Below are 69,777 nucleotides of genomic sequence, written 5' to 3'. Positions count from 1 at the left end.
TTTTATGTACTTAGGGGTGTAATTTGATTTGAATCGAACCAAACCGAATAATAATTTTGTTTTTTTTTATTTCAAAATTAAACCGAACTTATATGCTCGAATAATTTGGTTTAATTTGCGCTAGAACTTAATTGATTTTTATATGTCAAACACCGAACCTAACTCAACTAAATTTTGTTACTGTATCAAATTGAACCAAACCAAATTTTTCAGTTCGATTCAATTTTTGCATACTCGTAATGCAATAGATGGAATTCATAAAAAAATTGTAAAAGCTGTTGAATTATTAAATAATATACGAATTGATAATATAAATGATATATGATTAGGATCGATCGAAAAAATAAATTTGATATCATTTTTGTTGAAATATATGTTGAAAATGAACTTTCAAGAAAAATGATATACAAGAATCAGGAAGTGAAGATACAGAAAAGAGAAGCTGTACTAAAATAGTTGAACTAAATATATGCAAATAAGGAAGCTTCAAGCTGGCATAATAATGACTCATATCTATTCCAGATCTACTGAGAATATATGCTTTGCCTATGATTAATCTTTGAGTCCAACCACCAGATTTATGCCATTGCCAGACAACTTAAATTTGTAGCATATGAACATGTAATAAAGCAACCACCAGTTCATTATTTCAGAGGCTATATAACCTATAATATGGGACCATTGCCATTTCACCAAACCCTAAGTACAGTAGTAGTACTAGAACAAACTTAATGGATCGCATGGAAACTTCACAAATCCTATGCTCGGTAGCATGGACACGGACACAGACATGAGAAAATAGGAGACTTGAAAACAGACACGTCAAAACGGTGTTATTTAAAGGTTCCTTATGTTAAAAATGAAAATTCGTGTTTGGAACACTAAGTTCCCGACACAACTGAAGTGTTCGTGCTACCTAGTTTCAGGGTTTTGCTTCCCGGTTCTGAAAACGTTCTAGAAATTATGAAACTCTATATTTGTAACATATTCTTATAGAAAAATAGTGTTTCGCGATTTTCCGTTTCAGTTATTTCTGTTTCCGTGTTATGTAAAGGAACAGTCTATAGGTTTACCGATATCTGTAGCTCTAATCCTAGTGGTCAATACAGAATTATCTATTCCAGAAAACATACATACTGACGGATTTGGATGAACTTGGCAAATTTAATGCCAGTATAATCGATGTGTATATTAATAACGTAATACACATAGTTACAAGGCTATCACGTGTCAGCTGAGGATTACAGTCTACCAAAAGAATTGAAAAATCGACGCTACTGACCTAAGCCACCGTGTTACAAGCTTGAAATGTGATCAGAACCAACGTCTGACATGGTGGAAGCGTTGAGATTAAATGAAAATGATTCTGCTAGCTTAACAGCATCCTGAATTCCGAGTCGAGTACCCTGCTGTGCAACAACTGTGGATGCAACCCTAGCTGCTATGGTACCCATTCCTTTCAAATCCGATACACCACGTAGAATGCAATACAAAATGCCGGATGCATATGCATCTCCAGCACCGCAGGTGTCAACTGGTACACATGGCGAAGGAGGGATATATACAGCTTCTCCTTTTACACCAATGTAGGACCCTCTTGGTCCATCTGTAACAGAGACTAACGGTACAAAGTGACTCAGATACCTTGTAGCTGAAATCGTGCTTTCCTTTGGGGCAAAATCGCATAAAGCTCTGGCTTCATCACCATTTGCAAAAATTACATCTGCATAGTTCTCTACAATTTCCCTGCAGCATAACAAGAGAAAAATAATATAATTAGTTACTGAACCCGGAAAGAGAAAACTGAATATTGTATATTCCTCCTACATGGTGCTCGCGAATGGGAAAAAGGAATATGCATCCTGACTCAAATGATATTTACAGCAGGGACAAGATCCACAAAATTGTCTATCCAAATTTTGCAAAAAGACAATTAGAATTATTAAACTATTGGCCTTTGCATATTTGGCAGTTCCCAACTTCGATCCAAGCACAAGAAGCAGGAGCAATTATATTTCCACAGGCCCATATTAACCGAACAGCTTATAAGGTGGAAAAAAGGGAGAAAAAACACTTTTGGCAGAAAATCAAAAGATCTTTAAGATAGCTTATCGTGCAAGCTGTCATAACTAGTCTGATAATTAGGGTTTGAAATTCAGTACAAGTCAAAAATATGCTCCATCCGATGTGATTAAATGAGCAAAACTTCCTATACTAGGTTTTAACTAAATTGGTTAATAGCAATTCCATCAAATGTTTTCATTATGCAAAGTTGTTATATTTTTTAAATGATTTCAAGCAACCTCCATCAAAAAAAGAATAATATTGAAAAATAAGATGAATAATAAGATAATCAGCAGACTTATGTACACTCGTACCAAAAATCATCATAGTGTCTCTCGATGCATGACACATCTGATGCTGTGATAGCAACCATAGCACCATTTCTCCGTGCATCTTCACAGGCTCTTGTAATTGTTTTAATTGTATCAGTCAGTTCAAACAAATAACCTTCAATTACCAGTATGTTTGTCTTGGGAATTATACTAGCCAAAGAAGCGTCGTAGTTAACATCAGAAGATGTGCCCTGAAAGAGGCTTATATTAGAGCTACTACAGGAACAAAAAACGGATAGCGAAAAAAATTAAAGTACACAATTTATTTTTATTTTTTAACAAAAGATGGGAATAAACCGGCCAGAATAACTTGCACACTATAACTCAACTGAAATATAGATTCCTAGTTTGACTGCAGACCATTTATCTTGAATTAATGCATACTTCTTTGAAGTTCAAACAGCATGACCACTTTTTTTTTAAATGATCATTCGTTTATCAAAAGTAGGCCCATAATACTAATAAATAATCAATATTCTCTTGACATCCATCAAAACTTTATCCTACTTTTTATCTTCCTTCTGACTTCTATTCTATGTGATTTTTTTGATGTACTTTCAACAATTCAATGAAGCAGAACACGTTTACAACATAGGAAAGTCAACACTTGAAACGATATCATTCTTGCATTTAATAAAGCAATAGAACTTGCAAGCAGCTGGCAGAATCTGATAACATATTTTATACTTTTGAATTACAAAATAGACAGATGACTATAGCAGCTTCAAGATATGTAGACTTAGCAAATTCTCTCCATGGAAAATAAAGAACCTATAAATTTCCCTATATGAAGAAGCAAAAGATTCATCAAAAAAACAGATCTTACCTGATATGCAAGCATAGTTCGCTGTGCATCTGAAGTAGTTAGAACTATCACTGTTCCTGTTGTGCCATCTTTGACAGGTGCAGAAAGAAAATTTACATTTGCCCGGCGTAGTTTTGCTCTAAATAATGTATAAATGGGAATGTGTTAAGGTTTATAAGATGATTGCAGCAACAAAATTTGCATACCATTAAAAGAAACAAATAGTCAATATCTCAATCATGGACTGATAAACGGTAAACTTAGAACTAAGAACATGTAGGTTTGGACTTTGGATCTTGAACTGTAAAACAAATGCCATAATGAGCTTAAGCAGAAATCAGAAATTTTGACTGTGATCATAAATCAGTAGCGTAATCATAACAAATGTGTTCGAATGGATTGCAGGCAAATGTCAAATAGGAAGGGTCAGTAACTAGACACCTAGCGGTTCCAAATCCACACATCAAACGTAAGTGCTTGCATCTGATGCGGAATCTTTGTGCTAACCCCTGGATGACTCACTCATGAGTCATGAAAATAGAATAAAACAAGTGCATTAACATATAGATTATAATTCCAGAGCACCAGATGCAATCTTATTCTACTCACATTTATATTACTGCCATATATAAGCAGCTGATATCATCATCGACTAAACAAGACAACCAGTGTTAATATCAAAAGGAATAATGTCATAGCTACAAAGTCTTACTATATAGGCAAGTTCTTCTACATAAAAAGGAGCAAACACATTGTCAATTTGTCATCCTCTTGGTCTTTTACATAAACAGTGTAAAAAGTGAAGGAAAAAATACCCATGAAAGTGGCTTACCTGTAGAATTCACCAAGTGGATCGCTCCCTACACTGCCTGCCATGGCTACATTTAATGCAGGGCCTGTCATGGGCTTGCAACCGAGCCTTGCCAATGCCACTAGACTGTTTGATAGAGATCCACCAGCAGCTGCCTTATAGCTGCAACCATCCATAGCTCGCAAAACTCTACCCCTCTCTTCATGGTTCACAAGTTTTCTTGTACCCTTCTCTAATCCCAATCTTTCTAAGAACTCGTCATCAACCATGCCAGAAAAGTCCACCTAAAAATCCATCAGGATACAAAATGCCAGTAATTAACATACTTTTCCCTACCTTAAATGTAATGGACTAAATAAATCTTAAAGCAAAACAACTATAAATTGATGGGGGGAAAAACAGAAGAAAATGCATTAGCAACAAATAACTCAAAGCATATATCGAGCGCCAAAAGATAACAACTATTTCAAAAGTATAGCAGAAGTTGACAGTACAAAACAAAACACTGAATTTCCAAATACTACATCACATATCCCAGAACTATATGATGAATAAGCAAATTACAACTAATTTTTTTTCCAAAATAGCGAAATTTAGAAACAAATTCCAGCAAATTTCCCACTTATTCCTTACTCATATAATTATGCAAACCTCCAAGAGGCAGGCAAGCTCTAAAAACTCAGAATACATTTGGCATCGAGATTAGAACTTCCTTCTAAAAGAGTTCATTCTTAAAAGCTAGTTGCAGCTCCGAGCAGCATATATTCTACCTTAGAAACAAATTTTTGTTAACAGCTTTTGAAGCACAAATAAACAATGGCACACCAACGAGCAATAACTCAAATGGTATAAGCGTCGGGCAGCATTATGCTAAGGCCGTGGGTTCAATATTCCCCCACAAGCGCTTTCCCTCCCTAATGATAAAAAAAATGGCACTTTCCTCAACAACACAACACCTACAAAAATAATATCAAACAGACAATATATTCCTCAAAACCCAAAATCCATCCTCTCCACCAGTCCTTACATACACCAGAATCCGCTGTCTGCCTGTCATTTTCCTAAGTTTAATTGTTCATTACCCCTCAATTAAACAAATATGGATAACCTACGTAGTAAAATCCCCTTCTTTCTACCTTACCTTCAATATTCAAACAAGCAAAAACTCGAAACAAGCTGATAAAGATAAAACTTTTGAGCAATAAACAAAGCACATAACACAGTTAAGTTTGCAAAACCTCCCAAAGATGAAAACTTTAGAACTAAAACAAAATGGGGTTTCACAAAATGTCCATACCATAGCTTGACCAAGACCAAGCACATCCCATCTCTCAGGCAAAACACCAGTCGGGCTAACAACATCTACCTCCTCCTCCTCCTCAACGTCTTCATCTCCATCTTCTTCAAATGGACTCTTTTGATTCTCACCACCATGACTAGAATTCTCTAACTCTCCATCTGCTGCACCAGAGGTGGAAACAGAAGAGACCCTGAAACACCCATCAGGTTGTTTATCCATGGAGTTATAATAAAGCCCGAATTTTGCACTTGTTCTTGGTATTTTATTGTTGTATTGGTAGGAAATAGTGGTTCTTGAAGAATTGCACCCATTTAGAGAGGAAAAAGGGAGGAAATAGGGAGAGGAAATAGGAGAAAAGAGAGGTGGAGAAGGGGAGATAATTGAAGATGAAATGGAGAAATGGAGGGACATTTTGTCTATATATGTAAAGGAACAAATATGGGAAATTGATGTTTTTTTATGGGAGGATTGATGTTGCTGAGAATGGAGGTATCTCCATCCACACACTTGCAGAGGAATAGAGAAGAAGAGGTGTGGGTTTTTGAGTTGGTGTTTCTAAATAATTGGCTAAATGGCTCGGTCATATTTCACCGCTTATAGTAAGCCATGCGGTGTAAACTAGCCGACTCAACCCCAATTATCTTCAACTCGACGGTGTGAACTAGACTAGATGGTTAATACGTCTCCAAACACATCAAAAGATTATGAGTTCGAATTCGACTTAAATAGCAATTTGCCACTCAACTTATAAGCAGTTAGCATATAAATTAACTTTACAGATAAATCAAATGTGAACTTAATAATTAAGGTCAATTAACTCTATTTTGACAAAAGGCCCTCTCATTTATAAACTAATTTCCCCCTAAATTAGCAATTTATCTCATCAATTTGTAAGCCAATTTGCTAAATTAAAGATTAATGACCATAATTATTAAATTCATGAATGATCTGCTTATAAAATTATGTGTTAATTGCAATCGTTTACAAGTGGGCAAATCGCTATTTAAATATTTCGAATTCTATCTTCGTAACTAACAATTAATAAATTGAAATTTTAAGAATCATAAGTTACCTTTAATAAAAAAAAATTAAACTCAAAAACAATTTTATTTTTATGTTGAAAGGTCTTCAATTATTGACAAATTAAAATTGCTATTGTGCTTTGTCGATAAAAACTTGCTATGCAAAACCAATCTATCAATATAAACTCTTAAAGAACCAAGAAGCAGGATTTTTCAAAAATGTGCACATAACGATAAGATCTTGATATAATCCATCAACACAAAATGAAAGTAAGCACAACCCAACCAATGAATACACCACAGAACTCGATAGTACAACATTAAAAGTATTAATATACTCCTTCCGTTCTTTTTTAATTGTCCATTTAGTCAAAAGTGCACATATTAAAATAGTGGGATTTCTGTCTTAAATAATAAAAGTAAATACTAATATAACCCTACTATATAATAAATATTTTGTAAATTGAGTTATAGAGTCATTTATTAGGAAGGGTCAAATTTGAAAGATAATAGCTAATATTATCTTGAAATTCTAAATGGACAACTAAATGTAAACAAATTCATTTATCTAAATGGACAACTAAAAAGAACGGAGGGAGTATATACAAATCTCCATGAAGGAGCATTTTATTAGAAATACAAAAAAATTATAAAATACGATCGGGTTGAAAAGACGATGATTTTTAGTTAGAAAACAGAAATCATTCCATCTCTACCTTCAAAACCATCAATTAGAACTTTCTCTCTTTAGGCTCGATTTCCCTCATTGAAAACGACAAAAAGAGCGCCATTTTAATATTTTTCGTCCGTATTTTTTCCAATTTGAAAAAAAATGTAGATTTAAGAGAAACCAAAAATATAAATTGTGATTTATTTTAAAAGAATAAAGAATTAACTTTTAATTGTATATTATTTAAAATTCAGGTTTTTAATTTTATCATTGGCCTAGAATTTAATAAAAGTTTACATTTTAGAAAATAACATGATATTTTTGTATGCTATAATTCTTAGAGAAGTACTTGTAACCTGCAATCAAAACGGTGTCAGAAAAGCACAACTGTCAGATAGACGCCTCCTAACTTACGTGTACGCTTGAGATTAAAAGTACAGAGTAAAACAAGACACTACGCAAGCAGCAAATCATGGCTCACCAATCACAAATCTCTATCAAAGGAAGCTCTCCTCACGAACACACAGTTTTCTCTCTGTTCTTCCATTAACATTACCACAAACTCCACACATTCAACCAAAATCCAGGTACGTAATCGATCGCTGATTTAATTTTTTTAATTGTTTTTGAAATTCAATAGTTACTGATCTAATTTAATTTTAATTCTCTTCACTCTGATTTTTTTCCGTTTTATATTTCGTTTAACCGTTGAAATTCGCATGTAGCTGCATTTTATTTAGCATTTAATCCAATGAGAATCGCGATTGATTTTTTTTAATCTTTGATCTGAATTATGACTAAATTTTTGTTGATTTTTTTCTTTGTTATGTTATGTAATTTGTGAGTTTGTGCTAAATGTAGATGACAATGACTTAGATTTATTAAATCTAAATGGTTTAGCTTAGGTATTTAATTTTATGTTATTTTTTTAAATTGCTGCAGTGTCAATGAACCAAGCAGAACTTACTACTGAGCAGGTTAGTGATCCGATCAATTTATTTGATTTGGCGATGATTATCTGTTTGTTAACTTATTATTAAAACTAATGCTAAGGGATTTTTTGGCATTTTATAAGTTTTTTTTACTGTGTTTAAGTTCGATCATCAATGGATGCTTGTGTTTTTGGTTCACCTCTTTTTAATTATAGGTACTTAAGAGGGATATCCCATGGGAGACCTATATGATGACGAAGCTGATCTCAGGGTCCGATCTTCAACTTCTGAGGCGTTATGATAATCGATCTGAAAGTCATAGGGCCCAATTGCTGGACGATGTAATGTTTATTTCGTACGCTATGCCTTTTCTTTGTAATTTTTATGATTTATATGTGTTATGCTCTTATTTTATTTTTGGATGTAATTATGTAAATTAATGCCAATGAGTTAAACAAGTAATTTATAAAGTCAAAATAGTATAAACTGGTCCTTATAGAGAAATGAACAGTGAACTAAGTAAGTTTATTGAGTTGGGTTGGAGTTGATTTACTCTATACGGTGGGGCCATACTCTATTATAGAGTTGGGTTGGAGATGCCCTGTCTTTTGGTAGAATTCATGGGTCTGTTACATAGGTTGTTCAGAATCTCATGTCCAATTTTATTTCTAGCTACGTGTTGTCGAATACTCGTATGAGATTATGTAGGAGAGAGCAAGATGATTTTTGCTTTCATCTTATTTATGGAACAGGAAAATTTTCACTTAGCACTTGTATAACAAAAAAGAGAGTTAACTTAAGTGGACAATTTATCGTGTTATATGAATATGCTTGGTTTCTTATCTACTTGTTTGATACCTGAAATACTTATGTCCCTCCCTTGGTTATAAAATGTGTAATCATTTTATAATGCATTTTTTCAATAGTATGGGAGTTTCCTGAATTTTCTGTTGTCATTGACAGGACGGCCCAGCTTATGCTTCGGTATTTGTTAGCATCTTACGAGATATATTTAAGGAAGAAACAGTTGAATATGTTCTTGCTTTAATTGATGAAATGTTAACAGGTAAGTGTAATTTCTTTTTGCCTTAGTAGTTTTGTTTTTGATGCGGGTAGTTAACTTGCTGTTGATTTTCATTTGCAGCTAATCCTAGAAGAGCTAGACTATTCCATGATAAGTCTCTTGCAAATGAGGACCCTTATGAACCTTTCTTAAGTTGAGTATTTCTTCAAGTTAGTTCTGTCATTTGAGGATTTTTTTAATAATTATTTTTAAGAGGTTTGATGGGCTTCATTTATTGAATTTCTTTTTTCTTGTTTGAGTTTGATCTGGCTCTTGAAAGTTTTACTTGCATGAGACTGAAGTTGTTTTGAGTGCATAGTTTCAATTCAATAGCCATATATCTGCCACATTCGGTTTGTAGCTAGAGCAACTTGAGCACCCAGCGGATAATCTACTACAGGTTTTGAATAAATGAATTTAGTTAATAATTCCTGCATTTCATTAGGTTAGTATGTTTTTTTACTAATGGCATCAAACTCCGTTTCTGTTTTGTTTTATTAACTTGTAAATAAACTCCCTGCAGTGTGAAAACAATCTAAGAACAGAATTTCCAATGGTGTTTATTTCTGTAGACTTAGAATAGCACATTAGGGTGTGAAAGTGAAACAATTAGTCTCTGGTCATAAATGTACTTTAGCTGTTCAAGTGTCAGTTGTCAGTATGGTTTAAGAGAGAATAGCAACTAGGGACATCACATTCGATAAATCCTAGTGAAAACATAGATTAAAGTAAGGCCGTTTTGTATGTCTGGAAAATGAGTAATGCACTTCATAAATTTTGATGCTTTTTATGTGTATATTAACCCGTTTTTATTCTTATTTTCATATCTTCAGCTTTCTATAATTTAGCTGTTTCTCTTTCAAGTTTCAAAATACAAACAAAACAATTAGAATCTTCATTTATGATGTGAAAATGTCAATTCATTATAATTAGTTTGAATATGACTTGTATTTAGTTAGTATACAACCTATGAAAAACCAGTATTCATTTTTGACAAACTATGAAAACTAAAACCTTTAATTTGACATACTTTCAGGTTGCTCTGGAAAGGTAATTGGTACATACAAGAAAAGAGCTGCAAGATACTTTCCTTGATAGTAAGGTACATACAGTTTGTCTTTCTATTGTTGAAGGGTGAGGCCTAGAGCAACAGAAAGGAAAGCTAACTTGAGAAATTTGTATGATAACTCTTCTGCTCTCACAGTGCTAGGCCAAAAACTCAAGATGGCACTGTTGCAAATGGAGAAGCCTCAAATTCAAAGAGAAAAGGTGCAACCATCGACGATGTGTTGAAAGGATTGGTTGAGTGGCTTTGTTCTCAGGTTTGTGTACAGTTAGAAAAAAGCATTATTGGTCCTTAATTTAGGTCGTAATTTTGTCCTACTTTAATCATGATATCCAAATGTAATATAGCTGAAGAAGCCTTCTCATCCTAGTCGCGGCGTTCCAACTGCTATTAGCTGCCTAGCAACATTACTTAAGGAACCAGTAGTCAGGTCTTCATTTGTTCAAGCAGATGGAGTGAAACTGCTGATTCCTCTAATTTCTCCTGCTTCTACCCAGCAATCAATCCAGGTAACCTCATCACAGTTGCGGTTGCTGATTTTTTTTATCAATTTTTCTTTCACCTAGATGTGTAATTCTACATTTCAACTGATGTGTCCAAATCACTTGGGGATGGCTTGAGTCTATTCTGCTATTTTTCTGTCTGAAGTAGCATGTAATAAATATTTTTAGGTAAAGATTTGAACACTGAGCTCTTATTGATATCTTGTTCTTTGTTGCAGATTCTTTACGAAACATGCCTCTGTATCTGGTTATTATCTTTTTATGAACCGGCAATTGAATACTTGGCTACTTCTAGAACCTTGCCGCGACTAATAGATGTTGTAAAGAGTTCCACAAAAGAAAAGGTGAGGTCTTCTTATGTTTCATATAGCTTATTCTATAACTGTACACTCTTCTAGCTGAAATGTGTCAGGATGCTGTGAAATACATTATTTAACTAGTTCCCACTGCTACCTTTACCTTTTTTTTTAATTTGAGCAGAGTACGTGGAAAATGTGCAAAAAAATAAAATTCTGCAGGGCGTAGCTTGTCCATGTTAATCATTTAGCATATTATTTTTATGATAAATTTAGAGAATGCATAATATGCTTGATCTAACTTTATCAAGTTGGTGGTGTTGTTTTCTGCTAGGTGGTAAGGGTGATTGTCTTGACCTTTAAGAATTTGCTTTCTAAAGGCACTTTTGGTGCACAGATGGTAGACCTTGGCCTACCACAAACTGTTCAAAGTTTAAAAACTCAAGCATGGAGCGATGAGGTAAGAGAAGCTGATAGTCTAACTCTCATTTTCCCGCAGTTGGTTCACTTTATTTTCGGAAATTTATAAGCATGTACTGTTTTTTTCTTTCTTTCTGATAGCTTAATAAATAGTGGCCCATGTTCTGCCATTTAAGTGTCGGGCATTCTTACAGTGAATGAATTAACATTAACAATTAGCCTGGCCTATAGTAACTTTAATTCGGTATGAAGTTTGTATTCTTTTTTCCTTTTCTTTTAGTAATATTAGTTATCATTCTCTTTTGATTGCAGCCTTAGTCTTTGATTCTAAATAACATTGCTGCATAGTCTTATTTGTAGTTGAATCTTGGGTTGAGATAACGCAAAAGAATCTTTTGGGTGCGTAAACTTATGAATCTGAAATTCTCTAAGAAGCCAAGAGCTGATTTATTAGTAATTATAATCAACATATTGGAAAAGCATAGCCTTGCTTTGCCTTTACTCTAAAGAAATCATGGCCGCGGTACAATAATTAAATGTGAACAGTTCAAATTAAGCCTAAAATCTGCTGTCAGAAGTATGGTGAATAAAATGAAGTGAGAAAAAAGAAACCTGAAAGGGCTACATTTAGTGGTGGTGATGGCCAATAAAGTACTATTTGAATAAGTGCCCCTTGACTTCCATCTAACCCTCTTTTTTTTCTCAATTATACCTTACTGTTGTATTAATCCCTTTCTTTTACCTCTTTCTCTCTCTTTCTCTCGTGTGCATATCTAATTTGGCATAGTTGTGGATTTTTTACTGACCAAGTGGTTGTGTGCTTTCATTTTATGCAATTTAGTTTTAGCAGAAATGCTGTTGGTCAAATACAAACATGTAACTTCCTAATTTTTGATTTACATTGCGTGAAGTTTGTATCAATTCTTGTTCACATATGAGCTTTTCCACCTCCTTTTTTGTCACGCGTAATGTAATGACACTGTTTTGTAGGACTTGTTGGAGGCTCTAAACCAATTGGAAGAAGGCCTGAGGATTAACATTAAGAAACTGAGTTCTTTCGACAAGTATAAGCAAGAAGTCCTCCTTGGGCATCTTGACTGGACTCCTATGCACAAAGATCCTATATTCTGGCGTGAAAATATAAACAGTTTTGAAGATAATGATTTCCAGGTACTTTTTGTCCATCTTCTCTTGCCTTTACTCCAGTGTTTTATTGTCTTCTTGCTATTTAAAGCTCACATTGTTATATGATGGTCATTAAACAGAAGATTTTATTATTATTTTTTGGGTTAGCCTAGACCAGACATGAAAAATGTAAGGGGAAAGAGTGAGGAAACAAATTATAGTCTCATGTGCATACATCCACTACTATGTATATGGATCTGGACTAATTTTGTACTATACCCGACGAATTCGGCACAAATGTTTATAAGAATTCTGTGTATTCTTTTGTTTAGCTTCACAAAAAGCTGGAGATTTGTACTTTATGTTATCTTTGTCTATAGCTTGTTCCGTTTCCCCCTAGAACAGAGTTTCTGCCTTTCTCTTATAATGCTAATTAGTGATATAAAAGGTTAATTCAAGTGAAAGAAAGAGGATGAAAGTCTCGATTGTAAAGGAGAGGAAGACATTTTTTCTTAATAAAATTCCGCCTGGAGCGAGATATGTTGATGCCAAAAGCCGTATAGTGCAGGAGCTTAACTGCTAGACCCTCTTCTTCATTCAAGCTGAAATGACCAACTTCACACGAACCATATTTTCTGCAATGCAAGTGTTTGACTAGTCTTGTTTCACAGAGAAATATTGTACAGTTACCCTTCCACTTGCTTGAAATTAACGTAGCAACAGGATTTGAGAATTGAGATTACAGTGCATGTCCATCAGAGTTTTTGTCATTGTTCCACATTATTGAGCTTCAAATATGTAATTTCTGCTGTCTAATCTGATATATTCTTCCGCAGATTCTGAGGGTTCTTATTACGATTTTGGAGACATCCAGTGATTCAAGAGCCTTGGCCGTTGCTTGCTTTGATCTCTCACAGTTCATCCAGACCCATCCTGCTGGTCGGATTATAGTTGCAGATTTGAAGGCTAAGGAAAGGGTGATGAAGCTCATGAATCATGAAAATGCTGAAGTCACCAAAAATGCCTTACTGTGTATTCAACGGCTTTTCCTCGGTGCCAAGTATGCAAGTTTTTTGCAGGTCTAATTATTTTGCCAGCAAGTGTGTTGTAATATGGATCCTGAAGTCACTAGACCATGCAGTTGTGGGAAAACTGAAGAGTTGGTCTGTTCAACCAAAGTATCGAATATTATTTAAATTCCGAGGTATTTATTTATTTATTTAATTCGGTGTGTATATACGCTTTTTGATATCCTTGATTGATCAATAATGCCGGGAAATTGTTTTAGCTTTCATTTCATTGGATTTTCCTGTTTATCTTGGTTACAGCTGAGAAACATGTATAAGTTGATATGCTATAACGGTTATTTGTGCTACAAATTCTTTGGTTCGATCCGGTTTTTCCTTTTTTTTTAGCCTGAAATTTGTCCATAGATATAGTGGATGCATTCTCATTCAGATCCATTATAATTAGGGATGCGCAAAAATCAAACGAAACTGAATAATCAAATTGAACCAATAAAATTGGTCCGGTACAGTTTGGCAATATCTAAAAATTTTGATTTTTTTGGTTTGATTCGGTTTGGAAAGTGACAAGATGTTGATTCACTTTTGGGTCAAATTGAACTGAAAATGAAATGAAATTGAAAGACTAAACAAAACCAACTAATTTGGTTCAATTTGAAATATTTTTAATTCTTGCAAATTGGTTTGGTTCACTTTGGTTAGTGTTTGAGAAGTAATAGTTCACTTTTTAGGTCAAACCGAATTGAAACATCAAATTGAATTAAAAAACTATACAAATTGACAGGTCCAGTTTGAAATATTTTAAGTCATTACAAGATCTGTAATGTTTTGATAAATTAAAGATTTCTGTTCGTCGAATATAATGTAGACTCCTAATCGTTAGCTAACAAATCATTGATAGATAAATGATCTAGCATAAGTTTACTAAATGGGTTATCTTCCGACACCAGATTAAGTATAAACCGGCCATTAGATCTATCTGCTTCAAAAAACTCAAATTGCTCGTCAATCTCAACTCTAATCACCAGCCTGCCATTAGTGTTTGTCTTCAGTAATCTCCAATGCATTCTCAATACATTTACAGGCGGAGGATATTGCTTCTCGAGTTTGTATTTCATGATCACGCCATATCTGAATCTAAGAACGCAAAAAGTAATTAAATAAAAATTAGTGCAATGCATCTAAACAATATTACGAGAAATAAATAAAACACTAAACGGAATATTAGTGGCCTTGTTGTGCTTTATTTTTTTAGTGTTTGATTATTGTATATGCTGTAAAAAAACTTGTCACGCAATTTTTACAGTGCCATATGAAAAGAGAAGAATACCTGAAATTATTCTCTTAAGACTAGGAGAAGAGGGATGTGAAACATTTATTTACTGAATCTAGGCCTAAATATATAATTATGAAAATGAAAGATAATCGCTTATATGTTTATCCATTGTGGATAATGTAAACTAGAATTCTGGTTTGATTATAACTGAAATAATAATGATTGATTTATAGTAGGATAATGATTTTGTTACAGTAATATCTGTCCATTTTATCTAGAAACCGAGGATAAAGACTACAATTCCATATTTATAGCTAATTAAATACTTTCAAAGAAAAAGAAAATAACCAAATTTTGATGAACCACGCTAATGAATTAACATCTATTACTATTTTATTTTTAGACTATTGAATAAAGGGTTAAGATACAAAAATGATCCTAATATTTATTTTGCGGCTCACTTGGCTCTTAATATTTTTCGAATCTTAAAAATGACCCTAATGTTACTAAAATGAAATAAATATACGCTCTATCTAATGTTTGAACATGAACTGATGTTGCATACAATTAGCCATTACGCTAATGTTTTTCGAATCACAAAAATGACCCTAATGTTCCAAAGTGGAACAAATAGAGAATCCAATTAAAAAAAATAACAGCGCAGGACTGTAATTTACCGTAATTTTCTCTCCGTATTATCCATTACAGGCTTTCTTTTTTTTTGATGACATGCTTTAGTAATTGTAGTAATTTGTAAATCGTGGATCATAAATTCAACTCAATTCCTCTGATAAAAAAAAATCAGAATTCACTGAAGCCAAGCAGAGGAGACAGATGGATCAGAAAAAACTATGCAAGAGATGCAAACAAACTTACACCTGTTCCTCTAATTCTTCCTCTTCTTGCCGCTTCCATCCTTCCTTCTTCGTTTGTCGCCGTCACGATGACCAGAAACGGTACCGTTTTTTGCTAATTCAAAAGCTTAATTGTTACTAATTCATCATACTTCAGATTCTTGAGCTTGCATCAGAACGAAAATTATTTTACAATTTCATGAAAATTCTGATTCATTTCGATCAATTCAGTCCTTTACTTTACTTCAATGAAATTGTCTGCATGATTGAATTGGGACTATATTATAAGCTCATAATTATAACCATGGCAATGAAATTGTTTGGATTGGGATTCCCTCAATGAGCTTAAGGAATCTACACCGTCAAAAAAGTATAATTTTGACTGAACTAATCTACACCATTCATTTTTAAGTTGAAATGAACTTGAAGGAATCCTAATCCAAATTATTTCTATGGCTGTATGCAATTTGTGTTTTTTTCGCTATATTGTAGTGTTCGTCCCAATTAGTTGCTGCAGTTAATTTAGGCCAAATCCATACGGAGGCCCTGTACTTTATCATATTTTTTCTGAAGGCCCCTATCTCGAAAATGTTATCTTGCCGGTCCTTGTACTTGTCATTTCGCGATTTTCATGTCCTTTCTGCTGACTAGAAGAACAAAAAATTGTAAGTAGAGGTACCGGAAAAACACAGAAAAGGGCATGAAAATCGCGAAATGACAAGTAGATGGATCGGGAAGATAACATTTTCGAGGTAGGGACTTTTTGAACAAAAGTGATAATGGTTAAGCCTTATGTCTTCATCTTAAAGATGTAAACAACTATGGAAAAAAGACATGAAGGAAGGCACTGCCGAAACAAATGGAACAGAACAAAGTGTGGAAGGAGGAATTTTAGAGAACCTAGCACATTAAATAACAAATTTTTGGAATTACATATTTACTGAAATGCTGGTCAAACTATCATTTTGTTGTATCACTTTAAGATGTAAACAACAATGAAAAAAAATACACAAAGGATGCAGAAACAAATGGAATAGGACAGAGTTTTAAGGTAGAGCAAAGAGCGGAAGGAGGAATTTTAGAGAATGTAGCACATTAAAGAACAAACTTTGGAATTGCATATTTACTGATATGCTACTCGAGCTATCATTTCGTAGTATCACTTATTTAATTAATCGATTTCAAGTGAGATTTGTTTGTAGGTTGTAAGATCATAAGACGGTATGTTTTTTTTAAAAAAATTCTGTTTTGCAGGTAAGTTAATGATGTTTTGAGCCCTCAACTTTTGAAAAGAGGGAGCAGCTTACTGTGCACATTATGGATAGCAGTTTTCATTATTGCATAAGAAATCATTCCAGTTTCTTATTCTTGGTTCATTATCGGTTTAGAATAGAAGTTTAATGTGATTATTTTCTGTGCTTCTATTGTATCATCAGTATATTTTTCTTGTTGGATGATGTTGGAAGGTAGCATAATATGATTATTGGTAGGGAAAAACGCATATTTGGACCCCCGCACTTGTCCTTTTTTGGCATTGAATCCCTACATTTTTATTTTGTCAACATTGAATCCCTACACTTGTAATTTTGTAGACGTTGGGTGTCTCCGTCACGGAAATAAAGAATTTGTACTTCACGCGCCATTAGTGCGGCTGAGATGAGGTTTTTGTTCGTTGCACTTTTATTTTTGTTGACATTACGTCCGTAAATTGGTTTATTTTTCTGTCTGAATTGATACCGTTAACACTTTTTGTGACCGAGAGACCCAATGTCTATAAAATTAAAAGTGTAGGGATCCGATGCCAAAAACATGACAAGTGTGAGGAACGAAATATGCGTTATGACTATCTGTTATGGGCCTATGGCTATTGGAAGATAAAGAGAAATGTACTTAACAGAGAAAGGTATAGAAAGTGCAATATACTAACGCAACAAAAATCATCTTTTATCAAGGAAATGAAGACTTTTCAAATGAATAGAGAAAGCAATGTTTAGTGCATTTATTTATAATGTCCTTGAATTAATGAGGAGATTAGGATGTTCTTGTGTTTCTGGAAAATTCATCTATCTTTTGTTGGTTGAAGGTACTATGAACTGGGACCTGATGATCCACCATACGCTGCCAAATTTTATGACTGTTGCGGGGCCGAGCAACCTGAAGCGCCTGGCTGCACCACCAGTTTTCATGTTTCATATGATGATTGATGTAATGTTTCTCCTTATCACCTAGATTCTTGCTGGATTAAACTTGTATATATATTTGCACACCTTCTCTACAGCTAATTATTACCCTTACATATACTTTTCAACTGTGTGTCTCCATAAATGCATCATGCAATAATTGCTGCTGTTAGCATAATCTTATAATAATATCTTTTACATTCGGTTTTAACTTGTTTTTAACTCAACAAATTGGGATTTGCTAGGAACAATTTCCACATGGATATAGGGTGAATTATCACTTCTCATGGGTTTATTTTTAGAGGTAAATCTCCAAATTTTACGATATGGTTGATGATTCTTTGATGCCGAAGTTGTTTTTCGCATGTAGTAGTAGCGTAAGTATCCATTTACCCCCGAACTTGCACGCGATTGAAAATTAACACCAAAATTAATTTTTATCGATTAATCCCTCGGACCAAATGTTTCAACTTTGAAAACAGGTTTAGGGGTTAATTACCAAGGAATTAGTGTTAATTGATCATTGCGTATAACTTTAGGGCGCAAATCGGTTACTTTAAGAACGGTAACCCTTGGATTTTGTTGAATGTGCTATCAATCTGGATCTGAATAGGAATCAAAAACAAATAGCTAGAACATATTCTCTATTTGTCGTTTAACCTCTTAGGTTTTAAGACAGTACCATACCATGTTTATTCTGCCACAAGATCTTTTATAGAGATGGATGGGGTTGAATTTGAAGATTTAAAAGAGTACCCTTATTTAGAATAGGCATGAATCTTTTGAGAATAAAGAGAGTACATGCTGTTAGAGTTAAGGCTGGCAAAAACAATCATTTAGAAGGGAAAAAAGACATGCCACCCATATCAAGCTTGTACTACTACATTTTGTCTTTTGCCTTGAGCTCACCCACCCCCTCTTTTCTCTTTGCATTTCAGTTAGTATTTCCTTTTCAACTGTTAAAAAATCAATTCGCCCGATAGCTCAAGTTGTTGGGCGAGACTTCGACAATAGTTTTATTATCTTAATACACTCCCAAATGCTTCATGTTCACTGGATTTGAAGCGTGACAAACACCCACCATTGACCATCTCATCTTGTGCGTAAATATTTTAACTAATCAAATAGGGGTTGTCAAGAATCAAATTCTAAACTTTTCGAGCTTAGAGGCTCTAATGCAATTCACCCAAAAGATCAAGTGGTTGAGTGAGGTTTTAACTTTTAACAATAATTTTATCTTAACAGATTTTGTGCGTTTTATGCTCATTGGACTTGAAGCGTGAATAAACAAATTAATTTTATCTTAACGGCCCATGTCACTTTGTGCTCAAATTAATTTTTTATTAATTAACCAAATGAAAGTTATCAAGGATCGAACTTTATGAACAATCAATTCACTCAATAGTTTAGATTGATGGGTGAAATTTCAACAGTGCTTTTATTGCTCAACATCAATAAAGGGTCATTTTCAACTTGGCATAAAAAAATTTAAAGAAAAAATGAATTTGAAAAAAATATATAGTTTATCTATTTAGGATTATTTTAGAGGTGTATATCTAAAATTAACAGATGTGGATTTGTTTGTCATCATATGCAAATTTAAACAACTTTTTTTATATTTTATGTCAAAAGCTTTATTGATTTTATTTTTGTTTAACTCCATGTGCATGACAATTATTTTTGATAATGCGCTTCTGAATCCTTGATTGCACTTTTTTGTCTTAAATAGTATTTGACTCCGGTCTTAGTTGTCTTACTAATTTTTTAGTGTTAACAATTTTAAGGTCGTTTCATTAGATGACTCTCTCCGTTGAATAATTATTCAACGCAATAGTTGTGGAACGTCGTTCGTTCACTAAACAATAAAACATTTTTGTGTTATAATATTTAATGATAAAATATACTAAATTATATGAAATATTTTGATATCGCAAATACTCAGACTTTTTGTGAATTTGACGTGAAACAACTATTCCTTTTAAATTAATTGCCAGATTTTTTTAGTTCTTTTTCTATTTCTTTTGATATTATTTACTCATTTTTAATTGTTTATTTCTGTCTATTTTTTGGTCTTCCTTTTTTCTTTCTCTTGCATCTGCAATTTTTATTTTATTTTCCTACTTTTAGATATTATGTGTATAACCTCCTTCTCATATTGGAAGGATGAATCTTGTATTCTAGCTTCTACTCGGTTAAGATAAGGATAAATAGATGTAAAGGGTAATTTTCCAAAGGTGGAAGAAATTTTGGATAATCCTAATTCGCCACATAAAATTATAAATTATTTATTAAGCGTATGATAAATGATATTATTAAATATCATAGTCAATTAATAATGGATACATTGATCGATTAATTTTACTTAAGAATAATACGTATCACGGATATAATTAATGATTCATAATTTTAAATTAAAATCTCGCAAAATATTTCTCCAAAAGATGGGCAAAAAGATGAATGCAGTGAGAACTTATTGGCAATGGTAAGTTGCATAATTAGGAAAAAAAAGTTGAAACATGCCATGTGGGTGAACATGTGGATTGATTGTACATGTTACTGACTTGCCACATCATTCATTCAATTCTTAAATCAAATCCAGCTACAACAATTAGATATGTAATTAATATATACTACTTGAAAGTCTGTTTTTGTTTATCTTGTAAAATTAGTTGCATTTATTTAAAATAAAAAAATTATTAATTTATAAAGAAAACAGAGTTTAAAATAAAACTGAACCAAATAAAATATACAAAATTAGTAGTAATTGTTTTGGAATCAATATGTATCAAGACAATATTGAAAATGACAACTAGTTTTAGTGATGTCTGACTGAGAAAGGAGGGATAAGTAAAAACATTCTTAGAAATATTAATTTGGCCTAATGGTGCCAATATAAATCAATAAAAAAATTATTCAATTTTTTTTAAGTTATAAATTTATTTCAATTTAATCAATTTACTAGAAATATATTTAATTTTTTCAAAATTGATTTAATATTTTTTGAAATTAATTTATCCGAACTACGACATTCCAACTGACAATTTATTTTTTAATTTTTTTTTAAAAATACACATTCAATTGTCTTGTAGGCACGATTAAATCAATTTTAAAAAATTAGATAAATTTATAAAGAATTTAACAAATTGAAACAGATTTACAACTTTTAAAAGATTTGGATAATTTTTTTTAAAAAAAAAGTGCTTTCTTAAACCGTTAGACCAAGTAATTTTCCTGAAACTTTTGGATTTATATTTAAAATAGAAGTTTGATTGCAAAGGCTAAATAATTACAAGGATTATGGTTGTTATAATCCAAGAAAACACTAGAATGCTTATTTAGTAGGTTGAATTTAGAGGAAAAATGCATATGCTAGGCAAAGGTCATCATCAACTTCACACATAATTCATGAGTATTGTTAGCAAAGGTCACATGTATATCAATTATTATTTTCTTTTGTATTTTCTTTCACTTTTCAATTTCTACTTATGGAAAGTGAAATAAATTTGATGTTGATGCCATGTGTACTATAATCGCGCTTATAAATAATTTCTGATGAATAATTTTGAGTTTTGTCCCATTAGTGTGGCAAATGATCAAAAGCTAAAGAGGGTCTATAACCAATTGAACCAAATTTTTATTTCTATGTAAATTGTCTTAGCATTTTCACGTGCTTCTTTATCTCTATTAAGTCTTATACAAATTTCACATTATACATTAGTAGAATGATAAATATATAAATAAAGTATATTTTTTAAATTTATCATCTTAAGATTGTGAATTGAATGCAGTATTAAATCTATAGTTGTGATTCGTTTTCTGCACTGAAAATTAGGTTCCCTCCGGATATTACTCTTTCATTAAAAAAATGATTTGATGTTAATATAAATAAGATGAATGGTTTTTTAAAATATATTTTAGGACATACGAGTCAAAATGATTGAAACATAAAATAGTGGAACTATAATTATTCGATCAAACAAAATTTTGTTCCATGGACAAAAATTCTAGCTCTATCACTAACTATTTTAAGTATTGAGATGGATCGTTGAACAATTGGTAAAATTGGATAATCATTGTTTTGACACAAATGTTAATTTTATTAAATTCAAAATTGTTTAGATAAAATTTCTTAATGCCAAAAAAAGGGGTGAGTATATTGTATACCAACTCTCTTTCCATTAAGGGTGCTTAATGCAAAAATCATAGAAACTAAGAGTAGGAAATCATATAGAATTGGCCTAATGGTAAAAGAAACCCAAACCTTTATGATTTGTTGCAATTATATCCAAACCTTTTAATTTTTGCAATAATATCCAAATTGCATTTTTGTTGTTGCAATAATATCCAAATTGCATTTTTTGTAGCAATAATAGTCAAATTGATGGCTAAACTTGTTGTTTTCAATTAAGATATTAGGCTATTATTATGTTTTGATGTATAATAATATAGTAAAAATCCCAAAAAATGACAAAAAACTCAAAACAATTCATATAAAAAGTGCAATTTGGATATTATTGCAACAAAATAATACAATTTGGATATTATTGCAATAAAATAATGCAATTTGGATATTATTACAAAAATTAAAAGGTTTGGATATAATTGCAACAAATCGTAAAGGTTTGGGTTTTTTTTGCCATTAAGCCTATAGAATTTCCAAAACTAAGAGTAGGAGATCATTTAACAATGTATAATGAAAATAATATTAGGAAATCATATAAAAATTCTTAATGCCAACATAAGAGTAGTTTCTATGATTTCCTATATTATCTGGACTACCTTATTTTTAAATGTAATTAGGATAGCAATTAAAGGCACAACTTATATTTAAATTCTTGTAATTATTCACTTTTTGACATTGAATTCTTATACTTAATTGTCAACATTGAGTCTTTGCATCTTAAATTTCATAGACATTAGGCCTCTCCGTTAAAGAAATGAAGTGCGATTGAGATAAAATTTTAACTTGTTTTATTAATTTAATTTCATTAAAATTTAGTCCATGTACTTTTAATTTTGTCAAAACTAAGTCATTAAATTATCTTTTGGGGTCTAAATTGACACCTCAACACTTTTAAAGAAGGAGGGATCCAATGTTTATAAAATTAATAGTGTGAGGACTTAATGTTGGCAAATAGAAATGGAGGATCCAATGCGAAAATAATAAAAAGTAAAGGAATCTAGAAGTACATTATCCTGAAATTAAACTTAAATAAGGACCAAGAAAGTTGCATTTACACATAAACCCTTTTAGCTTTAACTAAGAAAGTGAAATGCTAACAAATTAGGAAAGGCTAATACAGGAATAGGCAGGATTAATTTGGAATTGACAATGACTTAAGCACTAATGATTATTTAGATTATCTTAAGTTATCAAGATTGCTTTAATCTTTGATGCATTTTACCCAATTCTCGGCTTTCCTTTCAATTTTAGAGATTGAATTCTTTAAACTCTTTAAAATTGACGTTTCTTGTTATTCATAAATTGATTGTTAAGTTAATTAATTATATTTGCATTAGTAGTTAGTTAATAATTTAAGTTTCACTAATAACTTTATAACTGTCTTATAACGTAAAAGAATCAGAAGATGTATAAATTTGTTCAAGAAATTTATTCTATGTTATCATTTAGCATGCTTGAAGCTTGAACCCAAATTGTTTCATTTTCAGGATTGAGCTTTTTTTTTACCAAAAAGGAACAAAGACTCAAGTCCTGGCTCCGCTCCTAATTGTATATACAAATTTGATATTTGAAAGATACATTATTTTGATACATCTTTAATACGGAACAAATAAAGTTAAAGTTGAGTGAAAAGTTTTAGATGTCGAGTGAATTTTTTTAAGAAAAAAGTTTTTTTTTTATGAATTATGACTATTTTTAGGTCTTTTTATTTTATTTTTTCAATGAAATATTGAGGCGATGAGCATATTTAAATTCTCCTTTATGAGAATTAAACCATAAATATCGATTGAGATCTAATGGAGATCTTTTTTTTATTATTTTGAATTAAACTTAAGCTACCGACTAAGTTGTGGTAAGCAATCAAACAAAAAATTTAATGTACAAAGATCCCCACATGTGAAAAAATACATTATAAAAATTGGCTATTGGCACTAACCATGAAAGGGATAGTTTTTATATTATTTTGTGATTTAAAATTATGATGCGAATGATAGCGTTTTCTTTTTCTATTGATCTTTTTAATAAATGGCCTAATAAATCAAAAAATGATAATTTTCTTTTAAATTCTAATTAAAAGTTTAAAACTTTTTGCTATTTTTGTCCAGTTTCAAACATTCACAACGGCATTGGCCAATCTGCTCTAATTTTGCAAAAATATATTAAAATTTTAATTAGAATTTTGAAAAGTCAAAAAAGAATTTATGAAGTTTGCGTCAATATAGTTTTTTGACCCTATGCAATTGGACATACGTTATCAAATAAATTGGAAAAAATTGGCTAAAATCGATTCGGACATTTGAAGTTGAGTTACAATTATAAAACTTTAAAGTTTTTTTATTAGAATTGCTAAAAATAAAAAATATTTGAACTTTCTGGTCTATTAATTAGGCCTATACTAGGATTCAAATTTAAAATTTAAATTCTTTTATTTTATTAAACTAAAATTTAATCAATTATGCGAGTGTTGATGGGTGTTTAACCAAACTGAAAAATGATGCTTGAAAGAGCTACTCCTCTTGCTTGTTTTTTTAAAGATAAGTTCATTCATTTAAGAGATTAAAATACAAATAAAAAAATAATAATACAATCAATTTTATGAACTTTCAAATTCTTCATACTCTAATATATTTAACAAAACAACATAGATACGAAGATACCAACAAAAAATTAATCGAATTGAAAATAATCAATCTGAAATACCGCAAAAGATAGCCAATTCGGCTCTCAACGTTGAACGTAGTTCCGTAGGTGTGGGGTCTTAATTTATAATCTCGTTCGATTAGTCTGTGAAACCGCTCGATTCTTAAAACTTCATATTTCTCAAGTCTCATCTGATCCTTAAACTTCATATTTTTCAAGTCTCATCTTCCATGTGAATTTGAAATTTTAGATCTAATAAAACAAACTCAAACATTTAATAAAAACATTAACAATAACTCAACAATCAAAACTTCTAATCAAATCGGCTCAAGAAAAGAAAAAGATTTTCAGATTTTTAAAGAAAATTAATAATTAAAATCAAGAGGTGATTTTCCGGCCATAAAAATCGCCTCCTTTAAAATAAAGTTATTCAAATATTTAGCCCTTGCTTGGTTGGGGGGTAAATAGACTAGGGTAGTTGTACTTCTCGGGAAGTAGCAAATTTTTTTTGCTTGGTTCAATTTTTATATTTTACTTTCCGGAAAGTTGGATGTTTGACTTTTCTTTGACTAGGGAAGTAACTTCCCTAGCAAAACCCAAGGAAGTAGAACTTCCCTAGCACTTTTGTTGGTTTTTCCTAATTTAACCTTAATTCTTTTCTTTTTTTAAAAAAATTCATATAAAATATTTTTATTTATTTCAAAAATTTACTTATATTATTTTATAATTGTTATTTCTAATAAGTAAATATTTTATATTATGTAAAATTCAAATAAAAAAATATAATTTTTAAATTTTAATATTTAAAAACTCTCCTAAATAGTACGTGAATCGTAAAATAAGAGATAATAAGCAAAAAATAAATTATTTATTGCTCGATTTTTAAATTAAAATTATTTGTTTAACAATATAAAAATTAAAAGGACATTTATGTCTTTTAGTTAAAAATACAGTATATTATATTAAAATTAATTTTGTACTTTCCGGGAAGTAAAAATTGAAACAAGTACTCCCTCCGTCCCGTTTAAGAAGGGACAAATGAGTTTTGCACAAATATTAATAAAATAAGACAATATTTTATTTTGTCATGTCTACCCCTATAATTAGTATGGTTTCTTCTAATAATAGAATATATGTATTGTAAATTGAGTTGCATTTAATGCATATTGAAATAACTAAAGGGATAAAAGTGGAAGTTCAATATAAATTGGCACAGAAAACACGATATGGCATTCTTAGATGGAACAAATAAAAATTGGGTATGTCCCTTCTTAAACGGGACGGAGGAAGTAATATTTAACAAACTTCCTGCGAAGTTAACTTCCCGGGAACTACACTTCCCGGGAAGTTACTTTCCATAAATTGCTATAAAACGAATCAAGCGAGACCTTAAAGTAGAAGAGATCTCTATATATGGAGTTTTATTAAATAGCAATTTAAATAAAACATATAAAATAAAGAAAACAAAAAAATTAAAGTGTAAGAGGTGATTTTTCGGTTAAAAAAACAAAACCATCTCCTTAAAATTATGGTTTTAATTTGTGTTTCCAGAGAATAAAAATGATTTATTTTAGAAAGAGTACTCTTGTTGCCTATAGGTTTAATTGGCATTATCCATCAAGAAATCATGAATGTGCACCACAATTTAGTTACAAATTATATCAGTGAAGTTGAGGTTTCATATGGTCAAGATAAACTAATTATTTTTATTTGTAATTAATTATTCAAACTTACAAGAAAAAGGGAAACTTTGTTGGTTGCAAGTCATTATATAACCTAAACATTATTAACTACGCCATGTAATTCCACCTTATAACAATAAATTTAGGTATGCTAACCCCTTAAAAAGAAGTATCTTACATCATATATAACCATTTGAAAACATATCAATTAATTGTTATAAGAGTTGGGAACAAACTGCTAGATTGTAGAACCAATTGTTTTTACAAGCATTGTTTCTCTTCAATTATATATTTATATATAAAAAATAAAAATCTTAACCAATCAAAATAAAAATATAAAAAGAATGAGTTAATAGTGACGGTAATTGTATTACATGCTTCATATCTGTTAAGGAACTAAATCTAATTGAATTTGCAAATAGAATTTGTTTGGTTCATGTGAGAGAGTTGTTGTAGGCTTGTAGCCTAAATATTAACGAATTTTTTTGTCAAAAAGTTAAAATTTTCATTAATAATAATAATAATTATAGAAAATAAACGGTTTTCAACAAGTTAGAAAAATTGTTATAAGATAGTGATTAGAGTTATAAATACAGCATTATATACAGTCATCGTTTAGGATTTTACAAACCACTAAATGAGTCACCTAATACATTTATAGATCCAGTATTGAAATACGATTTTGAAACCGTTTTATCCTAAAACTTCAAGTTTTTTTTCAAATCTCATCTTTAACATGAATTCAAAGAATAGATCTAGTAAGAAGCAAGTACTACATCTTCTCCTATCCTTGAAGAAGAGATAAGGGAGATCAATTTTTTTAAAAAACAGAGTTAACTCGGTTTATTTATCCATTAAGGCTACGATTGATTCATAAAATAAGTAAGAAACTAAGAATTATATAGCTACGGGATAAACATTCATCAATCTTAGACGACTATTAATCAGGTATAGCACTCCAACTTAATACCTCATATCACCAAATCCCCAGAATTTTAAAATCGGCCGCTAAACCCTCTAAACTTTATCTAATGATCAACTAAACCCCTTTTACCGTAAATTGACCAAAATACCCCTACAATCAATAAAAAAATAAAATCAAACCAACACAAACTAACCAACCAAACCTAAAATTACCCATCTAACCAATCAAACCTAAAATTACTCATCTAACCAACCAAATCAAATCTAAAAATTAAATAAATAATTAAAATAAATTTTTTATAATTTAAATAAATATTTTTTTTCAAGAATATTTTTTTGAACCGGAATCTTGTCCGACCCACCATGGTGGATCTGTTATAGACCCACCAACGGTGGTGGATCTGTTGAACAACAGACACACCACGATGGGTATGTTTAGTTTAGAACAAACCCATCAGGATTAGTTTGTCGGACTCCGATTTAAAAAAAAAAAAAAATTGGTCGGAATTTTTTGACCGGAGGTCGCAGAAGTGGTTTCCAGTGGGTCTATGGCGGCGGGTGAATAATTATTGATTTTAGATTTAATTAGATAATTTTAGGTTTGATTTAATTGGATAAATAATTTATATTGAATTTATTTGGGTGAGTGACTTTAATTTTGGTTAGATTGAGTTGGGTAAATGGTTCATATTTGGTTTATTTGGGTGGATGACTATAAGTTTGGTTTAATTTAGTTTGTTTGATTTTTTTAATTTATACCAGGAGTATTTTGAGCATTTTTAAGAAAAAGTTTAGGGGGATTAGCGGCCAATTTAAAGTTCAGGGGATTTGTTGATAGAGGGCCCTAAATTGGATAGCTGATTAATAGTCATCTTGAACGGAGGGAATAACCTATATACATATATAATTGAGAGGACCAAATGAGTATTTTCATGAGTTTCCAACTTAGATAAATTATTTATTTAATTATTAAAAAATATTACTAATAGATAATTTTCATTAGTTTTCCAAATTAAATAAAATACTTACACTAATAACAATTTTATAGGTTTCAAATTTAAATAAAACATTTATTTAATTTCTAAAAATTATTATTAATTAATAATTTTTATTAATTCTTAAATAAATGAATATTTATTTATTACTTTATATTATAAAATATTATTTTATAAATAATTATTAATTAAATTCCGTGTAAATGCACGGCTTATAACTAAACAATAAATCAAACGATTCGGTTTCCCTTCGGATCGGTTGGGTGCACAGTGAGTACACACTCATACGTTGAACAGGCAAAAGAAGAAAAGCAGGGTCAGTTAAGGAAATAAGGCCTCTGCAAAAGTTGTCAATACCTTTGACAGACAAGAGAAAGATAAAGCAAAAACACCAACCCATAATAAAAGCTCCTACAATTTAGGGGCATTTTTGTACTTTACCTTATCCACATTAAAATTAAAATTAAATGTTCTAATAGTAACTTAAACACCAAGGACAAAATTGACAAAAAAATAAAAAAAAGTAACGCAATTGCAAATTTGCAACTGCTTTGTGTTTCCAAGTGTGACCACTTAACAATTATTTGCCCCTTCTTCTTCTTCCCCTTCTTCTTCTAATTCTGTAAATCCTTGCCTTTTCAGCTTCCACTCTGTTTTAAATTTTAAATTTTTTTTCTTTGTTTATCTAACTGTTATAGTAGACTGCATTTTCTTGCACAATGTCAGCATTTAACAAATTTATTACAACCTAAGAATCTACTTATTGTCTTCAATTTATATTCTATAACATATTATTAAGAATACAGAACAAGAATCAAAGAACATGTCTTCCAAGACCAGGTAAGTTTGTATCATGATCATGTACATGCTTAAATTTTGAGTCTCTAGATCTGATTTTATGTCCTACAGTTGAGGAATTTTTATATTGTTTAATTTAAATTTTTGATTGTGATTATGCTAATTGTGTTATTAGTGGATTGGATCTGTATTTGTTAATTTTTATTTTTTGCCACTCTGGTTTTGTACTGTGAATGTATAGACATACTTTTATAAAATTTTGCTTTTTGATTTACATTTTGATTTGGGTTTTACTTAATGTTTAATTATCTTAATCTTGATCTCTGTTTAATTCTGTTTTTTTTTTGGTAAAGTGTTCCAATTTTGGATCTCTTATTTGTCTTATATAGGGTTTCTGCTTGAAATATTTTAAATTGATTGAATTTACTTTATTATGTTCTATTAGATGTATTTAGTTTTGTTGGGGATTAACCTTATTGTACAAAGTTACCAACTTTGGCATAGATCCATTTTTTTTTTTGAAATTTGATAGCTTAGATTTTCTGGCATTTGGATTTTTTAGGACATTGGAAATTAATGTACAATGGATGTTCATTTCATGTTGTAAGGCTGATGCATTTGAAATTTAAACAGATCTGGGTTGTCTGAGACCCCAATCAAAGGATCACCGGCGACTCCTAGAGTGAGTAAACCGAGTAGAGTAAAATCAGAAGCTGACTCACCTGCTGCAACCCAAAGTTCTCGCCTTTCAATTGATCGTTCTCCACGAACTGTTACTTCTAAGCCTACTGTTGATCGTCGGTCACCGAAGGTCGCTACGCCACCTGAAGTGAGTAGTAAATTCTTTAATGTTTTATTCGATTGCTCGATGAACTATGCTAATAGATTTTCTTGTTGTCAACTGTTACTTCAAAGCCTACTGTTGATCGTCGCTCACCAAAGGTCACTGCGCCACCTGAAGTGAGTAGTAATAGTCTTTAACATTTTATACGATTATAATAGAAAGAATTATGTGCATACTCGTGTTGTCAGTGATTTTTGTATAAAGTGGGAAGTATTGTGTGGTGTCATTATTTGGAATTTTTCATAATTTGCTTGTTTCATTCTCATTTTTTGATTTTGTGGTGCATTTGTTGATTAAATTTGGTTATCAGAAACTACAGTCAAGAGTGGTTAAAGGATCAGAGTTGCAGGCTCAGTTGAACGCTGTTCAGGAAGATCTAAAGAAAGCTAAAGAGCAGATAGCATTGATTGAGAAAGAGAAGGAGCTAGCAATTGATGAACTGAAACAAGCTCAAAAAGTTGCCGACGAGGCAAATGAGAAGCTTCAAGAAGCCTTGGTGGCTCAAAAGAGAGCCGAGGATGATTCTGAAGTTGAGAAGTTTCGTGCTGTTGAGTCGGAACAAGCTGGGATTGAGGCAGCTCAAAAGAAGGAAGATGAATGGCAGAAAGAGCTCGAGTCCGTCAAGAACCAACATGCTTTGGATGTGGACGCCCTTCTCTCTGCCACTCAAGAGCTTGAGAAGGTGAAACAAGAATTGGCCATGACCACTGATGCGAAAAACAAGGCGTTGAGCCATGCTGATGACGCAACTAAGATAGCGGAGATTCATGTAGATAAGATGGAGGTTCTTTCATCTGAATTGACCCGGTTGAAGGTGCTACTTGATTCAAAGCTGGAAACCGAGGCCAATGAAAGCCACAGGATGGTGGCAGAGCTCGTAGAGGAGATTGATATTTTGAAACTAGAACTTGAGAAAGCAAAGGATTTTGAGAAAAAATTGATTGAAAAAGAGGCTTCTACAGAACAGCTTAACGTTGAGTTAGAAGCCGCTAAAATGGCTGAATCTTATGCGCGCAGTTTAGCAGAGGAGTGGAAAAGTAGTGTAGACGAATTAGAGATGCAGCTTGAAGAAGCAAACAAGTTGGAGAAATCTGCATCTGTATCTTTATGCTCAGTCATGAAACAGCTCGAGGAAAACAATGATCTTTTGCATGATGCTGAAGTTCAAATTGCTTCTCTTAAAGAGAAGGTGGGCTTGTTGGAAATGACAATTGCGAGACAGAAAGGGGATCTCGAGGAATCAGAGCGGTGTCTTGGATTGGCAAAGGAGGAGACTTCTGAAACAGCAAAAAAACTCGAGTCTTTGAAGTCCGAGTTGGATTTAGTGAAAGAAGAGAAAACTCAGGCTTTAAACAATGAGAAACTTGCAGCATCTAGCGTTCAAACTCTATTAGAAGAGAAAAATAAACTCATAACTGAGTTGGAGAATTCGAGGGAGGAGGAGGAAAAGAGCAAGAAGGCAATGGAAAGTCTAGCTTCTGCCTTGCATGAAGTGTCTGCTGAAGCAAGGGAGGCTAAAGAAATGCTGTTATCCAATCAAGTGGAGCATGAAAGTAATGAAACCCAGATCGAAGATTTAAAATTAGTCCTTAAAGAAGCAAACCAGAGATATGAAGCCATTGTAGATGAGAACAAACACGAGATTGATTTTCTCAAAAATATTATTGAAGAATCCAAGAAAGAAATTTTGAGCTCCAAGGCTGAGTGGGAGCAAAAAGAACTGAATCTGGTGAACCGTGTCAAGAAATCAGACGAAGAGAATTCTTCGTTGGAAAGAGAAATAGATCGGCTGGTAGATTTACTGAAGCAGACTGAGGAAGAAGCTTGCGTCACTAGGGAAGAAGAGGCTCATTTGAAGGGTAGCTTAAAGGAAGTTGAAGCTGAAGTCATTTCATTGCAAGAAACCCTTGGAGAAGCAAAAATAGAGAGTTTGAAACTGAAGGAGAGTTTATTAGACAAGGAAAATGAGTTGCAGAATCTTATACAAGAAAATGAGGATATTCGAACTAAGGAAGCTATTTCTCAGAAGAAGGTAGAGGAACTGTCTAAATTGCTTGAAGAAGCTATGGCTAAGAAGCACACTGAGGAGAATGGTGAGCTCACAGACAGTGAAAAGGACTATGATTTGCTTCCGAAGGTGGTTGAATTCTCTGAAGAAAATGGGCACGTGAGCGAAGAAAAACCCAAAAAGGAGTTTCCCTCACCGCCACAGCAACACGAGGATCTGGAAATTTCCAAGGAACAAAATAATGGCCTCGACAATGAGAGTGCTTTATCAGAATCTGTTAAAATCGAGAATGTGAATGGAAAACTAAGCGAAGACGAGAGCAAAGAAAAAGAAGACGACACAGTAGAAGTTGAGTTTAAGATGTGGGAAAGCTGCAAAATTGAAAAGAAAGAGTTTTCACCCGAAAGAGAAACAGAACCGGAATCGCTCGAGGATGAAGTGAACTCCAAAATCGATGTTGGTGAAAGCTTCGATCAGATAAACGGTTTATCCTCAACAGAAAATGTAGACGATGGTGGGAGCTCACCATCAAAGCAGCAGCCGGAGCAGCTACAGAAGAAAAAGAAGAAGCCATTGCTTGGTAAATTCGGCAGCTTACTTAAGAAGAAGAGCAGTAGCAACCAGAAGTAGTGGAAGAGACCAATTACGGGCAGGTATATTGTAAGATGCCATGAACAAGAGTGTTTGCTTTATTATTTTTGCTTCTGATTTGCAGAATAGGTTGAAAATTAAAATGTTTGTATTATCTTTAGTTCTTTTCCATCCTTGTGCTGTGATTATCATGTTTGTGATATATGTGATGGAGATTCTTTTTCTCATTTACCATTCTTATCTACATTTGGAACAGAGTGGCCTATTTGAAACTGTATTTTTATATGCCTGCATTTATTTTTACATGATAAAAAGAACAAAATAACAAAGATATGGTTGATTGTTTTGAAGATGGTTGATTGTTTTGTGTTGCTGCACATGCAGCATCATATATTCAATCTCCTCTGAAATCTATAATCATCTGATCGGATTTCTTGATTTTTAGTATATAGCCAAGTGCATGCTGCCAAATCTACGAGCATGTTCGCATATATGCTCGACGACTTCATGGCTCATGCATACGCAATTCATTGTATAGGATTAGGAACTTTTCACTAATAATGCTATGGTTTATTATGCCATTTTGTCATACTATAAATGAAAATTTCATAATTATACATGGTGAAATGGGTTTACCAAAAAATCCAAAGAAAAACACACTTCAAGCTTGAGAATCTCCAGTGAAATAAAAATTTGATTTTGCCAAAAAAGAAAAATAATTCATCATTCGCATCCTTTATTCCCAACAAGTGAGAGAAGGTTGGAATAATGTGTGCACATGTTTGCATGTTTTCATGAACGTGCAACAACTGTATATGAAGAAGAGTGTGAATTAGTTACTGTAATAAAGAACAATGTCTCCTCCATGGGAACCTCAACCAAAATTCCTGATTTCTGTCTTATTGCACCATATGAGCTCTCTGCTTTCAGAATCTGCTTGTTTGGTCTGTTCCTCAAGTACTACTACTGTATTTTCACCACTCACTTTATTCAAATTTGGAACTTCTATTTTTTTTGGTAAGTCCATCCGGTTTCCGGGACTTCGCCCTAACTAATCCGATCCGATCCGCGTCGCGCACCTGGCATGATGGATGAGTCTTCCGGTGGGGATTTTCTAAATTCACAAGACTCGATGATTAAACTGTTGTGGATGGCAGGAGACAGCAGTCAAAGAGTTATTCCAAGAAATGTGTGGAAAATAAATGATTTAGTTTCAAGATAATTCAAAATTCTTCTGGCAAAAGCATGCCTAAATTGGGCCCATTTCGTACAACTGTATAATATCTAGGGGTGAGCATCGGTCGGTTCGGTTCGGTTCGGTGGGAAAATTTTCGGTTTTTTCGGTTTTCGGTTTGGAAATTTCTCAAACCGAACCGAACCGAACTTTTAGTTTGGAAGTAAAAAAACCGAACCGAATTAAACCGAAATATTTCGGTTCGGTTCGGTTCGGTTCGGTTAAAACCGAATTTAATTATTTTTTTAATTTTTTTAATTTTTTTATTAAAATTAATTCAAATATTAAATAATTAGAGTCTAATATACTTTCATATATGTTTAAATAACAATTATTAATTCATATATCAATAATAATAAAGATATAAATACAAAAAACATATAAATATAAGTATATATGTATATTATTTTTAAAAAAGTTATATATTTTATATTAAACTTCGGTTCATTCGGTTTTTTCGGTTTTTCGGTTTTCAAAACACAGAAACCGAACCGAACACCGAACTCCGAACTTTACCTAAAGTAGGAACCGAACCAAACCGTTTTCACCGAAAAACCGAACCAAACAACAAAGTTCGGTTCGGTTCGGTTCGGTTTTTCGGTCTGGTTCGGTTCTTGCTCAGCCCTAATAATATCTTTTTTACAATTTCAGCATTTCTAATGTTTGTCTTGGACATAAATATCAAATTACTTTCATCTTTTTGAGATGCCCATGAAAACATATTTGGACTTTTTTGAGGTACATTTTGCCATGCTAAAATGAATTCAAATCCCACCATTCTTACTCCTATTTTTATATCATTCATTTACCTCACCATTGTGTTGTATAAAAACTGAACAAAAATAAATAATTAAATCAAACCGATAAATCTTGTTTGATTCAATTGATAACAATAATAATAATAATAAAAATCAGTTTGGTTTAATTTTGAACGTACAAAAATTTACAGTTCCGGTTAAACTTCAATCTTTTAGCCATCGTTCAAATTTAGATTCAAACTTCTTGAAAATTTAATTTTCTCTTTTGGAGTTTAATCGAAGTACATTTTACTAATGAAACAATTATCTACATGTTTAAATGGTATTCGATATTTTCTCGATTTGGTTTAGATCGTCAAAATTTCCTTCTATTATTTATTTCATTTATCTTATATGTTAATTTATATTTTTAATTTTTGACATTCAATAATAGAGTAGATTTTGAAGTTTCAGTTAAATGGGGTAAGTCACTGATGGGCTGAAAATCTCAAAGTTGGGCCTGACACTCACTGGTTTCATTTGTTAGCCCATTTTTGCTTAGCACTTAAGTTGCTTCTTTGCCAATCAATTCTTCAACCGAGTGATACTGAGTCCACGCGGACTCGCTTAATCGGAAACTCTTCTTCTTCTTCTTCCAAAAATTAAGCATAGCTCATATTTGAATCAAGAGATTATAATTTCTGAGAATTATCCATTCAGAATACTGAAAAATAATCATAATCATAATCATGTGGGTGGAGATACTCTGCGGTTTAATCGCCTACAAGCTCTTCCGCTGCTTCTTCTCCGACGAAGACGTTTTGGAGCTCGAATCCTCCGACACCACCGCCCTTTTCAACGTCGCTACTAGGTTTTTTTTTTACATTTCTCTTCTTCAATTATTCAATTGATGTCAATTTGAATTTTACCTTTGTAATTGATTGTTCAATTTCGTTGGCTGCAGACTTGAGAAGCTTTATGGAGGGAAGGTTTATGTAGGGCTTCGAATTCCTGATGCTGATACTGGATCACGCCAGAATGTTGATTTGGTTCTTGTTACCACAGGGTAAAATTGTTGTCAATTTCAGTTTAAATTAGCAAATTAGGTAGCACAGACACGGACACGGCGAAACGGTGTTATTTTAAGGTTTGCTACGTAAAAATGAAGTTTTATGTCCGAAATGGGACAGGTTAATTGAATGAAGTGTGCCTGCTACCTAGCTAGCAAACGAAATGAAATTCTATATGTTTGCTTTGTTATTTACTGCTGTGATGATGATGATGGTAACTGTGGTGATTTAATTGTACAGGGAAGCAGTGGTGATTTCTGTTAAGAATTTACCGGGACTTGTATCAATTAGTGGTGATGGCAGCTGGGTTTGTGAAGAAACTAGTAAGGGTAAACACAAGACCCACAATCATCCTGATCCTGTAAGTATTAAACATAATTCAATCTGTGTTTTCTCATGTAGTGAACTTAGGTTTATGTTTTACCTGCATTTGTCCAACTTGTGTATATTTATAATTAGACTTTACTATTTAGCTAGCACGACACTTCATTCTGTCAACGTATACGTATCGACGTATCCTGTTTCGGAACCATTTTGGACACTTGACGTTTCGGACACAAAACTACATTTTTTATATAGAAAACCTTAAAATAACAACGTTTCGGCCTGTCCGTGTTCAAATGTTCCGTTTGTCCGTGTCCGTGCTACCTAGTTGTTTAGCCAACTTTGGTTTGTAGCTGTACTTAAGAACATGATTTTGAATTGACTGCTTTTAGACTCTAAAGCTGTTTTAGTAATGATTTATCAGGTAGAGGAGGTCAAGAAACAGGCTTCAATTCTTGAGGCATATCTTGAACAAAGAGGAGTTGCTCTACCAGAAGGATATTTGTCTTACAAAGTGGTGCTTCCCAATCCAAAGTTCTGGTAATTTACGTTGCCCCGCCTTTCTTGATAATGTGTATAGTAGTAAGATTGGTTTAGTGTGTAGCTGAAAACTTTAAATAGTTATAATTGAATATACTACCATACATTTTGTCCTGAAAGTGTAAATGCTGCCATATCATATGCATATTCTGAAAACTTTGATTCAGAGTAAACTGAATTGAAAATGACTTCAGTGGCCTTTACTTTCTTTACCTCCTAATCCTCCCCTAAGAGGGATTTAAACCAACAATTCACAACTTCATGGATTTCAGAGCTAAGTTACGTACTGAATATCTTGAGGGATTATTGTGGCTCCGTAACTTGTTATTGAGACACGAGCTTAATGCAGAAAACTTTATCAATTTGCTTCTAGTATGAATTACTGAGAAGATTTTATTTAGCATCGATGATTTTATCACTGTATCCTTATAAGGTTGTTCAAAACACCTGAATAAATTGTTTGAGCATTCTATAACAGGCATTCCATTTCTTAATTTGGAATTAATGGCTATTTAGTTACCACACCGCCTTGATATTAAGATATTACGGGATATTGCTCAGCAGATGAAAAGACTTGCACATTCAAATAGAGGATGTAATATGAATTTCAGGCTTTGTGGGATTCAAAATATTCTATAAAAGAATTTTATTTTTAATTTCCTAGACTGATGTCATGGTTAGGTTGGACTGGATAGAAAATAAAACTTCTTTAGTTAACTCCTTTTTTCTTGTTGTGTACCGTCATCATTATGATTCGTCATTTCGTTGTATGTCATCATTAATTTATTGCTATTCTTGATATCCTTTGAAGCTATCCTTTATATTCTAGGAATATAATTAATCGATAGTACTTTTATGCGAAGAAATGCACGTTTGGATGTTTTTATCAGTCTACATTCAACGCTTGGCTCTTTCATGTTTATTCTATTAACATTTATATTTATTATTACTCTTCTAGGACTCTTCACTCGAACTATTTTCCACCTGAGGTCATTACCCATGAGCAATGGGTACAGCTTAAACCAGAACCTAAAAGTATGTTATCTGGTTGGATTAAGGGTGCCTTTCGTGGTGGAAAGAAAGAGATGCAGGAATCTATACACGAGAAGCTTAATTTCACTCTTAGTACAGCTCCAATGTGGGATAGGTTTGTTGCTCTCTACCTGCGAAAAGGATGTTAATATTTTCAAAGTTGTTTGTTGCATTTTTTTTTTAAATACTTTTATCCGATCAAGAAAGTAACTGGATTGTATTTAGTTTATTTCATTCCTTTGTCTGTACACTTTGGAAAGACCGTCATAGAATAGATCAAGTTATTATATACTAAAAAGAGAATCATGAGATATGTATAAAGTAGCCACTTATTTCCTTGACTCCAGTTTATAGCATATTTTAAATGCTTTTCCCATTGTTTATTAGTCAAATTTTAAAACAGGGGATTGAGGAATTCAAGAACTATTGATAGCAGTGAGAGATTCTAGGGCTAAAAGCAATTGGGGAAAATCCTACAATAATTAATATGCTCATTTGCTTTGTACAGGTTGGAGCTTAAAGGCAACAAATATATTCTAGGAGAGTTTATGGAATTTAAGGGGAAGCAAGATGATCTCACGGCTTTGAGGAGCATCAAAAGATCAAAAGTTGGTCGTATTATTGTTCAAAAGATGAGCATGTTTGGACTAGGTAAAATACTTGAACTTCTCTCTTATTATTGTTTACATAGGACGTCTCTTTTGCAATGATGTGGTGTGTTCTGGTTTAGATTTTTAAAAAATACCCTTAATATGTTCCTTTTTCCCGAGATTACATCAGGAAGCTCCATGCACCTAGACCATTTCCTAATTTATTAGTAATCCATCATTAATGTAGGACTAGAGGCATATGTTTGAAACTCGAAATGAGCTTTTCCGGAGAAAATACTTGTTTGTGATTTGAGTCGTGTGCATTTTCATTTTGAAAGGATTTTGAGGGACATGAATGGTCTTAAGGATAATGTCTATTTATAATTCCAGATATTCTTACATTCAGTTTAATTCTCTGATGAAAATTCTATGTGCAATTACAGCCCATTCAAAGCTTCAAGTTTTGTACTCTCCTCGTGATTACCGAAGCGAAGGCACCTCTGCTTCGGAGTGGAAGGAAGCAACTGTAAGGTCAAGTACCGAGGTCCTATTTCAACCAGAAAACTCTAAGAAAGTCTGCAAATTCAAGCTCTCCTCAATTATCTCCATGTCATTAAGCGCCTAAGACTTGAATTTGCAAGTGACAGTAGCAGAATCGAACCCTAAATATGCTGCGTTTCGTAAAAGTTCCCCCAGTGTTGTTTCTAGGGCATAATTGTTTGTACAGTTTTGATTCTAAGCTTATACAAGGTCAATTTTGAAGAATCCAAATCCAAAATTCTAATAAAAATTCAGATCTTAAGCTTTTCATGTGACAACAAATCTAATTTACAGTATGTTTTCACCCGAATTTCGTAGTTTTCTTATTTCTGACATTGATCATCTAGATAAAACATACTTCTGGCGTATGATGTAATATTTAATTGAAAGTTAAAATAGTAGTACAAGTCAATTGTTTGGATTTCAATTCATTATCGTTAATAATGTGATATGATGATGGATCGTATATTTATATCGAATGAAGGGTCAATACGCCCCCTAAACTTGTGACACGGGGTCATTTAGTCCAATTTATATTTTTTTGAGCAACTAACTCCAGAATTTTTCATTTTTGGGTCAAATAGCCCATAATTTATATTTTTTATTTCAAAAAATAGATTTAGGATAATTATAGAGGAAATTAGGCCCAGCACTGTACATGTCTATTTTATTCCTAAATATACCGCCCGGCCCATCCTTCCCTATTATTACTGTAAAAGCTGAGTTTATTTGATAATTAACTTATTTTTCTTTTAATATCACTGTTAACTAACTTCATTAACACGGTGGTTCTCCTAGCCACGAAGACGACATCGACAAAGATGAGACCGACGAAGATGAGACCGCTGCTGAGGAAGACAACACGTTTATTTTTGCTGCTCCTCGAATCTTCCGTTCATCGTCATCAATGCTGCTCCTCCTTTTTATTTCTTCGAAGAAGAAAAAAAAAGAAACGAACGGTTCAAAAACGGCGATGGTTTAATAGATGAGACATGGAATTTCTGCAGCGGTGATGGAATTTTTTCTTCTGATGATAAGGTGCCGTGATCGTGATGTGATTATTTGGATTGCTTTGATTAATGGGTATGTGAAATCTGGTCACCTTTTGATTGCACAGTGACTGTTCGATAAAATACCTAAGAGAAACTCTATTTCTTGGAATGCCATGATTTTTGGAATTTTGGGTATGTTCAAGTTGGCTTGATTTCTGGAATTTCTGAGATTCGAGTGCGAAGTTTGTTGGATTGTACTGTAAATTGAAGAGAAGAAGCAGTAGATCTGGTGTTTCTTCTTTTTATTAACTAAAAATAAATTAATTAAATCGTTAGTAAATTGTTAGTGAACCGTTAGTAAACTAATAGTAAAAAATTATTAATAAACTAATAGTAAATTAATCAATAATTTATTTTTATTTTATAATTCAAAAAATAAATTAAAAGTAAATTTATAAAACTTTTAGTCAACTACTACTAGTAATCTGTTAGTGAACTGATAGTAAATTCTTCTTGTTCTTGCTAAGTGTTGCTAAAACATCTAGGATTGTAATTGAGGTTAATTAAGCTCTGAAAGTAAGATTATTTATATTATTCTCTATTTATGAATTTCAGGAGTCTGATTTATTATTCAGTAAAACGATAGTAAACTGTTAGTAAACGGTTAAAATAGAACTATACATTATATTTAATAAATTAGCTATAATATTTAGTAAAACTAATAAACTGTTAGTAAACGTATGGTAAATTAACTTATCTTTTAGTAAATTGATAGTAAACAATTAATGAATTAACTATACGGTTAAAAAATAAATTAATAGTAAATTTGATTTTTAAGTAAACTGTTAGTAAACAGTTAGTAAATTGATAGTAAATTTTTTGTTAGTAAACCGATAGGATATTTACCGTATTTTAATAAATAAAAACCGTTAGTGAACTGTTAGTAAATTGTTTGTAAACTTTTTGTTTGTAAACCGTTGGTAAACTGTTAATAACCTGATAGTAAACTTATTGGTTTTTTAAAAATAAAAAACCGTATTTTTCAACTCAAAAAGTGTAATTTCGCAACTTTTAAAAGTCAAACCGTAAAAATCAATCCAAGCTGGTCAAACCGTATTTTTCAAAATATTTATGCACAGTATGGGTATATTTGAAAAACTCTCATAATTATATCGCAACAATTAGGGAAGTATCTAATTACTTTTTTGCATCCCTCACCTTCGATTTGTATTTTACGCGTTTTATAAATACAATTACGGGGTTATATGACCAAAAATGAAGAGTTTTGGGATTAGTTGCTCAAAAAAATATAAATTGGATTAGATGACCCCATGTCACAAGTTTAGGGGGCGCGTTGACCCTTTATTCTATTTATATCAGTATATAAGTCATGTTATAATTACACTTTTGAATTGCAAATCAAGATTTTAGTAAATAAACTAAATCCAAATTTCAGATTAATTAGTAGAATTATACAAACATCACCTGTCATAATCGAATTGTTTCGATTACTCTCGGAACCATTATTTTAAGAGTCTTGTCATTTGAAAACAAAATATCAATCTCTATTATAACAATGGCAATGCAAATCACCATTTATTATAATAATTGAAATCATATTTTTAATTATAATTATAATAGAGAATTCTCAATGCAGACAAGAGAATTTTGTCATTTGAAAACAAAATATCAATCTCTAATTAATATTCTCAATTATAATAATCTTAAAGTTCTCATTATCCTTCATCATAAGAAACTTATTATTAAATTGTCACTCAATCTTAGTTTGAAAAAGATACTAATTGTTTAATAAAGTGTGGGACTTATTATTGGCTCACTTTGACTTTTGAACATGCTCACTTTATGAAGCTACTATAGTTTATAATTATTTTCCTCTTAACAAATTTACAGATTGTTAATTATGTTTTCAATTTCTTGAAATCAATAGATCATTTGAAAGGATCAAAATGAAAGTGCAAGGATTTTGATATTAATCATTTACACAAATATAAAATGTTTTATTTTCACGCAAATTGTATATTAAATTAAACATTCAGTAGCTTGAATAGAAACATTTCAATTTATATCCATGTATTTCATACAAAGTGAAATTCACCACATATGCAGTACTGATAAATTTTTGTATAAATTCAGAAATTATTGTGTCAACTCATTTCGTCACATAGGATTATGAATCAACTGCTAAATGTTACTCTATAGAATTCATAATCTTACATGACGAACTGGATTTACGCAAGAATTTTACACTTAATACAGAGACAACTGCAATTTGCACAGTTGCTCTTTTGTTTTTCAGCTCAAATTCATGAGCAAACCTTTCCCCAAGTCTCTAAACAATTCAGACATCACAATCATCTATAGATCACAAAAACAAAAATTGATTTAAATTTTATATGCATAACCAATAACTATGCTGCACATAGATCTATTTGCAGCTCACTGTCAAAATCCACCATCAATTTGTTTAGTTTATTGTTGCTTATCCTCTGTTGATGTACTCTTTCATCTTCAAAAAAACTGCAAACCAACACGAAATATATTAAACGGCTGATCTTATAGAGTTTAATAAACCTGAAATTTCGTAACATATAATGGCTATTATTCCGAACCTTTGAGGAAGTGAAGATTCTGAAGGAGGCAATAGCTGGCGCGCAAGCTTAATAGCGTCTTCGTTGCAATTGATGACACGGTTAAAGCAGAGATACCTTCCGTATGATCCAACTTCTTCAAATATACGAATGTGTGCATCAACGACGACACTGAGATCCGCAGTAACAAATAGACCGTCTTCGTACATCTCTGCTGCTCCTTTTAAATAAGGATGTGTAATTGTAAGATCGGGACTCATCAAGAGTCCTCCGTTTATGCTCACCATGTTGATCCCCCGGTCCATTGCTAGAGCCCATGCCGTCTTCTCCGCTAGTGTTTTTGATAGCCCATGCCATAACTGCATAAACAAATGTGAAAATCTTGTCAATCCAAAGGGTTATTTCTCATCATCTAACACAATGTTGCTCATTTTCTGTGAAACTACTAAACACCGACACACAAAACAACGGTAAAACAATATCTTTTACAAGAATATGATATAAATATGAGATTTGAAGTTTAAAAAAAAAAAGTTGAAGCGGAGGACTCGACAAGTTTTCATAAAAGATACCTTGAACTTCCGGCAGAAGTTTATGTCGCTCCAGTTTCTCTCATCAATATCGGAAGTACTATTTCGGTCGTTGCTCCATATAACAGCTGTAATAGATGAGGTGAAGACAACTTTGTGTATGGTATCTGTTTGTGCACATGCTTCTAACACGTTATGCGCCGCCCTGACCTCTACATCGGCCATAAATTCCTGAACCAAATGAACAACACCGCGATTCAATATCGTTACAAAATTTACAACATCTTCAGCAGAATTCATATGAATGCAAGAGAAATCAACAACACATTAAACTATTCATTTCAAAATACCAAATTGATTGTGACCTACCACTTTCCAGAATGCTAAACAAATTAATGAGTTCACATGAACTATCATAATCCCAACTGCTTATTTAGCAGAGATTAATTGTTAGCTAGCTAAAGCAGGCTAGTGAATAAAAAGTTTTGACCCCACACCAGCTAATTTCATACTACTATTAGTCAACTACAGCTTAGAATGAGCTATCAATAAAGAAAAAGTGGCCAAAATTTAATGAAGTGAAATGACAATAATTCCTTACTCCTGGTTCACTTATACTCCAAAATTCATTAATAATTTATTTGACATAAACGTATCAATTACATGAAAACTTAAAAAATGGAGTTACCAAATAAATTTATAAGTAATCCAAAACCAACTATATTCATTTATAAATAAATTCCGTAAAATTAAAGCGGAATTCATTTGAACCAAAAATACTACTAAGATATAAAAGCAAGAATATTGTTAAAGAAATATTAACATACATCATAGATGGGCTGATCTGATGGAGGTTCAAAGGAATACAACAAGCCACAGCAACCCTTTAAAGCATCCAAAATACTGTGGAAATCAAAAGGGTCTGAATAGAAAACTCTCAATTTCTTGTTTTTGCAAGATAACTCTTCAAAATATTTTAATTTGCCTGCAATCACAAGAAATTTACATTAACAGTTAAATAAGCAATGAAATTATAGCTTACATGTGGCAACTTACAATGTGCCTCTAATTAGCACATGAACCAAATACATGTATATAAACATACAAGTTACATAAAATACAAAAATGTCCCTTTCTTAACAAATGTGACCCATTTTTTATACAAGAAAAAGTGCATGCATGTATTGTGAATTGGGGATTTCAATGAATAAAATATGTTCAATATGAATAAAAAATTCCAGTCACTCTTTTGCACAATCCCTAAAGTTTGTTTCTTTATTAGTTTCTTGTAGGCAACAAATTTTTGAAAAGCCAATATCTTGGTAAACTAACATGGTCCTAATTTCCTAAAAGATCCAAGAACAATGACATTCTAATGGTGAATAATCAGATTCTTGATTACTAGCACAGACACTTCAATCAATCAGCGTTTTCCGTTCCAGAGGCGTTTCTGACACGAAACTTTAATTTAATATAGAAAACTTTAAACTAACACTGTTTCACCTTGTCCGTGTCCGTTTGGAAGTGCATCAAGACATTTAATTAATACCCAAAATCAAAACCCAATTAATAGTCAAGAATCAAGAAACAAAAGGCAAATGAAGAGCAAGAACAAACCATGATTTTGCATAGCAGCATGAACAATATAGCCTCTTTTCAAGAGTCTATGCACAAGGGTAGTGCCTAAACGACTCGAAGCATCCATTACACAAACAGTTTGCGGGCAAGGCCCATCAAAGGAACAAACTGGAGCCATAGAAGATCAAGAATTCAAGAAAAAACAAGTTTTTTAACAAGAATGGAAGTGAAATTAAAAGGGTATTTCAAGAAAATTTCAAACTGAAACTGAAGAAATGATTTACTAAGATTAGAGGTGAATGTAAAGGGTACTTATAAAGATTGATTGAGAAAACAAGAAATATGTGTAGTGTTAGATAAAGAAAAGGAGAGAGAAGGGGGTAAGTAAAGAGCATTGATGAGGTTTGGTTAGCAGATAGTTGGGGAGGTAGATAACTGTTTAAATTCAAGAAAATGAGTTTCATTTTGATTTGAGTTTTTTACTCCAAATTTAAACTAACCAAAAAAAAGAGTGTTGGTGTAACATAAGTTTATTTATTACTAAAAGACAGCTTTCATCATTCAATGAAGAAAAAGAAACAATATGTTCTCCTACAATAATTACACTCCAGACAAACATAAACAGAAACAAATTAACGAGACGTTTGCAAGATTATAATATCTATTTATAAAAACTATTGAATCTCTCTACATTCTTATTAAATTTTAATGGCCTAATGTCTTAAAAAACCCCGACCTTTTAGCCCCTTTTCAATCATACCCTGACGTTGAAAATTTGTCAATTTTACCCTATTTTGTATTTTTGTGTTTCAATTGTACCTTGAAAAATTAAATTAACGTCTTTTGCGTTTGGAAATTTGTTTAAAACATTCTCCATGTCTCGCATATATTAATTGTATATTTTTAAAATTTATTTAAATTTAGTTAAATTAATTAAGAATTTAAATTAGTGTTAATTTGATTATGGTTTTTAGTTAGTTTTTAAAAATAAAGGACTTATTTGTACTTTTTTGAATAGAAAAGAATTTAATTTCATGTTTAGACTTAATTAATTGAATGATTTTATCATTTAAGTAAAAAAATTAACAAAAATTAAAATATTGGGGTACAATTGAAAACGGAAAATTCAAAAGTGGGTAAAATTGACAAATTTTCAATGTCGGGGTGGAATTGAAAAAAAGTTTAAAGGTGAGGGGTTTTTGAGTGATTAGGCCAATTTTAATTTATATGTTAGTGGTTTTTAAACTTTTATTTAATCATTTTTCTTTATTTTTGTACCGTTTCTGTAGATTTTAATAATATGACATAATAATTGAAACTTTATATCAACGCTTAAGATTTTAATTTTTGGTACGCGATGTCATGAATTTTAGATGTTTATACATAGAACTCTAGAAGGATTTAATATTTCATTATGTTATTAAAATTGACAGAAATAACGCATGAATAAAGCTATGGATAATTGAATTATTAAATATAATTGAAAGAAATGAATGACCATTTAAGAATGATAAAGAAAGACGATTGTTCATAAAACAATTAGTGTAAATCACTTTTGAATTTTAGCGTGATAATTATATTTTATTTTTTCAAAAGTTTAAAATTTTTTAGTTGTGTTGTGTGTTATACATGTGAAATAATATTCATCTTTTTTATAGATTATTAAACTATTCTAAATAAAATACTATCATTTTTCAAAAAAAAAAAACAATTTTAGTATATTATTTTTACTATATCTCAAATGCTATAAGTGTCGGACAACAAACTGCTAGGTCGTGGGTTTAAATCATCCCACAAGCATATAATTCGTATTCTTTATATATCACATTTTTTATACTTTAAAGATTACAAGAGATAAAATTAATTTATGTTTTTTTTTTCATTCCAATCGACTCACTCGTATATGAAAGTTATTCATGTTTGTATTGGTACTATTCACAGTTTATTATTTTTGAAATTTAGCCTATAACAAAAAAAAAAGAGTTATTTAATTGTTTTAATTGCTCTATTTGTTTAACATGGATAAAATATTGAATAAGAGGAGTTTATTCATAAAAAAATAAAGGAGTTTTAAAAGGGAGTATTTTTTTTTTTATTTGAAATGTATATTAAAATAATTGGGTAACAAGGTTGCGGTGGGGTTACAATAATGCTGCAAGCTGGACCCTTTAATGAAGGTTTAGGTACAATCAATGGTATTTTTCTTGAACAACAATACATTTATTTCAAAAAAGAAAAAATAGAAAAGGTCAACGCAAAACATTTGTTTTCATTTACTAGTATTAATTTAGTCAACCATTGAAAAACTTTGTTTTATTACTCTTCTCTTATCTTTACGTGTGCGTCTTTGTTTTTCATTTAGCACCCCATCTTACCACTAAATTACTTACATCCATTTCTAAATATTAAAATAAATAAATTAAGTGTCTTGCATTAATTTATTTAATTTTATATTTTAGAAATCAAATAACATGTACTATAAGTTAAATAAGACAATCAGTTACATAGGAGAGAATATATAATATTTAAAACGGTCAACTAAATTCTCAAACTTGTATTATTTTAATTAATTAAATCTTTAAATTTGTATATTGGAGTCAAATAGATAACTTTTAATTATTTTAGTTGATTATATCTTTAAACTTATATATTAGAGTCAAATAGATAATTTTAATCAATTAAATTTCCAATTTTTCAGAATCAAATAAGTCTCACTTTTGAAGTATATAAATAGGAGTTACTTGATTTAAATTAAAAAAAATTGAAATTTAATTGGCTAAAAAAAAATTAAAAATAACTTATTTGACCTCAAAATATAAATTTTAATAATTGACTAAACAAATTAAAAATAATTTATTTTATCTCGAAACACAACTTCGGGAGCTGGATTGACCCTTTTCACATATTTAAAATTAACTACGATAAGCAAATTTACAAAAAAATAAATCTTATTTATTTTTCAATAGACTAAATATTGAATTTAATTTATTACTTTTAATTTTTTTATTTGATTTTTTTGATGTATTTTAACTTTATTTTAATATAATTTAACTCGAACAAATAAATCAAAAAGAAAGAAAGTATAAGTACATTAGTGTAATTTGCAAGGCCATATAAAGCAAGTTGGAAGAACCCCAGTAATTTTGAATGCAAAATTATTTAAATTGATAAAGAGTCGCAATTTTTAATTTGAATACTAGTCATATAAATTAGGGGTGGGCAAAAAAACCGGTCAAACCGATTAACCGAACCGAAACCGGAAAACCGAACCGGAAAATGCGGTTAACCGGTCCAACGGTTTAGGTTTAGGTTTTGATTTTTAGTTTTCATGGTTAATGGTTTAGGTTTAGGTTTTGGATTTCTAAAAACCGTGGTTAACCGGTTAACCGGTTTATATATATATTCATATATTTTTAATAATTAATAAGATATATTTTATGATCTATAAAATAATATTAATTTTATAATATACACAATAAAATCTAAATATAAAAATATATTGACATATATTTTATTTAGAAATATTTATATATTTTAGGAGATTTTATATATGAAAATATTGTAAAAGAAATTTGTTTTCCTTATTAAAATATTTACTTAACAAAAATAGGAATATTTAAGTCTATAAATAGTAGAAAGTGGACGTGAACAACACTACAAACAATTCAAAAAATACAAACCTAGCTTTAATATTACTCATAAATTATTTGTAAATAATAATAGTTTTAAATATTTGCATTGATTTAACTATTTATAAGATAGTTTAGATTTATATTTTTTTAATATAATTTGAATTTCTATAGTTTTTTTTTGTTTGCTAAAAAATTAAATAGAATTAAAAATATATCTTTTTTTGTCTTTAATTTTTCTAATGGTTATATGGTTAAAAACCGCAAAACCGAAAAACCGAACCGTTTTTTATGGTTAACCAATTTACCGGTTAACCGTTTAAAATTTTAGGTTTAGGTTTTTAATTTTAAAAACCGTATTACAATGGACCGGTTTACAAATTACCCTCATGGACCGGTTAACCGGTCCATGCCCACCCCTAATATAAATACCCAAAGTATAATAAAGGAATGATATGGATATAATTAAGCATCAGCGTATCTTATTTGACTTGTTTTAGTATATGCAATTAAATTGGATTTGAAGAAAATTGAAATGTGATGGACCACAACACACAAAACAAAACCCAGTGGTTTGGTTTGCAAGTGGACAGTGCAACTATAGGTCTCCATGACAGACAGGAGTATCACAGCTTTCAATTTCCTCTTTCACAAATTTAAAATTTAAAATTTAAAATAAACTAAACACATTAACTACACCAATTAGATAATAAAGACACTTCATAATTCATTAAAAACGACAATTAATAAAAACAGATGAAAAGTAACTTAATAAAATAAACACTAGTAGTTTCTAAACATAATAGATTGAACTCTAAATATCTTAATTTTAGTATATACAAATATATTGAGTACGTGTGTTGCATATGATTTATAATATTTTATAATTTATATTTGAGATTAGTGGTCATGACTTTTTAATATTACATTTATCATAATTTATATTTAAGATTGTTACACATGGATTTTTTTATATTTATGGCGATTTATATTTGATATTTTTTAAATATAAAATTAAAAAGTTTAAATCAAAATAATAATATAAATAAGCTAATACACATAAAAATTGAATTTAGTATATTTGATATTACATTGTTTTATTTCATGCTTTGTCCTTAACACAAATGTTATTTATTATCCACATATATTCAAAAAAATATATATATATATATATATTATATATTTTGAAGTAATATAAATATTTAGCCTTTGACCAAAAGAAAATAGATTACAAATATACATAATAAATTTTGAACCAAAACCTTGCAAGGGTCGTGCGAAGGCAGGCGGCTCTTGTATTTTCTAGTATATTTTATTTTTGGATACGAAAATTGAATTTAGTATAGTTGGTGCAATAACAGGTGGCCAACAAATTAGTTGGATTTTCCATTTTCCTATAAAAACTACATGTGGCAATCTTTTGCATGCCTCTACGAATTCCATTTTGTGCCGTCTATTTAGCTATTGCGAGGCTGTGCCATGTGGATTTTTGCTAACTATTTCCTTAATGCATTAATTCATTTTTGTATTCTTCTTATATTGGTTGGTTTACTATTCCATGCATACGTTTTCTGTCGATAAATAGGTCACCTGGTATTTCCTGAAAATTAATTATCTGAAGAATTTTCATTTATCTTCTGCTATTTCTTGAAATTTACTGCATAAAAGACCTCTTTGCTTTCAAGATATTTACCTGAAAACACATATAATATGGCAAATTCCCAAAGTCAAGTTCCCAACAATAAACAAGATAAGGACTTTATTAAGACAATGATGCTACTGCTGCTGCTACCTTCTGGTTGAAATGAAGGAACCAATGTCACAGAGAAGTAAAATAATCTATAAAGTTGTTGAAGCATCATCCATTTTGTCATTCTACTTGTGATTTTAAAATGTTAACTATTAGTAAGTATATTTTATAAATTAACTTGCCTGTAATACTCTTTCAACCGTCGTTCACATTAACTAGGAAGCATGGTATTTGTTCCTCCTTCACAGCATTTTAATTTAATTTTTTTTTTTAAAAGCACATCGATGAGTATTATGAGTTACACTAATTATTGATCTAAAAGAGCAAAATAAGCAAGATTTATGAGCTTTTGTAAAATGTTTGACCTTGGACAGAAAAGATTCTGCTAGTTCTAATGGATTCAAAGATGGACCATATCTGTAAGAAGGCACAAATTTAAAGTATACTGATCACTCTCTTGTAGGGATACATAAAATTTCCTTACAATATCTATGTTACAAGGAGTTCCAGGAATCAAATAAATTATATCTATGAAACAATTTGAGGATCCTACATTGTTGCTTGAGAGGAAAATGGAAGAGATTTTCTATGATTTACACGGCCAAAATTGCTTTCTCCATGACCCCCGGAGCATAATCTCCAAGTAACCAAAATTGCAGCTGTGACGGAGTACAAGAATCCTCAACTGTTCTATGCCGGCAGTGAAATTGCAGCTACACTTGTGTAAGCTGTGCCCTTGACTTTCTTATGTGAACCATCTGTAGCTTTCTTCGATTTTCTTTTCTTTGATCGAACCTTCTCTTCAAACGATTCTGGAGTTGGTTGCTGCTCTTCCTCAGCTTGATCTGTTAAGACCAAGCTTTCTTTGTTCTTAGCATTAGAGGATTCGTGAGATTCATAATTAGGTTCCGCATCTTTAGTATCTGGCTCAATAACTGACATTCCAGTTAGAGTATAGTCCAACAAAAATGTGCTTCTTACAAGTCGGTCTACCCTGCTGAAATGCCTTTGGGAATATGGGATTAGACCTTCAAGAAGTTCCCTAACACCTTTTATCTGAAAGACAACATTGAAAATGTGCATCATGTCATGCAAAAGCGGGAAGTACATTTGAAAGAATGAAAATAAAAGCTATAGCTAATCACCTCAAGAATCTCTGTTGGAGGAAGAATTTGAAAAATTTGAAAGAGAACGTATTGTGCAACATGGCACATCTTTGGCTTTGTATTCCATTCACGAATATACTCAAAAAGTACACGGATTTCTTCATTTCCAAAAGCGCGAAGAGCATTCTCTATCTGATTGACAGAACCTCTCTTCCTGCAGGTATATACTTGATAAGATTCCGGAATAGCATGAATACGCAGGAAATATGCATATTTATTGCAAGTATTATCATATTCCAACTGACCTGCAAAGTTCCCCAAATAACTCAAAAAGTTTACGAGGCCTGCGAAGTTCAAATGCTATTTGTATAGCTTTAGTGTAGTCAGCATCTACCAAAGCATTTTCCAATTCCTGACCTTTTAAAACCCCTTCCTCCTGCATGAAGTATCAAGGTGAGATTTCCAACAATGCTCATCATAAGTGAACTGATAACAGTATGGAATGTTATTTCATGTCCAATGAGTCAAAAGGATACTACAGAAGTTATAGGTTTAGAGTTTATTTTATTAGCTAAAAAACAGTAGAATAAGGCACCAACTTAATTGGAGACCATTACCTCTTTACGAAAAGCTTCCTCTTTATCCGCAGCAGTTGAATCATACCACAAATTAACAAGGGCATCACCGCCACCAGTGGCAAACATTTCTGTCTGTTTCCCTACAGCCAAGGCCCAAACCTGCAAACTAAAATTTGATGAGCAAAGAAGAGCAATAACAAACAACCTTTCACCTTTATGTACAGTTTTGCCAAATTAAAAACAAACTTTATAATATCTATTGGAGAATGTAATACAAATGCTAAAAACGTGAGATAAAGATTGCATAATAACCAAGGGAATATAAATTTTACAGGAACACACACACGCACATGTGTATAAAGAAAGAGAAATAAAATCTATAAATGATATTTCAAATCTCAGGTATTTACAGATCATTTAGCTCGTCTGCTGAGATAGCGCTTAGTCTTTAGAAAAGTTATTCCATGAAAAATCAAGTGCAATCAAGTTCTATAACCAAAACAAATAAACAGTGCCATTCTTGGAGCCCGAAGAGAATAAAATAAAAACTAATTCCAATTAGCTTGGGGTTAAAAACTTAGCTGAGTTGAGTATTCTTGCATGCAAGATAATAGGTACCATGTAACTTTTCAACTTGCTTGCATGCATGAAAACAAAGAAAATGCACAAACATGCAAGTCAAAATACTCTAGAAACAAGTCCCTATGAGATCTGAACTGACTAGGATATTAAAAAATCCATAAGCTTATAACCAACGAGAAATACAGAGTGGTGAAAAGTTTGGAAATAAGAAATTTCCATCACCTTATCCTCATGTTGATCATATGTGGCTATGCATTCATTTGTCTTTACAATCCATAGCTTTACCAAACCATCAGCACCTAAAAACAATCATCAAGTGCTTAAATGTTTTAAATCAAAAAATAAAGAAAGACCAACAAGATAAGTGTCATACCACATGAAACAAATTGGGTGCCGCGAGTAAGAAATGATGCTCTTAAAACACTTGATGTATGCCCTTCAAATGTTTTTAAGCAAGATCCATCAGCTATAGCCCATATTTTAATTGTCTTATCACCAGAAGCTGTAATGACACATTGATCAACTGGTGAGAACTCTACAGACCAAATTCCTCTTTTATGCCCTTTAAGTACAACTACAGATACTAGATCTGGAAGCCTCCGCACACAGGCAGTCCGGTCCTGAGCAAAAAGAAAAAAGTTATTTGTAAAATAACCGTATAGGTGCTAGAGACCTCCGACAATTGAGTAATGCACTGACCTGAGACCCACTACAAACTAAACTATCATTTGGTGCAACTGCGATTGAATTTATATCTTTATCATGAGCTGCCACAACTGCTTTTGCTTTCAAATTAACAGGCTGGTCAACAACATCTGAGATGCCATCCAAACTCCATACCTTCATGGTACGATCACTATAAAAGGATATAATTTGTTAGGCACTTGGACTAACAAAAGAAAAATTAAAATGAACAAGGTTAAAAGAAAATAAAGCACAAAGAAATAAGTGCACTTTTATATAATTAAACTGGATTGCATTTCACACGCTGAAGAAAATAGGCAGGTATTTTATAAAGAAATTATGAATTATGGCTGGCAAGAATTGACTTTGATCCATGAAATAAGATTTTAAAATTGGTATTGGAAATTATCTGCATGAGAAGCTCAAATAGTCGAAACATTTTTAGACCAAAATCTGGTTACAATGCTATTAAGTGCTTCTCGAGACATATAGAAGCATCCTAAATAAAACATATAGTTTATGACCTTAACCAAAGCATATCTAATCTTATAGGTATTTATATGATAAAAGAAAAAATAATGGGAAAAAGACAAGGCAAGAGAGAGATACAAGTTTTGTTATAATGGCAATGTTGAATGTTAATCATTTGTTTTATAACAGAATGGTAGCAGGCAATTATTTTTGCAAGGATAACAATAGTTACAAGTAAAAATGGCTCTCAGTTCTTGATTTTGCTTCCCAAGCATGTCGATTTAATTTTTAGTGGACACAAGGATAGATCATTAGCGTAAATTTTGATGTAAGCTAAATATAAGCATTAAGCACGAGTATATTTATCCCTGATGTATTCATATTCATTATTTAGTTGCTCAACTCTTAAACATATAGACATTTAAAACATTAAGGAATTGAATAGGCAGGGCACAAATTTTCTCATGGCCACTGATACTCTCACTAGACCAATTAATTCAATTCTGTTGATCATGACATCTTAAACCCACTGGTTTGCCAAATTTGGAGATACCATCGTGACATCTTAAACGCACTTGTTTACCGATTTTGGAGATACCCCAGCAGAATAGACTACTAAACTTTACACCACAGTATGTATATCACTGAAAGATTAGTTGGAAAATATATTTCCCAAGAGAACTGCTTACCTGCTACCACTAACAAAGAAATTTTTTCCCTTCTTTGAAAATGCAACAGCACCAACACCTCCCATGTGACCCGTTCCGACACCAATGCAAGTTCTGCTTTCTGAATCCCACAATCTTACCTATATAGAGATGAAAGGTAATCTCAGAAACATGGGAGATTAAATGTAGTCACTAGTCACTGGAATAGGAAATAAAAGATAGTCACTTGAATCGGACATACAAAAGACTAAATGCAAATTATAGCATTGTACAAAACAATTATATAAAGATGTTTAGTTAAAATCTAGACATCTATACCAGCATTGTCAATATAGGAGGGACATGCAACTTACAGTGTTATCCTTACTTCCTGTTACAATAAGCGTCCTTCCAGACATTGATACACAGGTGTCAAGGCACAAAATAATTTCAGAATGACCTGGCAATACAAAGGAGCAGGACATAGACTCCAAGTCATACACTCGAATCTGCATTGAGCAAAATGAGACGCTTATTAGGTTATAAAACTTCAGAAAGCTGAAAAATTCATAGCTTGCTTGAACAAATGCAGGTTATACCAAGGATCAAAAGTACAAATGCATTCTGATACTTCCAGACCATAATTAAATAGGCAATACTCAAAAGGCTCAAAGAACAATTTATGCAACATCAGAGAACAAAGAGTTCTTTTTTTTTCTTACTAGAAATTAAATCCAGAGGTCATTCCAGCACTTCAGAAATAGAATTAAATCCAGATAAATGTTCATAAAACCGCAGAACACTACATAGATGACATATAGTGATGGACGGATGCCTCACATTACCTAAAAACAACTCAAATGGACAACAAAATTTGTTCCACCTTAAGCTATTTCTACCATACTTTAACACATATAAAGATTCAGTAATTCAGTTCAACAAATTCCAACAACTTACCTGTTCAATATTTGTGGCAACAGCAAGAAATTTCTCCTCCTCGCCCAAAAACCTCATATCCAGAATTTCTTCATTGTAACCAATAAGCCTCTTGCTCAATTCTAACTTGAACTTCTCTTCAGGCTGCCCCACTGGTGAATAGAATAAAAATTGCTGGTCGGCAGTCGCACAAAGGAATCCTTGATCTGAAGGAAGGATCACAGCAGCAGTGAACCCTCTTTTTGACTCATCTGTGTCCGAAGTGACAGTTACATCTGAGGACTTCTGCTCGTAAAGGCACACTGCACTGTCACCCACAAGAAATCAATAAGATTAAAGCCATGGAACTCATTTCAATCTAAAGACAGCAATTAGAATCAACAATTAAAGAGAAAGCCGCCAAGCAGTTTCCAACGACTGCAACTCTGCAACATGGATGAATCATGAATGATTTCTCAAAATTACTTGAAGAGGATCTTCATATTATACCTTTCTGAGTTCCATATACGTACAATCCCACGTTCACCAACTGTAATGAAATACATTTCTGAAGAACCCTTTCTGCTTTTCCTAGTCAGCTGACTGTATGAACCCAAAATTGAAGAAAACTGGCTTCCAGAATGAACAATACAAAGTGACTCCACCATCTCATAAGTTGGAATTGTAATCTTGCAGACATAGTCATGGAGGTCCCACGAGTTCACCACCTAAAATTTGAATACGAGTATCTTCCAAATTAATGCACAGCTGAGAGAAATCCTTAATTCAACGTGATAACATTAGACCAAAAATTTATGTTCAGTTTCATTTCTGTCTATGTTCCCACTAATCTAAAGATAAAATATATTTAGAGCATTAATGCATCTTTTCCTATTATATTGATGTCCATCCTAGGAAAGAGAAGTCGGGCATACTCAGCAATCAGCATTGATAAGTAAAATTTACATATTCAAATGCATCGTCCCTATGATATTGTTGTCCATCCTAGGAAAGATAAGTTAGACATATTCAGCATTGATAAGTAAAGTTTGCATCTTCATAGTAATGTTTGCCAAAATTTTACCTTATCTCTTCCTGCACTGAGTAATGTCCACCCATCTTCAGATACTGCCAAAGAGGTCACTGTTGAAAAATGTTTATCTAATGTTGCTACACACTTTTTGGATACAAGATTCCAAACTCGTATAGTGGCATCATCACTTCCAGAGAAAAGCTGTTAAAAATAATAAGGTGATGAATCAGTGACTGAAAAACAAGGGGGAAAAGAAAATTGCATCTTCTTTGCAGCAATTTAATCAACCAATATTTTATTATTTTTTCATTTCAGGATTCGCCAGATAAATAGCAATCAGCAGATATAGCAAGTTTTCATTGTAGTCATTGAAATGTCCATGAAAAATCCCTAAACATGTTATGGATCATCTATAAATGAAGTACCACCAACAATCTGAGGGCAACAAACATAGAGAAGCAACAATTACTTGGGTTGAGCTTCAAACATTTAATAACAGTTGCTCAGAATATGCAATTAAATGTATTAAGATACCTTTCTACGCATCATATTCCCACTTTCTATTTCACTCTCCAGTTTGTTCCTTGTAAGAAAATATCCTCAATGAACAAGTAGTGATGGTTTGGCAGATAAAACATGGTTACTATTGCTACATTTCATGGAGCTATAAGCTAAACCTTTTTCTTTTGTTGATTGGTTCAGCTGGCTATGTTTTTCAGCAGTATTCAGCAATATATCAGTGAAACTATCAAAATCATTAGTGATTCCAGGAGCAGCATAGCATTTCATATTACCATAAGTTAAGAATTCTTTAGAACAAAATCAACTTGAAAGTATATTGCCATAAACATACAGTTGATGGCATTATCAGCATCATAATAAAATACCACACTCCCTCTTTCTTCTAATGATCCAAATTTACAACCTAACCACGTTTCCAGGAGATGATGATACATCTCCAAAATCAATACTTAAGCCAATATTAAATTAACTCATTCCTACCATAAAACTTGCATGACAATGTGTAACAAGCTCAGCATAAAAAAAACAAAAAACAAAAAACAAAAACGCATTTACTATGCCAGATGCCTTCTTAAGTAAGTATTTCAAATAACTTACAAGCATCTTAGTACCATCAGGATGAAACATAACAGTGGCAACAACCCCTTTATGACCTTTAAAGAAATGAGTACAGAAGCCACCATCAACATCCCAAACAAGAACTTTCCTATCAGCTCCTGCAGTTGCAAGCAAACCGCCAGACGCATGGCAAGCCATGCCCATCACCGGTCCCTCGTGTCCCTGCAAAACTTTATCTATATTTATTCATATTTTATCCCTCCACTAGCCTAAACTAAGTAAAAGCTTATCAATTCTTCAAATTTAAACCTAATTCAATTTAATTGACATTCATAATATTTCTATGTTAGTTATATTCTACTTACCTTCCAAGACCGCACGCATTTCATAGTAGAAAGTTCCCAAACCCTAATTTGCCTACTGTGACCAGCAGAAAACAGCAGTTTATCATCAGGACTAAGTGTCAAAGCTGTAACGGCCTCCGTGTCGCCTTCAATTGTCCCCTTAACGGCACCATTTGCAGTATCAACTATCTTAATTGCCTCGCCGCAAGCGCAGACGAGGAATGAACCGTCCGACGAGACTGCGAACGGTCCGCCGCTGTAGAATTGCTGTAGCGACGGCACGCTCCGGTAATTTTTTTTAATTTGCATTGATGCCATGTTGATAATTGTTAATTTAATGTTTTAAATTTAAATTTTACAATTTAGTTGAAAGAAAGAAAGAAATGAGCTAGGGTTTTGAGTGAGGAAGATGACTTGCTAGGGTTTAAGAGGGGTTGGAATCATGTAAGGGTGATTGGTTTAATACATTGTTTGACTCCTAAACTTATATCTATTAACCTGTTTGATCTCCTAATTTGATATATCTGACATTTCAGCTTGTAAATTTTACTTATTGACATAGTAGTTTTTTTTAAGGTGTATTTTTGGAACCTAGTATATTAGTTCACCCATTGATCCCTCTATCTTTCGATTTAATCCATTAAACTCCTCATTTTTAGTAATATGTCTAATTAAATGGCGGCTTAATCAGCATTTTCCGTCACGCGCATTTACGTCCCATTATCTTTTTCAAAAGTTAAACAAGTAAAATTTATAAATTGAAGCGTCATATAGATTAAATTAAAAAATGAGAGATCGGATGGATTAATAGATTCATAGGTCAAAAAATACATTAAGCCGCAAATTTCTTTTCATGCTTTAGACCGACTATTTTTGTGATTATATTTTATAGCGGTAGTCATGTGAACATACGATGCTAAGGAACAAAAAAGACTTAAATAATAATTTATCCTTTTAACTTGCGAGTAATGGTTTATGAGTACGGAATTTTATTTTGTAATCAAATTAATATTAAGGCAGAAGGTACAAAAAAGCCCTCGAGTTTTTCTCAAAAGTACAGATCAGCCCTTTTACTTTATTTGGGCACAATTAAGCCCCCGTGTTTTTAAAATTGAACAATTAAACCTTTATTATTTTTAAAATCGAACAAATAAACCCTTTTAGTTTACTTTTGGGACACTTAACCCCTCAAATTTTTGGTAAATATTTTAAATATTAAAAATATTTTTGAACTTTTTTCCTATATGATTATGAGAGACATGTCAGCCATTAACGAGTGTTTCTAATGATGTTGGATGAAAGGGGTTATTTGTTCTATTTGAAAATAAAGAGGGTTTAATTATACCCCAAAAAAGTAAAAGGGCTGATTTGTACTCTTTCATGGCTAATATGGTTATGGCTGCAGTAACCAACCTGAGCACAGATGAAGTTGCTCTTGTTGCATTAAAACATCATATAACCTCAGGACCTGATAATATCCTGACGCGCAATTGGTCAAGCTCGAATTCAATCCGCAACTGGACTGGACTCTCATGGAGCAATCGCCATGAAAGAGTAACTGGCTTGGATCTTACAGATATGGGTCTTCAGGGCACCATTCCATCCCACCTTGGTAACCTCTCGTTTCTCAAATCCCTTATACTTACTGGCAACAAATTTTACGGCACTCTGCCGAAAGAGTTATCCCATTTGCGGAGATTGCAAATCATTGACCTCTCCAACAATAGCTTCGTTGGAGATATTCCCCATTGGTTAGCTAACTTAACTTCTCTTCAGTACATTGTTCTCGACTTTAATAGCTTCTCTGGCTCTATACCACCTGAAATTGGTAATCTTCACCAACTATGGCTTTTAGCCTTGCAGAATAACAGCCTCTCAGGGCCAATTCCTTTGAGCATTTTCAACATGTCCTCTTTGAAAGGTCTTGCTCTGTCATCCAATAGAATTTCTGGTAATCTACCGGATGATATTTGCCATCAATTTCAAACACTTGAAGCTCTTTACTTATCAGAAAATATGCTAAGTGGACCAATTCCAGCAAGCCTGGCAAAGTGTAGCAATCTTCAGCTCTTATCGTTGTCGGAAAATGGCTTCACGGGGAGCATCCCAAAACATATTGGAAACTTAACTGCCCTTACCAACCTATATCTAAATAGAAATCATCTAACAGGTATATTTTTTTTTGCTGTTACATTAGTACTATGTTGATGGAGTCATTGCATTATATCCTAAAATTCGTAATGACAGGTACAATACCTCATGAAATGGGTAATCTAGTCAATCTGGGGGCTTTAAGTATGCCAATAAACAACTTGAGAGGCTCTATTCCACCTACCATCTTCAATCTTTCAAATGTTAGGCGCTTTCTTGTTGCAGATAATCAACTTTCAGGCAATCTTCCATCAATTATAGACCTTCCAAGTCTACAGACTATTACTCTGTCCGGCAATAAGTTAACTGGAAAATTCCCAGCCTCCTTCTCCAATTGTTCCAAACTCATTACCCTTCAATCATCTGACAACTATTTCTCTGGTCATATTCCTAATAGCCTTGGCAATCTTAGAATGTTACAGATTCTTGACATTTCTTACAACAATGTTACGGCTGATTCGGGCTTTTTCTCATCCATGGCAAGCTGCATAAATTTAAATACCTTGCAAGTTTCTGTGAATCCATTGGATGTTGTCCTTCCAAATTCCATTGGGAATATGTCGTCGCTCCAATCTTTAGTTGCAGGATTATGCAAAATCAGAGGCAACATTCCAGTTCAGATTGGTAACTTGAGCACTCTGATGCAGATAGATCTTTCAGCAAATGAATTGACCGGATCGATACCATTATCCTTTTGGAGGCTTACACGTCTGTTGGATCTAAACTTAAGTTCAAATTCTCTAAATGGCTCTCTCCGTTTAGATATTGGGAACCTAAAACTCCTAATAGACATGGATTTATCAAGAAACCAGATATCAGGACCAATTCCAGGCAGTATTGGGGATCTTAAGGATTTGCAGCATCTTTCATTAGCAGAAAATGATTTCCAAGGCAGCATTCCACAACCATTTGGAGATATAGTAGCCTTGATATCCTTGAATCTTTCGACAAATAATCTCTCTGGGTCGATTCCAAAGTCGTTAGAGGCACTTCTCAACCTAAAATCTTTTGATGTCTCTTCAAATAGATTGCAGGGAGAAATCCCAAGTGGAGGATCCTTTGGAAACTTATCTTATGAATCATTCAAGTCCAACGCTGCGCTGTGTGCTTTGCCGAGGTTCAGAGTTCCACCATGTGACACCAGTAAAAAATCTAAGACATCTAATTTACATTTACTTGATTACATTTTACCAACTCTAGTAATATCTCTAAGTTTGATTGTTGCATTCACTATCATATTCACCAAAATCAATAAGAAGAGAAACCAAGAAGCTTTGTTACCTCTGGCAACATGGAAGAGATTTTCTTTTCTCCAACTTGAAGAAGCAACGGCCCGATTTAGTGACTCTAACTTGCTTGGCAAAGGGGGTTTTGGCTCTGTGTACAAAGGCTCATTATCAGATGGCACAAATGTTGCCGTTAAGGTTTTCAATTTACAGGAGGAAGGAGTATTAAAGAGTTTCAATACTGAATGTGAAGTTCTGCGCAACATTCGCCATCGAAATCTTGTCAGAGTCATAAGCAGTTGCTGCAACTTAGATTTTAAGGCCTTAATTCTTGAGTTCATGCCTAATGGGAGCCTGGAAAAGTGGCTGTATTCTTACAACTATTTCTTGGATATACAACAGAGGCTACACATTATGATTGGCGTTGCATCAGCTCTCGAATATCTTCATTCTTATACAACGCCAATAGTCCATTGCGATCTAAAGCCGAACAACATCCTGCTAGACCAAGATAAGGAAGCACATGTGAGCAATTTCGGCATCGCAAAACTTTTATCCGGAGATAATTGCATGACTCAGACACTAACATTAGCCACAATTGGTTACATGGCACCAGGTGATGTTTCCAAATTTTCATTTGTCACATACATATTTTTCTGACAAGCTAATCGAGAATCGAAATGCAGAATACGGCGAAGCTGGAATTGTGTCTGCAAGAGGAGATGTGTACAGTTTTGGCATTCTGATGATAGAAACTTTTACTAGAAAAAAGCCTACAGATGAAATATTTAGTGGTGAAATGAGTATAAAACAGTGGGTGAGAAATGCATTTCCTGATGCAGTAGTTCAAGTTGTGGATTGCAATTTATTGGATGTGGAAGAGGAAAAACAATTTATTGCTAATATAAATTGTGTGTCATCTATATTGGGATTGGCCTTAGATTGTTGTGCTGATTTACTAGAAGAAAGGGTGAACATGAAAGAAGTTCTTTCTATTTTGGAAAAGATCAAAATACAATTCTTGAAGCATTTTTCACAGGTTTAATTCGTACCAGTTCAAATCTGGTAGATTTTTCTTCAAGTCATTACAGATTTTGGCATGTATAGTCAATCAAGTTTAGCTTAACCATTATATAATGTTATGTTTTTGCTATTTTAAGAATATAATTGCAAGTCAGTAATGGTAAAAAATGTAAACATAATCTAGTGGTAGTGTACTTCAATCACATAATTTAAGATTCCATTGTAATAAAAAATTATTATATGTTGTAATATTTTAGTTTTCAATAAATTATAATATACTTATAATTTTTTATTTGAATTGATTTTTTATTAAATAATTTTAATTTTATACTTTACAAACTTACTAGTTCATTACTATTAAAACAATTATCTACTTTTTCCTTTACAAACTACTGTTTTAGTATTATTAAAACAAGGCTTATCCCCTTAAAACCCCCTCACCTTTTACCCCCAATTCGTTTGCACCCTCACGTTGCAAAACCACCAAATATACCCAAATTACGACCTTTCACTTTCAATTGCACCCTCAAGCATTAAATTGATCTCTTTTCATTTGAAAAAATAGGTTTATTTTTGTTTTAAATAAAATATTAAGTCCTATTTTAAAATATATGCTAAAATTTAAAGTATTGATTTGAACATTTTTCAAGTCAAAAGAGGTCAATTTAATGCTTGAGGGTATAATTGAAAGTGAAAGGTCGTAATTTGGGTATATTTGGTGGTTTTACAACGTGAGGGTGCAAACGAATTGGGGGTAAAAGGTGGGGGGATTTTAAGGGGATAAGCCTTAAAACAACTGTCTATTTTTTCTTTTCTTTTTGTTCTCAAACACTTGCCTATTTTTAAGTAAGTCACAATTCTTAAAACCAATCTTTTTAAATTAGGGAAGTTTAGTAAAATACCAAAAAAATTAAAAATATTTGCAAAATTTAACTCATAAACCTAAAGTTTGCAAAGGTACCTAAAAAATTAAATATTTATTTTTTTATTCCGCAGTTTCAAACAGTTGCAAACAGTTTCAAAAAACACAATTTGAAACCGTTTTATAAAATTTTTCGCATACAATTTCAAATAGAGTTTCAAACGGTTTCAAAAAAATACAATTTGAAACTGTTTTATAAACCGTTTCAAAAACAGTTTATAATAGGGTTTCAAACGGTTTATATCAGTTTATTAAAAAATAATTTGAATCCGTTTCATAAACAGTTTCAAATAGAGTTTCAAACGGTTTGAAAAAAATAGTTTCAAATATAGTTTCAAACAGTTTACAGAGTATTTTTACAAATTTTCAAAGTAAAAATATAAATTTTAGAAAAAAAGGTAAAAAAAAATAAATTTTCAAAAACGGAAGATTTTTACAAATATTCTTAAAAACAGAGTATTTTCAGCAATTTCCCATTAAATTACCTTTATATAAAGATATTAATTTTAAAAAAGTGACTTATTAGTCATAGTATTCAAAAGCGTATAATAAAAAAATCAAGAGTAAATTTATAAAATTAACAGCAATTTCTTAAACTATAAAAAACTGTAAAATGCATAATTATTTTTGAATGAGGGGAGTATGAGAAAATCTTAGATAGACTCAGTCCACCGCGTCATCCATGGCTAAACATATCACATTATTACACGTCATTAAAATCATGACACTATTTTAATATTACTATTCAAAAGTGTAAAAAAGTAATAAACAAAATTACAATAGTGCCACTATTTTAATGAGGTGTCATAATATGATGACGTGGTAGACTGAGTCTACCTAAGAATCTCTCGGGGAGTATATTTTATATTATGGTAACGACAATAAAAGAAATATAAGGCAAAAGATATAAAAGAATCCTCGACTTTTTTTTTAAAGTATATATTAACACTTTTATTTTTTTGGATACAATTAAACCTTCGTGTTTTTTAAAATTGAACGATTAAACTCTTGTCGTTTTAAAATCGAATAAATAAACTTTTTTAGATTACTTTTGGGACACTTGCCCCTTTAAATTTTTGATAAATATTTTAAAAATTAAAATTATTTTTGAACTTTTTTTCTATATGATTATGAGAGAAATGTCAGCCATTAGCGAGTGTTTCTAATGATGGCGGACGAAAAGGGTTATTTGTTTCATTTGAAAACAAAGAGGTCTTAATTATACTTCAAAAAAATAAAAGGGCTGATTTGTGTTTTTGTAAAAATACAGTTATGAATTCTTTTTAATACCTTTTGCCTTAGTAATTTGTAAAGAAAAATAACTTTTTTTCTAATTAATATTAAAGTAAATTACTATGACATCCCCTCATATTTGACATAATTCACACTTTCTTATTTAAAAATCAAACGATATAACCCTTCTCTTTTATTTTTGTCAACAATTTAATCTTTTCATCCATTTTGGGTGTTAGTCAACAAAGTCAACGAAACTATATAGTTCCCCACTTTTATTTTTCTCAACTATTTCATCTCACTTTTATTTTTGTCAACAATTTCGTCTCTTAGGTTTGAAAATTAATTTACTCCTTAATCCTTTAACTTCGTTGACTAACACTAAAAATAGACGGAGAGACTAAACTGCTGACGGAAATAAAAGTGAGGGGCCAATTTTCAAACAGGACATACTAAAATGTGAATTATATTAAATATAAGGGGCCTTATAGTAATTTACTCTTAATATTATCGTACTTATCCTTTAGGCTTTATGTTTCGAATCCGAATATCAACTTTCCTGTTTTCAAAAAAAAATTAAATATCCAATATCTCCAGACGCGCTCACTCTCACGCTCCATCTTCCCCAAACCCTCGCTCCCACTCTCTGTTTCTCACTCTCTCCGTTAGAACTCCATACCAAAATCTCTCCACATTTCTTCTTTAATTCCCAGTTTTTATTTTAACAATTTTCTCTCGGAAGAAAACAACACAAATTTTCTCGGCAACCAAACAATAACCATGTCGACAACAACACAACCAAAACGGCACCGTGTAGGCTACGCTTTAGCTCCAAAAAAGGTTCAAAGCTTCATCCAACCGTCGCTAATCAGCCACGCGAACCACCACAACATCGATCTCATCCCAATTGACCCCTCCAAACCCCTAATCGAACAAGGATCGTTCGATACAATCATCCACAAACTCTACGGCCCCGATTGGAAATCACAGCTTGAGAAATTCTCATTACAAAACCCTAATGTTCCAATTATTGACTCTCTCGAGTCTATTGAGCGTCTTCACAACAGGATTTCAATGCTTGAGGTAGTGAGTAGGTTAAAAATCTCTAACAGAACTGAAATTTTAGAAATCCCTAGTCAAGTTGTGGTTTTAGATTCCAAGAATTTGAGAGAAAATGTTTCAATTGGGGAATTAAGGTTTCCATTAGTGGCTAAGCCTTTAGTTGCTGATGGCAGTGCTACTTCTCATCAAATGTATCAAATTTTTGATAATGATGGGTTGGAGAGATTAGATGCTCCTACTGTTTTGCAAGATTTTGTTAATCATGGTGGTGTTATTTTTAAAGTGTATGTTGCAGGTGATTATGTTCAGTGTGTTAAGAGGAAATCTTTGCCTGATATTTCGCTCGAGAAATTGGCGACGTTGAAGGGTTCTTTGTCGTTCTCACAAATTTCGAACTTGAATGCTAGGGATAAGAATGAGGGTAGGCATGAGGGTGTTGTTGATCTTGAGAGAGTTGAAATGCCACCTTTGGGTTTTGTTGAGGAGATTGCTAGGGGAATGAGAAAGGAAACTGGGCTTAATTTGTTTAACTTTGATGTTATTAGGGATGCTAAGATTGGGAATAGGTATTTTGTGATTGATATTAACTATTTCCCGGGGTATGCTAAGATGCCGAATTATGAGTCTGTTTTGACGGATTTTTTCTTGGATATGCTTTCCGATAAGGAGAGTAGAGTGGGGATTGCTGGACATGCTGAGGATGGTGAGGAGGCTAGCTTTATTGGCAGTGGCGAACGACAAGGAAAAAATGATTGATCAGCAAGTAATTAGGAAAAAGCGATTGGGCTTGCTTAAAGAACCGAGTTTAACTGGATGAAAGGAAGTCTTTGTAGCTGAAGGATCCAGCTACGTTTCCCCCTTTAGAAGCCTCCTTTGGCATTTCGTACTTATTTTGTAAATGCAGCCAATCTGCCAAATAGGTACATTCAAATGTTTGAAGTTTAAGGAAGGTTAAAGTTTGACAAAAATCTATTGCCATAGTTGCAGCTTTGTCGATGTATGCACAAATGTTGTTATCTTTGATGAATTGCAATTTCTCGTATATTTCCTTTTCTTTGCTTTGGTGGTGATATGTTTGCTCTTAAATTTTCTTTTTGTTGCAATCTTCATAGTGTTGCTTTTTTTTCCTTACTCTTAAATAACTGCAAGAGCAATGCTGTAGAAATGACTTTGTTGACTTTGTTTTTTTTTTTGTCTAAAATTTTCTACATATGAGAACTGCTAGGAAAGATCCTGCGGTAGGTAAAATTTCATGTAATAAACATATTCTTACAATTAGGTTTATCGATTCTGAATTAATTGTTTGTTTTCCTTTTTATATTGACACATGCCTTTTGATATAGACATTCTGGATCTAGAATTTGTGATTCTTCAGATCCTGCTCTTCTGTTGTTTGTTTGAGAGATCCACTTGTTAATGGAAGTCATTTTTCTGCATGTCAATTTGGTAATCTACAAGCTTTAACATGGCTTTTGCATTTAAAACACGTCATACATTGTTGTTACTTGTTATTATGGTGGAATAGAAAAACGACGTAAATCATGATCTCCGCCTTATAGGTTTCTGTATATGTTATAAAATTTAATGCTTATTTAATATTTTTCTCTATTTAGCACATTTGAAATGAACATTTGGAATCTAGAATCTGCGATTCCGGGGACCTGTGTGTTCTGTTTTTTGTTTAGGAGGTGCACTTGTCAATAAAGGTATTTCTATATATATATATCAATATAGTAAGCAACGTGCATCGCTTGGATTTTTGAATTTTAGATGTGCTGTTATGATCGTGGAGTATAATTACAAATACAGAGGTTTCCCTGTTGTAATTATTCTTTAAATGGAACAGATGATTTTGTCTAGGGTTATCTTATGATACGTGAACATACCACGCAGTGTACAATATACATAGTTTGCCATATCGATCTAAGAAAAGGGTATATAGAATAAATAAGCTTTACCTAGATCTGTGATGTCCTATGTGCATTTGATGTAATAATTTCATGTTCTAAATTTGGAAGGTTATTCTTCATCATTTCCAGTCTCAGTCATGCTAATTTAAAGTAAGCACTGTGTTTTGGCCTTTTCCTATTCTTTGGAATTTAGGTAATATTATTATTCTTCAACCTTCCATTGATGCATATGCCTGTAAATTGTGGTTATTGTAGGTGCGCCTTCTTCAGAAATCATGTGGGTTAGTCAGTCTGCTTTTAATTTAATGATGCATTTGGCTTCTAATTTTAACTTTGATTTTTAAGGGATACATTGATGTTTTTTTAACTTCTTATTCAATCTAGACTTGCTATAAATGCACAAAGTTCTTCTTCAGCTTGCATGAAATATTATTAGATCCTATCAGATATAGTGTACTTTTGTTGGATGACAGATTTAGAGGATTAATGTGTAGGGGCTGTTTAGATGTTTATTTGATTGCTATCAAGATGAAGTGTCTGCTTTTGCCTAATTACATGTACTACATAAATGTGCAATTTTGGAAGTTATGAAGTTTTGGTTATCATATAGTTTTCACGAGGGGTCTGAATAGTCGCAGGTTCAAAATTAGAGGTGTTTAAAATTTTTCATCAGCTCATCTTTTACAAATGCCCTTCGTTTTTACGATATTGTTGATATGAAGTTAAACGTTAATAATTTTCTCTGATAACTTACTGTACATCACGTATAGTGCACTGCAGACAAAGCATAAGACAACTCCATGCAGTGATGTGTGTAAGTGAGGTTGGAGTCTTCTTCCTATTGAAAGCCTTCGTCTTCGGATTCATTGTTAAGCTAATGTAATGGTTCTGACTATGGTATGCAAAACACCTTTTTAGTCTACCGAACTTGGCAAAACACATGTAGCACCGAACATGGTCTTTTGCTTGATTTGAGCTGAACTTATGATATTCAACTTGACATGTAATCGCCTTGCCTTAGTCATAAAGTTGTCTTTTTTACTTGGCTTATTTATTAGGTCTAACAATTGATTAGTTGGGAAACTTTATGTTATGTTATGCTACGATTAATGGTTAAAGATCAAACTATTCTGTTACATGATTGGTGACCTGGAGCAGCAAATGCAGGAAAGAGCGGAAGAAATGAAGCGATAAATTGGTTAGGATCACGGAGATTTCTGCCAATTAGGAGGCAGTATGGTAAGTAACTGAGATGATAATTTATAAGAGGATAAAATGTTTGTTTAACAAGTTTGCCTTTTCTTGCTGTAATATTTTGTGCTTAAGGTGTTTATACGTGTGTTTGCATGATCTTGTGCATCTTCAATTTATTTTAGAGTGGCTGTGCTCTGTTTTACTATAAAATACATTGAACTGAACTATCAGTTGTATATCATTTGATATGAAATATAAGAAGAATTGAAGATATATTAAAAGTAGCTTATGCATAATCGAGTTGAACGGAAGATGTTACTTGGAAAATATATATCGAACTGAACTATCGCTTGTCATTTAAATCTAATCATGCTCCAAAAGCGAGTTGAATGGAAGTTAAGAATGTATTTAGGCGTACTTAATTAACATAACTTTCAAAAACGTCAATATTGACATAACTTTGATGAGTAAAATTCAATTGTAGTCAAATTCTCGTTTATTTTTATAAGGCTAATTTTTTTCATTTAAAACCAATTTTTTCGATTTTGATAAGTATCTCTCTAATTGAAAAAGGAGAGAGAAAAAGTTGGGCCATAAATAATCGAAAAGGTTTTGCAATTTATTTTTAATTTTGTTTTTGAATTGGTTACAATCAAAACGTACATATCGAAAATGGACAAAATTAATGTTTTTAAAAGTTTGAAATATAAATATAATAAAATCAAAAAAATGAAGTATTCTTTTTTGGTGATTATGCCTTGTTGTCAAAACAAACATAAATATAAATTTGTGTAGTTTAGGGTTACAAATATGTACATATACCTTTTAAGGAAAGTAACTATGATCCAAATGTTATAGAAATTCTAAACATATGTTGAAAAGTTGTTCTTTTGGGCAAGTCTTTTTCGTATCTAACAATTGAGTGAAGTGATGATGTTATGGAAATATGAGAACACTATCTATTCTATAAATCATTGTAAAAATTATATAAATTGTCATTAACCAATTAACATGTACATGTAAGGATATGCAAACAAAATATATATAAACATGACATAATGTATTAATCAATACTACATTGTCATGAATCCATGATATAGGTGAGAATATATGCATATTGAGCAAGGTAGGTGGGTTAGTTATTTTTATTTAGTGGTCAATAAAACACCTACTGTATATTATGAATTCTCCTATTGGAGATGGTTAGCTTGCAAAATTGGGATTTCTAAACTAGGCTAACAATTAATTAATTGATTAAATTTAAAAAAATGTAAGAATTTGATTTCTGCAATGCCTTCTTGTCCAAGATAAACTCACAATTAAAATTAATTTGAGCTCTGAAATATGTGATTATTATTATAACTAATTTATGAGACTTTATGGGATCTCGAGTTAATCTATCGTTGTTGAGTCAAGCGTTTATCAGTACATAAGAACTTATAGTTTTAATTAGGGCGTAATTTTTTTTATTTAAAAGTATTCAGTTTAAGCGTCATGGTCCAATAATAATTTGACCCAACTTTTTTGACAATTGACACAGGACAATTTATGCCACTTATCAAATCCAACAATTTCTCCACTAACAATTGATTTAGAAACTCATAAGCTTAGCTATGATACTAATTGTTAGATCAAGCTTTTATAATTACTAGGCCAAACGTTATAACTTTTAGTCGGAACAACTCCTACTGTTTAAAAGTATTCGGTTCAAACGTCATACTTAAGTTGTAACTTGGCTCAACTTACCATTAGACAATTTATGCCACTTATTTGACTCAACAATTATGATAGAGTTATCACTTTCATAATAAATTTAAAGAAATCATATACTTTTGTGTAGATCACACCATCTATTAGACTTCCAATGAATCAAAAAATAAGAACTTGAAATTAATTACCATAGCTAGGGTTATTACTTTAGAACAATAGTTTCAAAGATATTAGCTAAGTTTAAAGTGACACCTTAGGATAGAGCTATGGAGATAGAGAGGGAGGAAGATGACTTCTTAGGGTTATTAATATTATACATTGATTTAATTTTGCATCATTTGC

At 32.1% G+C, this 69,777-nt stretch overlaps 10 protein-coding genes across 13 annotated transcripts; 6 read left to right on the top strand and 4 right to left on the bottom strand.

Annotated features, from left to right (window-relative positions):
• Positions 1-1,144: 1,144 nt before the first annotated feature.
• LOC126673888 (uncharacterized) lies at positions 1,145-5,889 on the bottom strand. Its single transcript, XM_050368198.2, has 5 exons — positions 5,310-5,889; positions 4,034-4,296; positions 3,223-3,340; positions 2,379-2,587; positions 1,145-1,746 (listed from the first exon to the last, which is right to left on the bottom strand). The coding sequence occupies exons 1-5, from the start codon at positions 5,721-5,723 to the stop codon at positions 1,296-1,298; spliced, it is 1,455 nt and encodes a 484-aa protein (XP_050224155.1). The 5' UTR covers positions 5,724-5,889; the 3' UTR covers positions 1,145-1,295.
• Positions 5,890-7,483: 1,594 nt separating this feature from the next.
• LOC126673673 (V-type proton ATPase subunit H) lies at positions 7,484-13,799 on the top strand. Its single transcript, XM_050367903.2, has 12 exons — positions 7,484-7,591; positions 7,947-7,981; positions 8,152-8,277; positions 8,900-9,002; positions 9,081-9,147; positions 10,030-10,101; positions 10,204-10,321; positions 10,413-10,574; positions 10,787-10,912; positions 11,199-11,324; positions 12,275-12,454; positions 13,246-13,799. The coding sequence occupies exons 2-12, from the start codon at positions 7,952-7,954 to the stop codon at positions 13,492-13,494; spliced, it is 1,359 nt and encodes a 452-aa protein (XP_050223860.1). The 5' UTR covers positions 7,484-7,591; positions 7,947-7,951; the 3' UTR covers positions 13,495-13,799.
• Positions 13,800-14,211: 412 nt separating this feature from the next.
• LOC126675081 (uncharacterized) lies at positions 14,212-15,479 on the bottom strand. Of its 2 annotated transcripts, none has more exons than XR_007639679.2 (2): positions 14,765-15,377; positions 14,212-14,571 (listed from the first exon to the last, which is right to left on the bottom strand). XR_007639679.2 is itself a non-coding variant. In XM_050369656.2 (2 exons), exons 1-2 carry the CDS (start codon positions 15,477-15,479, stop codon positions 14,307-14,309), a joined length of 357 nt encoding a protein of 118 aa, XP_050225613.1. In that variant the 3' UTR covers positions 14,212-14,306. The 2 variants fall into 2 exon arrangements, 1 of the variants encoding a protein (XP_050225613.1); XM_050369656.2 differs by lacking the exon at positions 14,765-15,377 and adding an exon at positions 15,388-15,479.
• A 57-nt stretch (positions 15,480-15,536) lies between these two features.
• LOC126675082 (uncharacterized) lies at positions 15,537-18,284 on the top strand. 2 transcript variants are annotated; one of them, XM_050369658.2, is made up of 3 exons: positions 15,537-15,666; positions 17,648-17,769; positions 17,990-18,284. In XM_050369658.2, exons 1-2 carry the CDS (start codon positions 15,545-15,547, stop codon positions 17,766-17,768), a joined length of 243 nt encoding a protein of 80 aa, XP_050225615.1. In that variant the 5' UTR covers positions 15,537-15,544; the 3' UTR covers position 17,769; positions 17,990-18,284. The 2 variants fall into 2 exon arrangements, with proteins under 2 accessions (XP_050225615.1, XP_050225614.1); XM_050369657.2 differs by lacking the exon at positions 17,990-18,284 and having other exon boundaries at positions 17,648-17,872.
• Positions 18,285-28,672: 10,388 nt separating this feature from the next.
• On the top strand, positions 28,673-32,636 carry LOC126671868 (WEB family protein At5g16730, chloroplastic). Of its 2 annotated transcripts, XM_050365682.2 has the most exons (4): positions 28,674-29,008; positions 29,600-29,795; positions 29,882-29,926; positions 30,121-32,636. In XM_050365682.2, the coding sequence occupies exons 1-4, from the start codon at positions 28,992-28,994 to the stop codon at positions 32,446-32,448; spliced, it is 2,586 nt and encodes an 861-aa protein (XP_050221639.1). In that variant the 5' UTR covers positions 28,674-28,991; the 3' UTR covers positions 32,449-32,636. The 2 variants fall into 2 exon arrangements, with proteins under 2 accessions (XP_050221640.1, XP_050221639.1); XM_050365683.2 differs by lacking the exon at positions 29,882-29,926 and having other exon boundaries at positions 28,673-29,008.
• Positions 32,637-34,970: 2,334 nt separating this feature from the next.
• LOC126675391 (uncharacterized) lies at positions 34,971-38,740 on the top strand. The gene is made up of 7 exons (XM_050370030.2): positions 34,971-35,251; positions 35,345-35,446; positions 35,691-35,811; positions 36,199-36,314; positions 37,273-37,461; positions 37,855-37,997; positions 38,380-38,740. The coding sequence occupies exons 1-7, from the start codon at positions 35,130-35,132 to the stop codon at positions 38,559-38,561; spliced, it is 975 nt and encodes a 324-aa protein (XP_050225987.1). The 5' UTR covers positions 34,971-35,129; the 3' UTR covers positions 38,562-38,740.
• A 2,850-nt stretch (positions 38,741-41,590) lies between these two features.
• Positions 41,591-44,656, bottom strand: LOC126675239 (cinnamoyl-CoA reductase-like SNL6). The gene is made up of 5 exons (XM_050369847.2): positions 44,225-44,656; positions 43,435-43,592; positions 42,650-42,838; positions 42,099-42,436; positions 41,591-42,006 (listed from the first exon to the last, which is right to left on the bottom strand). The coding sequence occupies exons 1-5, from the start codon at positions 44,361-44,363 to the stop codon at positions 41,898-41,900; spliced, it is 933 nt and encodes a 310-aa protein (XP_050225804.1). The 5' UTR covers positions 44,364-44,656; the 3' UTR covers positions 41,591-41,897.
• Positions 44,657-49,982: 5,326 nt separating this feature from the next.
• LOC126673945 (protein TORMOZ EMBRYO DEFECTIVE) lies at positions 49,983-57,465 on the bottom strand. Its single transcript, XM_050368280.2, has 14 exons — positions 57,026-57,465; positions 56,700-56,882; positions 55,632-55,781; positions 55,058-55,275; positions 54,590-54,875; positions 54,007-54,141; positions 53,675-53,793; positions 52,530-52,686; positions 52,204-52,450; positions 52,053-52,129; positions 51,288-51,407; positions 50,976-51,106; positions 50,710-50,884; positions 49,983-50,620 (listed from the first exon to the last, which is right to left on the bottom strand). Exons 1-14 carry the CDS (start codon positions 57,320-57,322, stop codon positions 50,255-50,257), a joined length of 2,661 nt encoding a protein of 886 aa, XP_050224237.1. The 5' UTR covers positions 57,323-57,465; the 3' UTR covers positions 49,983-50,254.
• Positions 57,466-58,384: 919 nt separating this feature from the next.
• LOC126674299 (probable LRR receptor-like serine/threonine-protein kinase At3g47570) lies at positions 58,385-61,617 on the top strand. The gene is made up of 3 exons (XM_050368731.1): positions 58,385-59,174; positions 59,252-60,997; positions 61,068-61,617. Exons 1-3 carry the CDS (start codon positions 58,385-58,387, stop codon positions 61,424-61,426), a joined length of 2,895 nt encoding a protein of 964 aa, XP_050224688.1. The 3' UTR covers positions 61,427-61,617.
• A 2,512-nt stretch (positions 61,618-64,129) lies between these two features.
• Positions 64,130-65,675, top strand: LOC126673906 (inositol-tetrakisphosphate 1-kinase 1). Its single transcript, XM_050368222.2, has one exon. It carries the CDS (start codon positions 64,340-64,342, stop codon positions 65,375-65,377), a length of 1,038 nt encoding a protein of 345 aa, XP_050224179.1. The 5' UTR covers positions 64,130-64,339; the 3' UTR covers positions 65,378-65,675.
• The last annotated feature ends 4,102 nt before the right edge of the window (positions 65,676-69,777 follow it).

This window comes from Mercurialis annua, linkage group LG3 (genome assembly GCF_937616625.2).
Source record: "Mercurialis annua linkage group LG3, ddMerAnnu1.2, whole genome shotgun sequence".
NCBI classification, from domain to species: Eukaryota; Viridiplantae; Streptophyta; class Magnoliopsida; order Malpighiales; family Euphorbiaceae; genus Mercurialis; species Mercurialis annua.
Note: the sequence above shows the minus strand (reverse complement) of the source record. Positions and strands in the feature narration are given on the sequence as shown.

Bases quoted from the DNA above. Each gene is read 5' to 3' on its own strand.
- LOC126673888 (XM_050368198.2), bottom strand. From the start codon at position 5,723: ATGTCCCTCCATTTCTCCATTTCATCTTCAATTATCTCCCCTTCTCCA. The intron at 4,297-5,309 runs GTATGGACATTT...ATGGATTTTTAG, and splicing joins TTGGTCTTGGTCAAGCTATG to GTGGACTTTTCTGGCATGGT. The intron at 1,747-2,378 runs GTACGAGTGTAC...GTTATGCTGCAG, and splicing joins AGACACTATGATGATTTTTG to GGAAATTGTAGAGAACTATG.
- LOC126673673 (XM_050367903.2), top strand. From the start codon at position 7,952: ATGAACCAAGCAGAACTTACTACTGAGCAG. The intron at 9,148-10,029 runs CTTAAGTTGAGT...AATTTGACATAC, and splicing joins GAGGACCCTTATGAACCTTT to TTTCAGGTTGCTCTGGAAAG. The intron at 10,322-10,412 runs GTTTGTGTACAG...AATGTAATATAG, and splicing joins TTGAGTGGCTTTGTTCTCAG to CTGAAGAAGCCTTCTCATCC.
- LOC126675081 (XM_050369656.2), bottom strand. From the start codon at position 15,479: ATGATCCACGATTTACAAATTACTACAATTACTAAAGCATGTCATCAA. The intron at 14,572-15,387 runs GTAAATTACAGT...TTGCGTTCTTAG, and splicing joins AATACGGAGAGAAAATTACG to ATTCAGATATGGCGTGATCA.
- LOC126675082 (XM_050369658.2), top strand. From the start codon at position 15,545: ATGGATCAGAAAAAACTATGCAAGAGATGCAAACAAACTTACACCTGT. The intron at 15,667-17,647 runs GTACCGTTTTTT...TGTTGGTTGAAG, and splicing joins CGTCACGATGACCAGAAACG to GTACTATGAACTGGGACCTG.
- LOC126671868 (XM_050365682.2), top strand. The intron at 29,796-29,881 runs GTGAGTAGTAAA...GTTACTTCAAAG, and splicing joins AGGTCGCTACGCCACCTGAA to CCTACTGTTGATCGTCGCTC. The intron at 29,927-30,120 runs GTGAGTAGTAAT...TTTGGTTATCAG, and splicing joins AGGTCACTGCGCCACCTGAA to AAACTACAGTCAAGAGTGGT.
- LOC126675391 (XM_050370030.2), top strand. From the start codon at position 35,130: ATGTGGGTGGAGATACTCTGCGGTTTAATCGCCTACAAGCTCTTCCGC. The intron at 35,447-35,690 runs GTAAAATTGTTG...TTAATTGTACAG, and splicing joins TTGGTTCTTGTTACCACAGG to GGAAGCAGTGGTGATTTCTG. The intron at 37,462-37,854 runs GTTTGTTGCTCT...TGCTTTGTACAG, and splicing joins ACAGCTCCAATGTGGGATAG to GTTGGAGCTTAAAGGCAACA.
- LOC126675239 (XM_050369847.2), bottom strand. From the start codon at position 44,363: ATGGCTCCAGTTTGTTCCTTTGATGGGCCTTGCCCGCAAACTGTTTGT. The intron at 42,437-42,649 runs GTATCTTTTATG...TTGTTTATGCAG, and splicing joins ACTTCTGCCGGAAGTTCAAG to TTATGGCATGGGCTATCAAA. The intron at 42,007-42,098 runs GTTCGGAATAAT...GTTGGTTTGCAG, and splicing joins GAATCTTCACTTCCTCAAAG to TTTTTTTGAAGATGAAAGAG.
- LOC126673945 (XM_050368280.2), bottom strand. From the start codon at position 57,322: ATGGCATCAATGCAAATTAAAAAAAATTACCGGAGCGTGCCGTCGCTA. The intron at 54,876-55,057 runs GTATAATATGAA...TGTGGGTGACAG, and splicing joins CGTATATGGAACTCAGAAAG to TGCAGTGTGCCTTTACGAGC. The intron at 51,107-51,287 runs GTAATGGTCTCC...TACTTCATGCAG, and splicing joins AGGAAGCTTTTCGTAAAGAG to GAGGAAGGGGTTTTAAAAGG.
- LOC126674299 (XM_050368731.1), top strand. From the start codon at position 58,385: ATGGCTAATATGGTTATGGCTGCAGTAACCAACCTGAGCACAGATGAA. The intron at 59,175-59,251 runs GTATATTTTTTT...TCGTAATGACAG, and splicing joins AAATAGAAATCATCTAACAG to GTACAATACCTCATGAAATG. The intron at 60,998-61,067 runs GTGATGTTTCCA...ATCGAAATGCAG, and splicing joins AATTGGTTACATGGCACCAG to AATACGGCGAAGCTGGAATT.
- LOC126673906 (XM_050368222.2), top strand. From the start codon at position 64,340: ATGTCGACAACAACACAACCAAAACGGCACCGTGTAGGCTACGCTTTA.